The following is a 72,089-nucleotide window of genomic DNA, read 5'->3' as shown; positions in this document are numbered from 1 at the left end:
GAGAAACACAGGCATAAAATAAAAATGGCAACTAATAACTATCTATCAATAATAACCTTAAATGTAAATGGCTTAAATGCTCCAATCAAAAGACATAGGGTGGATGATTAGATAAGAAAGCCTGACCCATATATATGCTGTCCACAAAAAACTCACCTCGCAAGAAAAGACTCACACAGGATGAAAGTGAAGGGATGGGAAGAAATTTAGCAAGCAAATGGAAATGAAAAAAAAAAAAAAAAAAGCTGATGTAGCAATACTCATATCTGACGAGATTGACTTCAAAACGAGAGCCATAATAAGAGACAAAAAGGTCACTACATAATATTAAAAGGATCGACTTAACAAGAGGATATAACCATTGTAAACATATATGCACCAAATATAGAAGCTCAAAAATATATTTTAAAACTCTTTCCCTGGCCAGTTTGGCTCAGCGGTTAGAGCATCGGCTTGCGGTCCTAAGAGACCCGAGTTCGGTTCCCGCTAAAGGCATGTACCTCAGTTGCAGTTTGTTCCCGGCCCTGGTTGGGTTGTGCAGGTGGCAACTACTCGATGTGTCCCTTTCACATCTATGTTTCTCTCTCTCTCTCTCTCTCTCTCCCTCCCTCCCACCCTCTCTCCTCCCTCCTACTCTATCTGAACAAAATATCCAAAAGTGTCCTCGGATGAGGATAAAATAAATAAATAAAACTCTGGAGGACTTCAAGGGAGAGATCAATAGCAATATGAATGGGTGAGTTTGACACCCCACTTACACCACTGAATAGATCTTCCAAACAAAAACTTAACAAGGACATAGAGTCCTTAAATGACAACCTAGATTAGTTTAATTTAATTGATATTTACAGAACATTTCACTCCACAGCTGCAGAATATACATTCTTCTCAAGTGAACATGGGACATTCTCAAAGATAAACAACATGATAGGACACATAGTCAGTCTCTACAAATTCAAAAAGATTGAAATTATATCAGCCATCTTCTCAGACCACAATTGCATGAAACTAAATCTCAATTATAACAAAAACACACAAAAACTTTCAAACACTTGCAGGCTAAATAGCATGTCCTTAAACAACGAATGGGTTACCAACGAGATCAAGGAAGAAATGTTTGTAGCAGCACTATTTACAATAGCTAAAATCTGGAAAGAGCCCAAAAGTCCATCAGTAGATGAATGGATAAAAAAGCAGTGGTACATATACACAATGGAGTACTATGCAGCTGTAAGAAAGAAAGATCTCTTATCCTTTGACATGATATGGAGAGACCTGGAAAGTATTATTTTAAGTGAAACAAGCCAAACAGAGAAAGACAAGTATCATATGATCTCACTTATTTGTGGAATAAAATGTACAAAACAGTCTGAGGAATGGGGTAGTCTGAGAGACGTGGAAGTGGGATGCAAACTGACAATCCTCAGAAGAGGGGATGGTGGGGGAGAGATAAAAACAGAACCTATATATATGTATGCATGAACAATGAATATGGACAACAAAGCTTGGGACAGAGCAGGGAAGAATGGGGAGGGGGAATCAGTGGGGGGAAAACAAAAAACATCAAAAACAAAAATAAATAAATTGATTAATAAAAAAAATGCTAAGAAAAAAAACAAAAAACAAAATTGAAGGTCAAATAAGGAGCTTCCCAGACAAAGAAAGGCTAAGGGAATATATTAACACCACACCAGCACTGCAAGATATGATAAAGGACTGCTGTAATTAGTAGAAGAAATACAAAAAAATATAGAACTACACTAAACAAAAATGGCAATAAAGTACATATCAATTATCACCTTAAATGTGAATGATTTGAATGCTCTGATAAAAGACACAGAACAGCTAACTGGATAAGAAAGCATGACTCACATATATATTGTTTACAGGAGACCCACCTCATAACAAAAGACTCACATAGGTTAAATTTGAAGTGATGGGACAAAATCTTTTAATCAAATGGAAAGCAAAAAAAAAAAAAAAAAAGCTGGGTAGCAATACTCATATATAATAAAGTAAAATTTAAAATGAAGGTCATAACTAGAGAGAAAGAAGGCCACAAAATAATATTGAAAGGCTCTATCCACCAGGAAGATATAACCTTAAGAAACATATATGCACCAAATATGGGAACACCAACATATATTAAAACTTTTCTGGAGGGCTTCAAAGGAGAAATCAACAGCAATACAGTCATAGCAGGCGACTTCAAGACCCCGCTCACATCCCTGGATAGATCATATAAACAAAAAATCAACAAGGAAATACAGACTCTAAATGAAGCGCTAGATCAAATGGATTTAATAGATATCTACAGAGAATCACACCCTAAAACTGCACAATTCACATTTTTCTCAAGTGTACATGGGACATTCTCAAAGATAATCCATATGTTGGGGCACAAACTAAGTCTCTACTAGTTCAAGAAGACTGAAATCAAGCATCTTCTCAGATCTTGTACATTTTATTCCACAATGGCACAAAACTAGAAATCAATTGCAGCAATAACATGCAAAGATATTTGAAAACATAGAGTCTAAATAGCATGTTATTGAGTAATAAATGGGTAACCATGGAGATCAAGGAAGAAATTTAAAAATTCCTGAAAACCAATGAAAATGAACACACACCACCACCAATTCTATGGTATGCAATGAATGCAGTTCTGAGAGAGAAGTTCCTAGCACTACAGGCCTACCTCAAGAAACAAGAAAAATCTTTAATAGACTATCTAACCTCACAACTTAAAAAACTGGAAAGCAAACAAACAAACAAACAAACAAAAAAACCCAGAGCAAGTAGAAAGAAAGAAATAGTAAAGATCAGAGCAGAAATAAATGACATAAAAGGAAAAAAAAAAACAAAAAACAATTCAAAAGATCAATGAAACACAGAGCTTGTTCTTTAAAAAGATAAAAAAGATTGATGGACCCTTAGCTAGACTCACCAAGACACAAAGAGAGAGAACCCAAATACACAAAATTAGAAATGAAAGTGGAGAAATAATAACTGACACCACAGAAATACAAAGGATTGTTAACAAATATTATGAACAATTATACGGCAACAAATTCAACAATCTTAGAGAAATGGACAAATTTCTAGAAAGACAGAACCTGCCAAAACTGATCCAGGAAGAGATTGAAAAGTTAATAGACCAATAACAACAAAAAAAATTGAAGATGTAATCAAGACTCTACCACCAAACAAAAGCCCAGGCCCAGATGGCTTCACAGGAAAATTTTACCGAACATTCAAAGAAGAACTAATACCCATTCTCCTCAAACTATTTCAAGAAATTCAACAAGAAGGAAGACTACCAAACTCGTTTTATGAGGCCAGCATAATGCTAATACGAAAACCAGAAAAAGACACTACAAAGAAAGAAAACTACAGGCCAAGATCCCTGATGAATATAGATGCCAAAATCCTGAACAAAATACTAGCAAATCAAATCCAGCAATACATCAAAAAAATTATTCACCATGACCAAGTGGGATTCATCCCCGGGATGCAAGGCTGGTACAACATTCTCAAATCAATGAATGTGATACACACATAAATAAAATGAAAGATAAAAATCATATGATCATATCAATAGATGCTGAATAAGCATTTGATAAAATCCAGCACCCATTTCTGATAAAAAATGCTGAGAAATCTTGGAATAGAGGGATCATATCTTGACATAATAAAGGCCATATATGAAAGACCTATAGCCTACATCATACTCAATGGGCAAAAACTAAAAGCATTTTCTTTAAGAACAGAAATGCCCACTATTGCCCCTTTCATTTAACATAGTACTGGAAATCGTAGCCACAGCAATCAGACAAGAAGAAAAATAAAAGGGATCAAAATTGGAAAAGGGGAAGTGAAACTGTCATTATTCGCAGATGACATGATACTATACGTAGAAAGCCACAAACACTCCATCAAAAATTTACTAGACTTAATAAATGAATTTTCCCAAGTAGCAGGATACAAAATTAATGTCAAGAAATTGACTTCAGGAGAAGAAAAACTGGCGGCAGAGTGAATGGAGATACACAGACCATCTCCCAGGACCAAACTGGATTTACAACAAAAATAAAGACAAATCATCAGGAAGGGGCAACCGAAAGGCAATCTGGAAGACCACATAACCAGGGACACTGACTCAATCCTGGTAGGCTTGCGAGGACAAGAGAGGGGGCCGGGAGCTCATGGTCCTCAGCGGCCTGGGCTGGGACCAGCAAACTCGGCTAGGATCAGGGGACTTGACTGGAAGCTACTGCCACCTCGGCTGGGTGCTACACCCTCGGCTGGTGCCACAGATTCAGCCACCCTTAGCTGAGAGCAGCACCCTTGGGTTAAAAGTCTCAGGCGGCTCCATGATGCAGAGTCAGAACAGAGGCTAAATTGGCAGCAGCCACTCACCTCAGACTCCAGCAGAGAGAAGGCAGACTGGACAGCATCTGTGTGGGGACACTTGGGATTTGGAGGGTACTCAGAGCTTTTGCTGAGTGCAGCCACACAGGACTGTGGTCATTTACTCATTCCCAGGGCCCTGGGGGAGAGGCCATGGCCCCTACCTGGGAGATTCAACCTCACTTAGTGGCCATTGAAATGCTAATTGAGGCCCATTAAAACCAGAATCTGCCCCACCCTCGGGAAATCCTCTTACACTGAGCAACTGAGGGAGTTTTTGAGGCAACTCAGAAACCAAGGTTCTTCAGGTGACCTCCACAAATAGCCTCCAGGGAAAAAAAAAGTAGAGGAAAGTTAAGACTTGACAGTGGTGGTTAAAATGGGTCCTCCCTGCCTCATCCAAACCCAGGAGAGGGAGCCACAAACAGCAGAACACCAACACCCACAGGGAAAATTTGGCAAACTCCAAAGCCCACTGTGACAGCCAAAATGGTGAAAAACAGAAACAAAAGCCACATGAAAGAACGAGAGACCTCTACCAAAAATGAGATAAATGAGGTGCAGTTAAGCAAGTTAACAAAACTAGAATTCAGAGCCATGATCTTGAGGAAGCTCAACAGCATGTGTAAGGACATGAGCACCATGAGTAAAGACATAGAAATGTTGAAAATCAACCAGTTGGAAATTAAAAATGACATAGCAGAAATGAAAAACAAATTGGAAGGTCTAAAAAGTAGAGTAGAGGAAGCTGAGGACCGGATCAGTGAATTAGAAGACAGGGTAGAAAAAAATCAACCAAAAAGAAAAAACAATTAAAAAACAGGAAGAAAGCTTAAGAGAACTGTGGGACAACTGAAAATGTAATAGTATTCACATCATAGGAGTCCCTGAAAAAGAAGAAAATAAGCAAGGGCTAGAGAATATATTCAAAGAAATAGTGACAGAAAACGTTCCTAATTTGGTGAAGAAAAAAGGCATTCAAGTTCAAGAAGCACAGAGAGCCCCAGCTAAGAAGAACCCAAACAAATCCACACCACAACATATAGTAATCAAACTGCCAAAAATTAAAGACAAAGAGAGAATCCTAAGCAGCAAGAGATAAGCAACAGGTTACCTACAAAGGAAACCCCATAAGGCTCTCAGCTCACTTTTCACAAGAAACACTACAGGCCAGAAGGGAATGGCATGAGGTAATCAAGGTCATGAAAAGGAAGGATCTGAATCCAAGACTACTCAAGCCTTCAAGGCTATCATTCAAAATGGAAGGTCAAATAAAGAGCTTCCAAGACAAAAAAAGGCTAAGGGAATACATTAGCACCAAACTAGCACTGCAAAAAATGTTAAAAGGACTGCAGTAACTACCAGGAGAAATGGGAAGAAAAATAGAACCACACTAAACAAAAATGGCAATAAATAAGTACATATCAATAATCACCTTAAAAGTAAATTGATTGAATACTCCCATAAAAAGACACAGAGTAGCTGATTGGGTAAGAAACCATGACTCATCTATATGTTGTTTACAGAAGACCCACCTCACAACAAAAGACTCACATAGATTGAAAGTGAAGGGATGGAAAAAAATCTTCCAAGAAAATGGAAAGGAAAAAAAAGCTGGGATAGCAATACTCATATTTGATAAAATAGTCTTCAAAATGAAGGTCATAACTAGAGACAAAGAAGGCCACTACATACTATTGAAACGATCGATTCAACAGGAAGATGTAAACATATATGCACTCAATATAGGAGCACCAAAATTATTAAAAATCTTCTGGAAGACTTCAAAGGAGAAATCGATAGCAATACAATCATAGCAGGGGACTTCAACACCCCGCTGACATCACAGGATAGATCCTCTAGACAAAAAATTAGCAAGGAAAAGGAGTTTCTAAATGAAGCACTAGACCAAATGGATTTAATAGATATTTACAGAGAATTACACCCCAAAACTACAGAAGTCACATTCTTCTCAAGTGCACATGGGACATTCTCAAAGACAGACCACATGTTAGGGCACAAACCAAGTCTCTACAAGTCCAAGAAGACTGAAATCATATCAAGCATCTTCTCAGATCACAATGGCATGAACCTAGAAATCAATTGCAAGAACACACAAAGATATTTGAACACATGGAAGCTAAATAACATGTTATTAACCAATGAATGGGTCACCAAGGAGATCAAGGAAGAAATCAAAAACTTCATGGAACCAATGAAAATGAAGACACAACAAAAAAAAAACCATGGGATGCAGCAAAAGCAGTTCTGAGAGGGAAGTTCACAGCATTGCAAGCCTATCTCAAAAAACAATTTCAAATAGAATATCTAACCTCACAACTTAAAGAACTAGAGAGCAAACAAAAAGAAAACTACAGAGCAAGTAGAAGGAAGGAAATAGTAAAGATCAGAGCAGAAATAAACAACATAGAGACCAAAAAACAATTTGAAGGATTGATGAAACAAAGAGCTGGTTTTTCGAAAAGATTAGCAAGGTTGATGGACCCTTAGCTAGACTCACCAATAAACAAAGAGAGAGAACCCAAATACACAAAATCAGAAATGAAAGAGAAGTAACAGAAATATATAAGATTGTTAACAACTACTATGAACAATTATATGGCAATAAATTCGACAATCTAAGCAAAATGGACAAATTTCTAGAAACACATAGTCTCCCAAAACTGGACCAGGAAGAGATAGAAAACTTGAACAGACCAATATCAACAGAAGAAAATGAAGCTATAATCAAGACTCCCCCAGCAAACAAAAGCCCAGGCCCGGATGGCTTCGCGGGGGAGTTTTACAGAACATTCAAAGAACTATCACTCATTCTACTCAAACTTTTTCAAAAAATTGAAGAAGAAGGAAGACTTCCAAACTCGTTCTATGAAGCCAGCATAATTCTAATTCCCAAACCAGAAAAAGACACTACAAAGAAAGAAAAGTACAGGCCAATATTCCTGATGAACATAAACGGCAAAATCCTGAACAACATACTTGCAAATCAGCTCCAGCAATACATCAAAAAAATTATCCACCATGACCAAGTGGATTCATCCCAGGGATGCAAGGCTGGTACAATATTTGCATATCAATAAACGTGATACACCACATAAATAAAATGAATAATAAAAACAACATGATCATATCAATAGATGCCGAAAAAGCCATCAACAAAATCCAGCATCCATTTCTGATGAGAACGCTCAGCAATTGGGAATAGGGGGATCATATCTAGACATAATAAAGGCCATATATGAAAGACCTACAGCCAACATCATACTCAATGGGCAAAAACTAAAAGCATTTCCCTTAAAAACAGGAACAAGACAAGGATGCCCACTTTCACCTGTCTTATTTAACATACTACTGGAAGTCTTAACCACAGCAATCAGACAGGAAGAAAAAACAAAAGGGATCGAAATTGGAAAGGAGGAAGTGAAACTGTCATTATTTGCAGATTACTTGATACTATACATAGAAAACCCAAAGGACATCATCAAAAATTTACTAGACGTAATCAATGAATTTTGCAAAGTAGCAGGATACAAAATTAATGTCAAGAAATTGATGGCATTCTTATACACCAAAGATGAACTCACAGAAAGAGAAACTAAGAAAACAATCCCATTTACCATTGCGGCAAAAAAATTAAGATACCTAGGAATAAACTTATCCAAAGAAATAGGGGACCTATTCGCAGAAAACTACAGGTCATTGAAAAAAGAAATAGAGGAAGATATAAAAAAGTGGAAGCACATACCCTGTTGATGGATTGGGAGAATTAACATCATTAAAATGTCCATATTACCCCAAGCAATCTATAGATTCAACGCAATCCCCATCAAAACACCAACGGCATACTTCACAGAATTAGAACAATTACTTCAAAAGTTCATATGGGACCAAAAAAGACCTCGAATAGCCACAGCAATCTTGAAAAGGAAGAACAAAGTTGGAGGGATCACGTTACCAAATTTCAGGTTATACTACAAAGCCACTGTAATCAAAACAGCCTGGTACTGGCACAAGAACAGGCATATAGACCAGTGGAACAGAACAGAGAACCCAGAAATGGACCCAAGGTAATATGCTCAATTAATATTTGGAAAAGTTGGCAAGAGCATACAATGGAGAAAGGACAGCCTCTTTAATAAATGGTGCTGGGAACATTGGACAGCTACATGCAGAAAAATGAAACTAGACCATCAACTTACACCCTACACAAGAATAAACTCAAAATGGATAAAAGACTTAAATGTGGCTCATGAATCCATAAAAATCGTAGAAGAAACTGTAGGCAACAAAATTTCAGACATCATACACAGCATAATTTTTACTGACACATCACCTAAGGCAATAGAAACAAAGGAGAAAATGAACACATGGGACTACATCAAACTCAAAAGCTTCTGCACAGCGAAAGATACAATCATCAAAACAGTAAGGCTACCCACTGTATGGGAGAGCATAATTGCCAATGATATATCAGATAAAGGGTTAATTTCCTATACAGATAGAGTGCTCATACAACTCCACAAAAAGAAGACAAAGAATCCAATTAAAAAATGGGCAGAGGAACTAAATAGACACCTCTCCAAACTGGACATACAAATGGCTAAGCAACATATGAAGAAATGCTCATCATCACTAAACATCAGAGAGATGCAAATTAAAACAACAATGAGGTATCACCTCACACCTGTCAGAATGGCCGCCATCAACAAATCATCAAACAACAAGTGTTGTCGAGGGTGTGGAGAAAAGGGGACTCTAGTGCACTGCTGGTGGGAATTCAGATTGGTGCAGCCACTATGGAAAACAATATGGTGTTACCTCAAAAAATTAAAAATTGAACTTCCATTTGACCCAGTAATCCCACTTCTAGGAATATACCCTAAGAAGCCTAAAATACCAATCAGAAAGAATATATGTACCCCCATGTTTGTAGAAGCACTATTTACAATCGCTAAGATCTGGAAACAGCCCAAGTGTCCATCAGTAGATGAATGGCTACAAAAGCTGTGGTACACATATACAATGGAGGACTACACAGCTGTAAGAAAGAAAGATCTGTTATCCTTTGTGACTACATTGAGGAACCTTGAAAGTATCATCCGAAGTGAAACAAGCCAAGGAGAGAAAGACAAGTATCATATGATCTCACTTATTTGTGGAATATAATGAACATAACAGTCTGAGGAAAGGGGTAGTCCCAGAGACCCGGAAGTGGGTACAGACCGACAATCCCCTAAAGAGGGGTGTGGTGGGGGAGAGATAAACCACAGAACTTATATGCATGTATGCATGAACAGTGGACATGGACAACAAATTGGGGAAAGGGCAGGGAGAGAGAGGGAGGGGGGAATCAGTGGGGGAAAAAGGAGAAACATCTCTAACAAAAATTAATTAATAAAAAATGAATAATAAATAAATAAATGGGCAGAGGAACTAAATAGACACCTCTCCAAACAGGACCTACACATTGCTACATGTACAAATGGTACATATACACAATGAGTACCATGCAGTTGTAAGAAAGAAAGAACTCTTATCCTTTGAGATGACATGGAGGGACCTGAAAAGTATTATCCCAAGTGATACAAGCTACACAGAGTAAGACAAGTATCACATGATCTCACTTATTTGTTGAATATAATGAACATAACAATCTGAAGAACCGGGTAGTCCCAGAAACATGGAAGTAGGGTACAGGTTGACAATCCCTAGAAGTGTGGGTCGGGGGGAAGATAAGCCACAGAACTTATATGCATGTATGCATTTACAATGGACATGGGCAACAAAGCTTCGGACAGGGCAGGGAGGGAGGGGGCGGAGGTTGTCAATGGGGGAAAAAGGAGAAATATCTGTAACAATAATTAATTGTCATTCATTTATTAAAAAATAATAAATAAATAATTAATCAAAAATTTTTAAAAAGTGGAAAAAATATAAATTGTGATACATATTCACTGTGGATTACTGTGCATCTGTAGGAACGGAGGTGTCTTATTCTTTGAGATGACTTGTAGGGACCTGGAATTTATTACCGTAAGCAAAACAAGCCAATCAGAGAAAGACAAATATTGCATGATCTCACTTATTTTTGTAATATAATGAACTAAACAAACTGATGGACAAAATAGTCCCAGAGTCATAGAAGCAGAGTACAGACTGACAATTCTCGGAAGTGTGAGTTGGGGGGGGGGGGGAAGGATAGACCACAGAACTTATATGCATGTATGCATAACTGATTAACATATACTACAAAGCTTGAGATGGGTTGGGAGGGGATGGAGAGGAAGATGTAAATGGGAAGAAAAGAGAAACGTCTGTAACAAAAATAAATTAATAAAAAAAAGAAAACCATAAGACACTATAGGTGAATATGTTTATATTTTGGGATGGGAATTAAAACACCAGTAGCTATAAAAATATTGAGGAATTTGTCCATACTAAGCAAAAATAATATATAGAAAAACACTGTCACTGGTTAGATCTTCTCTGAAGCAGTCTTTGAGACCGAGATTAGCGTGCAGGGGATTGATTGAAGAGTTTTCCTTGGGTTCATGCCTCTGGGAGTAGAGATTGGCGTGCAATACATTCAAAATAAGGGCCTCATCTGAACACACAGGGAGTTCTGGAAGGGAGGGAGATTGGTGGGGAGAAAGAAAGGGAAATATTGATGTGAGAGAGACACATTGATTGATTGCCTCCCACATGTGCTTTGTCCTTGCCTGAGATGGAACCTGCAATTCAGGTATGTGTCTTTTATCAGGAATCAAACCTGAGACCCTTTGGTGTACAGGCCAACACTCTAACCACTGAGTAACACCAGCCATGGTGCAAGCCCCTATACTCTTGCACTGACCAGTCATTGGATGTGAATATGAACTTTGAGGGGACAAAAACTTGTGTACGTCTGGAGAAGGAATCAAAGGTCAGTCTCCACCAGTCTTAGCAGCTAAAGAAACAGGAGCTTCTGGGCCAATAACAACCTTCATTTCTTGGAGGAATTTCTGAGAAGATAAAATTTGCCTTATGTTCTCCAAATTTTCAGATGTGTGGCAGGTGATTTCAAACACAGGATCACATGTAATTTTCAAAGGATCCTATAAATATCAGCCAAGTGGGTTTGCCATCTTCACTCAGCAACACTTTTCTACACTTCCCTTTTACATAACCTGTATAATCTCAGTTGGCTGAGAATTTTCTCCTTCCTGCTGATGCTTGTACAAAATCTTGTGTTTCTCCTACCCTCTAAATGACAACACCCTTACAGGTATCATCAGACACACTGAAAATGACTCTTTTTTCCCATGGGACAGATACACAGACAAGGAACAGTGGACGAAAGGATTTTTTTTTTTCATTTTTACCAAGGATGAACATGTCTACAAAGGAACCAATTTTCACCTGCTAAGGGATTCCAAGTTTGGGGGAATTTAGCCTCTGTAAATGTTTACTCTACATTGGTTTCCATGGTGTTTCTTCGTCTAACACTTGTGAAGGAGGCTTTGGGTTTTGACCACCTAGGTAAACTGATTCAGCCATGTATGTGTTTAAAATAAGACACTCCATTAAACTCCCGCTGTAAATATCAGGTATTTTTTTTTAGAACCTTCTCTAACATCAGGGTTATATCCCCAAATTGGTATATTGTAGGCCAAATTAGACTCCACTAACTGGCTCATTTGGAATGCATTTTAAGAATGTGTTGAACACATCCAGCTCTAGTTCTTTACGTTTTGAGGTTACATAGTCTATTAGAGATTTTTCATGTTTCTTGAGGTAGGCCTGTAGTGCTATGAACTTCCCTCTCAGAACTGCTTTCACTGCATCTCATAGATTTTGTGGTGTTGTGTGTTTATTTTATTGTTTCCAGATAGTTTTTAATTTCTTCCTTGAGTTCTTCAGTAACCCTTTCATTGTTTAATAACATTCTATTTAGCCTCCATGTGTTCAAATGTCTTTTCATGTTCTTGTTGCAATTGATTTCTAGTGTCATGCCACTGTGGTCTGAGAAGATGCTTGATATGATTTCAAACTTCTTGAACTTGTAGAGACATAGTTTGTGCCCTAACATGTGGTCTATCTTTGATAATGTCCCATGTGCACTTGAGAAGAATGTGAATTCTGTAGTTTTGGGGTGTAATTTTTGTGGGTACCTATTAAATCCATTTGGTCTAGTGCTTCATTTTGTCTTTGTTTCCTTGCTGATTTTTAGTCTAGAGGATCTATCCAGTGATGTCAGCGAGGTTTTGAAGTCCTCTGCTATGATTGTATTGCTATTAATTTATCCTTTGAAGTCTTTCAGAATATTTTTAATATATTTTGGTGCTCCTATATTGGGTGCATATATGTTTATCCAGGTTATATCTTCCTGTTGGATAGATCCTTTCAATATTATGCAGTGGCCTTCTTTGTCTCTAGTTATGGCCTTCATTTTGAAATATACTTTATCTGATATGAGTATTGCTACCCCAGCGTTTTTTTCCTTTTTGTTTGTTTGTAAGATTTTTTTCCATCCTTTCACTTTCAACCTATGTGAGTCTTTTGTTGTGAGTTGGGTCTCTTGTAAACAACATATAGATGAGTCATGCTTTCTTATCCTATCAGCTACTCTTTGTCTTTTTATTGGAGCATTCAATCCATTTACATTTAAGGTGATTATTAATATGTATTTATTTATTGCCAGTTTTGTTTAGTGTGGTTCTATTTTTCTCCTTTTGTCTTGCTAATTACAGCAGTCCTTTTAACATTTCTTGAAGTGCTGATTTAGTGCTCATGTATTCCCTTCGCCTTTTTTTTTTTTTTTTGTCTGGGAAGCTCTTTATTTTACCTTCTATTTTGAATGATAGGCTTGCTGGGTAGAGTAGTGTGGGATTCAGTTCTTTGTTTTTCATGAACTTGATTACCTCATGCCATTTACTTCTGGCCTGAAATGTTTTTGTTGAGAAGTCAGCTAAGAGCCTATGGGGGTTCCTTTGTAGGTAACTTGTTGCTTCTCTCTTGCTTCTTTTTGGATTCTCTCTTTGTCTTGAATTTTTGGCATTTTGATTAGTATGTGTCTTGGTGTGGGCCTGTTTGGGTTCTTCTTACTTGGGGCTCTCTGTGCTTCTTAAACTTGATGCCTTCTTCCTTCACCAAATTAGGGAAGTTTTCTGTCACTATTTCTTCAAATATATTCTCCAACCCTTGCTCATTTTCTTATTCTTCAGGGACTCTTATTATGCGAATGTTATTATGTTTCCAGTTGTCCCACAGTTCTCTTAAGCTGTCTTCCTGTTTTTCCTTTTGGTTTTCTGATTGGTTGATTTTTTCTACCCTATACTTTAATGCACTGATCCAGTCCTCAGCTTCCTCTGCTCTGCTATTTAGAACTTCCAATGAGTTCTTTATTTCTGACATGTCATTATTCATTTCTTTTTGGTGGTTTTTAATTTCTAACTGGTTGATTTTCAACATTTGTTTGTCTTTACTCATGGAGATCATGTCCTTACACATGCTCTTGAGCTTCCTCAAGATCATGGCTCTGAATTCTAGTTCTGTTAACTTGCTTAACTGTACCTCATTTATCTCATCTTTGGTAGAGGTCTCTTGTTCTTTCATTTGGCTTTTGTTTCTGTGTTTCACCACATTGGCTATCACAGTGGGCTTTGGAGTCTGACAAATTTTCCCTGTGGTTGTTGGTGTTCTGCTGTTTGTGGCTCCCTCTCCTTGGTTTGGATGAGCCAGGGAGAACCCACATTAAACACCACTGTCAAGTCTTACTTTCCTGGTTAGAGTTTCTAGCCCAGGAATGGTACAGTTATCCTCTAGCTTTGCCCTTTGGATACCACTAGCTGTTATTTGAAGAGTATTGGCTACTTAGTTGAATGAAAAACTCCCTCAGGTGCTCAATGTAAGGGGATTTCCAGAGGGTGGGGCAGATGCTGGTTGTTAATGGGCCTCAATTTGCATTTCAATGGCCACTGGGTGGGGTTGAATCTTTGAGGGTGGGGCAGCTGCCTCTCCTCAGAGCCCTGGGAAGGAGTAAGATGACCACAGTTCTTTATGGCTGCAACTCAGCAAAAGCTCTGAATGCCCTCCAAATCCCAAGTGTCCCCACACAGTTCCACCCAGTCTGCCTTTCCTCTGCTGGGGCCCAAGGTAAGTGGTTTGGCTATTTTAGCCTCTTTCCTGGCTCTGCGCTGTGGAGCTGCTTGGGAGTTTAACCCATGGGAGCTACACACAGCTAATGCAGCTGCTGACTGTGGGCTCCCAGCCCCCTTCTGGTGTCTCCACAAGCCTACCAGGATTGAGTCATTGTCCCAGGTTATGTGGTCTTCCAAGCTGCTTTTCTGTTGCTTTTTCCTGACCATTTGTGTTTATTTTCATTGTAATTCCAGTTTGGTCCTGAGAGATCGTCTGCGTAGCTTCCATTCACTCTGCCAGCATTTTTGCAACCCTTTTATATTTTCTTAATGTCTGATCACTCTGGCTAAGACTTCAGGTACTATGTTGAATAAGAGCGGTGAAAGCAGACATCTTTGTCTTGTTCTTGTTCTTAATGGAAATATTTTTTTTTATTGTGTCCATTGACTATGATGTTGGCTATAGGTTTGTCATATATTGCCTTTATTATGTTGAGGTATAAACCCTCTAGTCTTACTTTTCTGAGAGTGTTTATCAGAAATGGGTGCTGGATGTTGTTGAGTGTTTTCACTGCATCTATTGACAATATGATTTTTATCTTTTTTTTTTTTTTATGTGACATATCTCATTTACTGATTTGCCAATATTGTACCACCCTTGCATCTTTGGAATAAATCCCACTTGGTTATGGTAATTTTCTTTTAAATATGTTGCTGAATGCAATTTACTGATATTTTGTTGAGGATTTTGCCATCCATGTTCATCAGGGATATTGGCCTGTAATTCTCTTTCTTTGTAGTGTCTTTATCTGGTTTCAGAATTAGGCTAATGCTGGCTCCATGAAAAGAGCTTAAAAGTTTTACTTCTTCTTGAATTATTTGGAATAGTTTGAAGAGGATAAGTGTTAGTTCTTCTTTGAATATTTGGTATAACTTTTTTGTGAAGCCATCTGGTCCTAGACTCTTTGCTTGGCGTTTTTTTTTTAATTTTTTTAATTTTTTTTTATTTTTTTATTACTGCTTCAATTTCTTTTGTTGTTTTTGTTCCACTCATGTTTTCTGATTTTTTCCTGATTCAGTTTGGAAGGTTGTTTGTTTCTAGAAATGTGTCCATTTCTTCCATGATGTCCAATGTATTGACACATAATTCTTCATAATATTTTCTTAAAATCATTTGTATTTCTGTGGTATCAGTTGTTAGTTCACCTCTTTAATTTCTGATTTTATTTATTTGGGTGCCCTCTCTCTCTTCTTTGATGAGTCTGGCTAGAGGTTCACCAATCTTGTTTGTTTGTTTGTTTATGTTTTTATTGATTTTTTAGAGAGAGAGGAAGGAAGAGGGAGATAGAAACATGGATGTGAGAGAGAACCATTAATTGGTTGCTTCCTGTGTGCCCCTCACCAGGTATCGAGCCTGTAACCCAGGCATGTGCCCTGACAGGGAATCAAACCAGGACCTCTCAGTCCATGGGACATCATTCAATCCACTGAGCCACACTGGCCGGGGTTGTTTATCTTTTTAAAGAACCAGATTTTGGTTTCATTGATCTTTTGTATTTTTTTTAAATACTGTATGTGATTTATTATTATTATCTTTATTATTGCTTTTCTTCTACTTACTGTGGGATTTTTCTTTGTTCTCTTTCTAATTCTTTTTTTTTTTCCCCCTAGGGTTAGATAGATTTTTAGAAAATTTTCTTATTTCTTGAAGTAGGCCTGTAGTGTTATGAACTTCCCTCTCAGGACTTCTTTTGGTGTTTCCCATAGATTTGGGGTTTTTGTGCATTGATTTTCATTTGTTACCAGGAATTTTGTGATTTCTTTCTTAATCTCCTTGGTAAGCTATTCACTGTTTAATAGCATGCTATTAGCCTCCATGTGTTTGAGTATTTTTATTGTAGTTGATTTCTACTTTCATGCCACTGTGATCCAAGAAGATGCTTGAAATGATTACAATTTTCTTAAACTTGTAGAGACTTAGTTTATGTCCTAACATGTGGTCTATCTTTGAGAATGCCCCATGTGCACTTGAGAAGAATGTATGTTATACAGCTATGGGGTGCAATGTTCTGTAAATGTCAATTAAATTAATCTGATCTAGTATATCATTTAGGGTCATGTTTTCCTGTTGATATTTTGTCTATAAGATCTATCTGGTGATATCAGTAGGGTGTTAAATTCCCCTACTATGATTGTATTTCTGTCAATCTCTCCCTTGAAGTCTTACAGAAGTTTTAAAATATATTTTGGTGCTCCTGTATTGGGTGTGTACATATTTACCAGGGTTATATCCTCTTGTTGGATTGATCTATTTCATATTATGTAGTGACCTTCTTTGTCTCTTGTTATAGCATTCGTTTTGAAGTCTGTTTTGTCAGATATGAATATTACTACCCCCACTATTTTTTATTGCCATTTGCATGAAAAAATTTTTTCCATCCCTTCAGTTTCATCCTTGCGGGTCTTTTGTTCTGAAGTGGGTCTCTTGTAGACAGCATATATATGGGTCATGTTGTCTTATTTGTTCAGCTACTCTATGTATTTTAATTGGATCACTTAATCCACTTATATTTAAGGTTATTAATGAAAGGTACTTATTATTGCCATTTTAATTCATTATGCCCATGTTTCTCTTTATATATTTCTTATTATTACATCAGCCCCTTTAACATTTCTTGCAATGCTGGTTTGATGGTAATGAACAACTTTAGCCTTTTTTTTTCCCCCTATGAAGCTCTTTATTATACTTTTTATTTTTAATGACAGCCTTGCTGGATAGAGTAGTCTTGGCTTCAGAGCCTTGCTTTTCATTATGTTTAATACTTCATGGCATTCCTTTCTGGTCTATAGTGTTTCTGTTGAGAAATAAGCCGTCAGACTTATGGAAACTTCTTTGTAGGTAACAAATTGATATTTTCTTGCTGCCTTTAAGATTATCTCTTTGTCTTTAGTTTTTGGCAATTTAATTATGGTGTGTCTTGGTGTGGGCTTCTTTTGGTTCTTCTTGCTTAGGACTCTTGGTGCTTCCTGAACTTCTGTGATATTCTGCACCAGGTCTGGGAAATTTTCTGCTATTATTTCTTCAACAAGTTTTTCTATCCCTTGCTCACTTTCTTCTTCTGGTACTCCTATGATGAAGATGTTACATTTCATGTTGTCCCACAAGTCCCGTAAGATGTCCTCCAGTTTTTAATTTTATTTTCATTTTGATTTTCTGATTGAGTAATGTTTTTCTTCCCTGTCTTCTAATTTGCTAATCCAATCTTCCATTTCCTCTAATCTGCTGTTTATTCCTTAGTGTATTATTTATTTCTACTATGTCATTCTTCATTTATAACTGTTTGTTTTTCATAGTTTTTTTTATTTTATTTTTTCATGATGTTGAACATCTTTAGAATCATTACTCTCAACTCTATATCTGGTAAATTTCTTATTTTCATTTTATTTAGTTCTTCTTCTGGAGAATTTGCTTGTTCTTTCATTTGTGGCTTGTTTTTTTGTTTCCCCATTTGGGCTGCCTGGTTTTTGTTGTTGTTGTTGTTGTTGTTGTTGTTGTTGTTTGGGCTGCCTGGTTTTTGTTGTTGTTGTTGTTGTTGTTGTTGTTGTTGTTTTATGTATTAGGTAGATCTCCTTCAACCCCCAGTCTTGGTAGGGTGAGCTTATATAGTAGGTGACCTGTGGGACACAGTGGTGCAGTCTCCCTGATCACCAGATCTAGGTGCTCTAATAATGTCCCTTGTTGCATTCTGTGGGCCTTCCTGTTATAATGGATTGTTGATTGCCATTTGCCCATTTGTATATGTGCTTGACACTCAGGCAGGCTGACAGTGAGGTTCAACTCCCAACACAGCATGCAGGCTGCTGTGCAGGTGATTATTACATAAAGAAGAATTCACCTCAGCAGGGTTTTGAGCCTGCCAATATCTCCCTGTGGATATACTGCTTGTGAAGGTTATTGTATCTGCTTTGTTGTTTTCTGAAGCTCTACACTGGGTTTATTGGTTTTGGGCCTGTTCAGAGGGTCTCTGGTGCAGGCCAATGTCAGACATTATTTGTGAGTGGCCCTGAGTACCCTGTTTGGAGTTATCAATAATCTGCTGCTTGTGGTTCCCTCTACTAGGACTAGGTGTGTGTGAAAAGGACCGAGCTGCACACCAAGGTCTCCCCTGGGCCCAGGAGGTTAGGCAAAGACCCAAAGCACTCAGAGATTCATCTCTGCCTGCAGGCTGACTGTTAGTTTCAGTCACTTAGTGAGCCTCAGGTTGTGGTCTTAGCAGGGTGTAGAGGTGGGGAGAGAGGGTTTCTAATGTGTGGGGCTATTTCCTGCTTCTCCAGACTAAAGCTACCTGGGTGGTAAAAGCCTGCCTCAGCTTCTCATCTTGTAGCTCTAGTCTACTCTACCCTCCTCTTGCTGGAGTCCAAGGTGACTGGCTGCAAATGAAATTTATTGTGTTGTCCCTTTTAGAGGGAACCCATGTTTCTAGCCATCTCTTCCTGCTGGACAGAACCTCCAGTCTTTACACCACCAGATGTTAAGTGGGCACCTTTCCTGGTTTTGTTACTTTGGGCTAGGGAGCCCAGCTTGGGGTTTAGACTCCAGACTTCTCAGGGAGAATCCCCCCTCAGATGAAATATCCCTCCAGAACTTCAGCTGCTGTCTGTGGGAGCCCACCTAGTGCTTTTGTACCTCTGCACTTCCTATCAGTCTTGATGTGGGCTTCTCTTTACATCCTTGGTTATAACAATTTTCTCCAGTTAGTCTTAAGTTGGTTATTCAGGATTATTTTCCTATATTTAAGTTGTAATTTCAGTTTCATGTAGCTTCCACTTGATCCCCTACCATCTTAGAATATCCCCCTCTTTGCTCTTTTTCTTTTAAATTTTTTTTCCTTTATTGATTTTAGAGAGAAAGGAAGGGAGAGGGAGAGAGAGAGACAGAAACATCAATGAGAGAGAACATCCACTGGCCACCTCCTGCATGACCCCCCCCCTCCACTGGGTATTTGGCTCACAACCTAGGCAAGTGCCCTGATCAGGAATCGAAACAATGACCTCTTGGTGGCATGAGTCACTCAACCACTGAGCCATACTGGCCAGGCTCTTTGCTCTTTTTCTATACAAATCAATTTACCTATTTTAATGCCTTTGTTCTTTCAATGTCTTCTTTTCTTATTCCTATATAAACAAATTCATGGCATTGACACTGAGTTGGCAGCAGAATCGGAAGCCCTCTTTCATCTCAGATTCTGAGCCGAGTTACTCCTTCATAGGATTTAGTGCTTCAACCATCACAAATTTATTTTGGGTTCTTGTTTTATTTCAGCACCCAAAAGAAATGCCTGGAAAAAAAAAAAAAACTATTTTATATAGGAGGGCACTGAAGCTCAGAGAGGTAGGGATTTCCAGAGATGTACAATGTTTGTCAGAGTGGTGGAATTTGAACTGATGCTTCCTGAGTGCCCATCTTTGTCTCTTGTCACCACACTAGGCTAACACATAGTGTTTAAAGCAAATAAAATATTCCTGCTTCCAAGCACAAACACTTGCCACTACTACTCTCTATCCAGATGAACAAGGTAAAGGGACAGCATGGCCAGAACTGCTTTGAAGAGGCAAAAGCCGAAGACCACTAGGCATTTCAAGGAAGGTCATCAAACATAGTTGGGATGGGATGGTCAAAGTAAAGAGGTGTTTGGGAGACAATGGAAGCAGTTCTGGAGCCAGATTGAGAGACATTACAGGGGCGGATATGGAAGCAGTTGAATGGGTCTTAACAGATTAAGTTCTCCTACACTCCAACAGGCAAGCAAGGAACATGGTTCAGGAAGAGAAGGAAAAGGATATGGTAGTGTTGGTAACTACAGTAGGGCCTGAAGGCAAGTATGATGCAAGCAGCAGGAGCTCCTGAGACCTCTCGAGGAAGGGTTGGGGAGTCTAGATAGGGACTCAACCTGAACAGTAGTTCAGCGTAAATTCTTGATCCAGGCATCCTGTGATCATAGACATTGTCCCAGAAGAGTCTCACAGGGGCACAGCTGCCAATCAACACTCCAACTCTATCTACATAAGCACTTTTCCAAGACCAGCCACTGCTTCAGAATGGGAGCCCTCCTTGATCCTGGAGGTGTACAAGGAGGGGTTGCATGGCCTCAGGAAGATGAAAGTTGTACCTGTGTTTGGGGTGTAGATTATTCATTCTATACCACTGGTCCACTGGTCCCAAAGCTGACATGGCAGTCATTTGGGAGTGGGTTAAAAACACAGATGCCAGTCCCTACCCTGCTGACTCACTCCCAGGCTGGAGAACCAGTAAGCTATAACAGTGCTTCTCATACTACATGGGATAGAGGCACTAGTTTTTTAATTTCCGTTTTGTAACAATCTATACTCTTGTATAATGCAAAATTACACTTTTCTGTGTGGCAACCATGTCAAATTGCTAAAACAGTACCTAAACACTTATTCTTATTGATCAACCAGCATTAGCCTGTGGACCATGATTTGTAGCATGAGTTCAGAGGACCATTCCTCTAGGTATCACTTCTCGTCTGAAGGTTCTAGGCTTCCTTGTCAACAATGGTTGCCCTGCCCCTATTCTAGCTTGCAAGGGTCTTATGAGGCCTAGACCATTTGGACTTCATTCAACAATTGAGAGCCCAGTTTGCCCTATGCTTGTCTTGGCTCCTCAATTTCCCACTCTCTGTGAAGGGCCAGAGCCCACAGACCAGTGGAACTAAGATGTTTGTTGAATCTTTTTGTTTAGGGGGTCTCAGTCCTTCCCATTCTCCACTGTACATGATAAACAAAGCATATACTGATTTAGCAAAGACTAGGCCTGAGCCAAAGAGGTCTCTTGTTGTGTCCAAAATGGAGTTCCAAGACCAGAGGCTCAACTCCAGGGGCTATTGTCCACAGGGTGGAAGAACTTTTGGGTGGGTCTTACTGGAGAGTAACAGATGCACAAAAGCTCACAGGGGAAGCCAAGAGAAGACTGTATGAAGAGAAAAAGGCCATTCAAAGTCAAAGAAATGGAATGTACCACAACAAATGTGAGGCTCTGTTACATTTGAATGACCCATGGTTCAGAAAGGGATGTTAGTTGAGATGACTGCTATGATTGATCTATGTCCACTTTCTCTCACTAACATAAAGACAAATTTATTGCATCAACATTTACTTAACATTTTATATTTGTAAGTTCCTCTGCTGAGCCCTCAGAGAGGGAGGTCAGTGAAAATTTACACATAAATCCAGCTCTGGAGATGTATGTAGCTCACAGTCCAGTAGGGAGATAAAAGATAAGCATTCTTTTTTTTTTTTTTTTTTTTTTTTTTTTACTTTTATTAATCTTTATTTTATGCTGAATTTACTCCCGGTCCATAGTTTTTGTTTCTTCAGTTTCTTCTGGGATATCTTTTTCTTCTGTGCAACCTCCTCTTATGGTTTAGGAACAATCTGCTCTTTCTCAGTGAGGATCATCTCAATGTGGCAGGGAGAGCTCATGTATGGGTTATTCTGCCCATGAGCTCTCTAAATTCTATAGTGCAAATCTTGGGAGCTTTGTTTACCTGGATGTGCTCAATAACCAGATAATCTACATCTAAACCCTTAAGTTCAGCATTGCTCTCTGCATTTTTAAGCATGTGCAACAAAAACTCAGCACTCTTTTTGGGCCACCAACCCTGTGTCCAGCCCCACTGTTACGCCTGGGCACACCTTCCAACTCCACCATTGTAACAACAGAAAGGTACGCATTGCTTCTGTAAAGTGACATCCTTCAGATACTTGGTGGCTTTTGGAATATGCATACCTTTGATGGCCTGGACAGTTTCCCAAGTGTTCTTAAAGTGAACACAAAGATTTGAATCTCTTGACTTGCATGATTTTGTGGGGTTTTCTGGGTCAAATGAATAACAAACTATTTTCAGAGGTCACCTCTGGCCACTTTCGGGAAAAGGAAGAGCAAGATAAGCATTCTTAACGGGACATAATCACCAAAGCTTTGACCAGGCTGGGTTGTTAGCTCCTTGAGACCAGGGATTATCATGTGGCTTGTTTACTACTGTAACTCAGTGTGTGGTACTCACTCAATATATGTTGAATAAAAGCTCTTTAAAGTTTCTGTCTTGGGTGCCTGTGGTTGATGGTCAGTTTTATGTTTCAACTTGGCCAGGTTATAGTCCCCAATTATTCAATCAAGCACTAATCTAAGTATAGCTGTTAAAATGTTTTGTAGATGTGATTAACAATTACAGTTAGTTGACTCTAAGTAAAGAAAGATTACCCTTGATAATGTAGGTGGGCCTCAGCCAATCAGTTGAAAGACCTTAAGAACAAAACTCAGGTTACCATAAGAAAGAAGTTCTACCAGTGGATAATATAATCAGCTCCTGCTTGAGAATTTTCAGCCTGCCCTTCCTGATGGTCTGTCCTATGGATTTTAGACTTACCTAGTCAGTTCCATAATTGATCAGTTGACTAAAATAAATTGAATAGGCCAATTCCTTGTAATCTATCTATCTATCTATCTATCTATCTATCTATCTATCTATCATCATCTATCTTTACCAAAAAAGATTCTACCAGAAAAACAGAATCAGTATATATAAAGTGTCTATCCTCTTGGACCACATCTCAACTCCATCCTAGCTCCCAGGGTTTTGACCATTTAGAACTTCTCAGGCCAGCTATAAGTTCTGCTTTCTTCCCCAGAAATCTATGAGCCCACCGAAGGCAAGAGCCCAGTTGCCTTTGTGTCCATAACCCCAGTGCCTTACCAGGAATTTTTCCTGAGAGCTTCTCATGAATTATTTTTTAATGCACTGGTGTGCAGATGCTGGAAGCTGAGGGCAAGATGTCATGGTGACCTCTCCTTAGGCCAGCTTGCCTATCTTCTATGACTTTATTGATGACCTCTGTGCCTGTGACTGCTGAACCTCAAGCTCCAGCCCAAATCTGTCCTGTAAGCATGAAACCCATAGCTTCAATCACCTGTTAGGTATTATAAGGCTGAAAACTCCATATGAGCAGCAGCTGAGCCTAGTAAGTAAGGGTTCATCTTCATGGGTCCAACAACCTGGCATAAATCTTTGCTCCTTCAATGACTAGTTGTGAGGTTATTTAATTTCTAGGACTCAGTTACCTCGTTTAAAAATGAAAATAGCCCTGGCTGGTTTGGTTCAGCTGTTAGACGGTTGGCCTGCGGTCCAGAGAGGCCCGGGTTCGGTTCCTGCTAAGGGCATGTACCTCGGTTGCAGTTTGTACCTGGCCCTGGTTGGGTCGTGCGGGTGGCAGCCACTCGATGTGTCCCTTTCACATCAATGTTTCTCTCTCTCCCTCCCATTCTATCTGAACAAAAAATGGAAAAAAAATGTTCTCAGGTGAGAATAAAAATGAAAATAATCTTCCTCTTCCTTCTCTCCCTCCTCCTCATCTACCTTATAGAGTTTGAGAAGGTGTGAGTAAAGGGGCCTGGAACACAGAATACCCCCTATTACACTGAAGAACTGTTAGTTAATATTATCATGTTCCATTCTAATTTGTCTAAAGCAAAACTCAGTATCTTTTACAAGTTATTTCTCCTTTCCTATATTCTCCACTCAGTAAATGTCTCTACCATCCACACCCCTTCCACTTCCCAATATACTTTACATTATGTCAACTCTAATCCTTAACTATCTCTTTTGCTCACCTTTATGCTATCATCTTGGTCCCAACCACCACCATTTATTGCCTGGATGACTGCAATAGCCTCCTAAATGGTCTCTCTGCCTCTGTTCTTGCCCACTTTAAAAAGTATACTCTTTACAGCAGCCTGGGGGATATTTACAAAACTAATAACTCCTGTTCATAACCTTCCAGTTCCGGTGGCTTTCCATATAGTAAAGAATATAATAAAGAATAAAGAATAAAACCCAGCCTGTTCTCCTCTCTGACCTCAACTCCTACCTCTTTCCCATCCTCCATTGTGTTCTGGCTATACTGACTCTCTGGCTCTTCATCAAACACAGATGAGCATTCTACTTTAAAGTATTTGCACATATTGATCTCGTTGGCTAAAGCCTAGTTAATTCCTCCTATTTATGCTTCAGTTCATACACTACCTCTGCAAGGAAGACTTCCTCAACCACTTATATTACATGGTTCTCATTGCATCCTGGGACCCTCTTTCACAGCTCCTAGCCAAGATGTCATTATATCTTTATTGGTGTGCTTATCTAATTAATATTTGTCTCTTTCACTGAAACTCAAAGCTTCATAAGGGCAGAGATTTTATGTGTATTGTTCAAAACTATGCTTCCAGTAGCTAGAAGAATATCTGGCACATAGTAGATGTTTAATGAATGGCTGTTAAAAGCTGAATGATTGAGGCAAATTTTGATTTGGCTTGAAGATGAGCAGACATTTTTTTAAAAAATTACAAGAGATTGTCAATTGAATGGTGTCAATGGAGGAAAGGGGATACTTCTAGGTGAGAAAACAACTAAAGCAAAGGCATAAGGCCATGAAAGTGGAGGGTGGGTTAAAAGAAAAGTGGAAATCTTGAACTGGCTGAAGAATAAGGCATATGTGGGAGAAGATGGTGGTGCGCAGGACCTGAGGGAGGGTGAGTGTGTGAGAGAGTGAGCTAGTGTGTGAGAGAGTGTGAGTGGACCTGAAGGTGGACAACCAAACTCATGCAGTGCAGAGACGTGGAGCATAAAGTTTCTGTGCTGTGGACGGGGAGCAGCTGGCCACTGCAATAAGCAGCTTTTCAGGGCCCTTCTCCCTGTCCCACCATTTTGAAAGATCCTGGATATTCCCTGGGAGAAGGCAATGGGAGCTGCTAGGGCCCAGCAACCTGAACCCGCAAGTGCACCTGGCACCTACAGACCAGTGGATACCCTGTGTCAACACAGATGAGTGCACAGTGCAGGTTGCAGAAGCTGCAGACAGCCAAGACCCAGCACCATCCCCCACAGTAGCAGCCTGATCAGAGTCCATATATATCCCCAGCAACAGAGGCTTGGGAGCAGACATCCATCCCCAGGAAACAGAAGCACAGACCAGCAGCAGAGACTCATCAGAAAAAAGTACAGCAAAGGCTAAGAAGAAGCTGAGCCCCATGGGGGAGCAGCAGTTCTCAGCAACCAGCAGCAGGACCTGGGGCTCCACAGAGGCCTGTGTGACCCAGCCGCCCACATGATCAGTGGGAAACCAGAGCTTGAGAGGGACTGGTGCAATCCAGCTGCACACTCATGGGACCAGCAGGGTGTGAGGGCACCAAAGAGGCCTGTGTAACCCAGCAGCCCACAAGATAGGCATGGAACCTGGTCTCCAAAGGACTGAGCAATCCAGCTGACTACAGGACCTGAGGGGTGCTGGGAAACCAGAGAGGCCTGTGTGACCCAGATACTCATAAGATAGGTGTAGAGTCAGGTCTCCAAAGACACTATGAGATCCAGTTGCCCACGGTAGGGGTAAGGAGTGTGGCTCCAACAGGGCCTAAGTATACAGCTACAGGTGGCACCAGCTACCACCTGGGAACACAGCACCAGAGGGGCCCACATGATCCAGCAGCAGCACCTACACCAATACTAGCCCCCAGTAGTCAATCTTCCAGGATCCACAGCAGGCAAGAGGCAACATGCAACAAAACAGTCTGGGAGGCACAGTAGCTTATTTAATATACAGTGAGCTGTGTACACATCCGGACATCCCTCAGCAGGCCTAGAGCTACCAAATGGCTAACATGGAAAGACAAAGAAACAACACCCAAAGGGAAGAAAAAGACGAATCACCAGAAAAGCAACTACAGGAAATGGAAGACAGCAACTTGTCAGATAAAGAATTCAAAGCAACGATTTTAGGGGTGCTCAAACAATTTGGTGAGAACTACAAGCAACTTAATAAGAATTACAAAGAGCTCACAGGGAACTACTTCAGCTTAAAAAAGAGATAGAAGCTATGCATAAAAATCAAGAGGAAATGAAGAATGACATAACAGTTATGAAAAATAACTTAGAAGGGTTCAATAGTAGATTAGAAGAAGCTGAAGACCAAATCAGTGACTTAAAAGACAAGGTAGAGAAAAACACTCCAACAGAGCAGCAAATGAAAAAAATATATTAAAAGCAGGAGGAAAGTTTAAAGGAGCTGTGGGACAATCCAAAATATAAAAACATTTGCATTATAGAAATACCGGAAGGAAAAGAATCAGAGAAAGGAATAGAGAAACTGTTTGAAGAAATAATGACAGAAAACTTCCCTAAACTGGTGAAAAAAAGTCACACAAGTCCAGGAAACACAGAGTCCCAAGCAAGATGAACCTCAGAAGACCCACAGCTAGACACATCATAATAAAAATGGCAAACATCAAAGAAAAAGAAAGAATCTTAAAGGAAACAAAAGAGAGACAAAGTTATCTACATGGGAGCTCCCATTAGACTGTCAGCTGATTTCTCAATAGAAACAATGCAGGCCAGAAGGGAGTGGCATGAAGTGTACAAATTAATGCAAGGCAAGTGTCTGAATCCAAGACTACTATATCCAGCAAGGCTATCATTCAAAATTGAAGGAGAAATAAAGAACTTCACAAATAAAAAAAAAAAAAGCTAAAGGAATTTACCACCACCAAACCTACACTGCAAGAAATGCTGAAAGAACTGCTGGAAGAAGAAGAAGAAACAGAGAGAGAGAGAGAGAGAGAGAGAGAGAGAGAGAGAGAGAGAGAGAGAGAGAAAGAGATAGAGAAACACAGGCATAAAATTAAAATGGAAACTAATAACTATCAATAATTACCTTAAATGTAAATGGCTTAAATGTTCCAATCAAAAGACATAGGGAAGCTGATTGGATAAGAAACCATGACCCATATATATGCTGTCTACAAGAGAACCACCACACTACAAAAGACTCACACAGGATGAAAGTGAGGGATGGAAAGTAATTTCCCAAGCAAATGAAAGTGAAAAAAAAGCTGGTGTAGCAATACTCATACCTGACAAGATAGACTTCAAAACAAAGGCCATAATAAGAGACAGAGAAGGTCACTACATAATATTAAAAGGAGCAATCCAAGAGAGGATATAACCTCAGTAAACATATACGCACCAAATATGGGAAAGCCAAAATATATTTAAAAACTTCTGGAGGACTTCAAGGGAGAGATCAATAACAACACGATCATGGTGGATGACTTTTACATGCCACTGACACCACTGGATAGATCTTGCAGACAAAAATTAACAAAGATCTAGTGTCCTTACAAGACAAACTAGATCAGTTGGACTTCATTGATATTTGCAGAACATTTCAATTCAAGGCTGCAGAATACACATTCTTCTCAGGTGCACATGGGTCATTCTCAAAGATAGACCAAATGTTAGGACAGAAAGCAAGTCTCTAGAAATTCAAGAAAGTTGAAATCATATCAAGCATCTTCTCAGATCACAGTGGCATGAAACTAAACCACAATTACAATGAAAAAAAAACAGAAAAACATTCAAACAGTTGGAGGCCAAATAGCATGTTATTAAACAATGAATGGGTTACTAACGAGATCAAGGAAGAAATTTAAAAATTCCTGCATATCAATGAAAAGGAACATACACCAACACAAAATCTATGGGACACAGCGAAAGCAGTCCTGAGAGGAAAGTTTATAGCACTACAGGCCTCCTTCAAGGAACAAGAAAAATTTCTAATTGACTTTATAACCTTACAACTAATAGAACTAGAAAGTAAACAAAAAGAAAAACCCAGAGCTAGTAGGAGGAATAAAATAGTAAAGGTCAGAGCAGAAATAAACAACAGAGAATGAAAAAAACAATTCAAGAGATCAAGAAACAATAAGCTGCTTCTTTGAAAAGATAAACAAGATCAATAGACCTTTAGCCAGACTCACCAAGAAACAAAAAGAGAGAAACCAAATAAACAAAATCAGAAATGAAAGAGAAGTAACAAGTGACACCACAGAAATACAAAAGATCATGGAAACATACTATGAACAATTATACGCCAATAAATTGGACAATGTAGGAGAAATGGACAAATTTCTAGAAACACACACCTCCCAAAACTGAACCAGGAAAAGAGAGAAAACTTGAACAGACCAATAACAACAAAGGCATTTGAAGATGTAATCAAGAAACTGCCAGCAAACAAAAGCCCAGGCCCAGATGGCTTCATGGGGGAGTTTTACTGAACATTCAAAGAAGTTCAAATACCCATTCTTTTCAAACTATTCTAAAAAATTCAAGAAGATGGAACACTTCCAAACTCATTTTATGAGGCCAACATAATCCTAAATCCAAAACCAGGTAAAGACACAACAAAGAAAAAAAAACTACAGGTCAATATCCCTGATGAACAAAGAATCCAAAATCCTTAACAAAATATTAGCAAATCAGATCCAGCAATACATCAAAAAAATTAATCACTATGACCAAGTGGGATTCATCCCAAGCATGCAAGGATGGTACAATATTCACAAATCAATAAATGTTACACACCACATAAACAAAGGAAAGATAAAAACCATATGATCATATGAATAGATGCTGAAAAAAGAATTTGACAAAATCCAGCACCCATTTTTGATAAAACCACTCAGCAATGTGGGAATAGAGGGATCATATCTCAATATAATAAAGACCATATATGAAAAAGCTATAGCCAACATAATACTCAATAGGCAAAAACTAAAAGCATTCCCCTTCATAACAGGAATAAGACAGGGATGCCAACTTTCGCTAGTCTTATTTAACATAGTCCTGAAAGTCTTAGCCACAGCAATTAGACATGAAGAAATAATAAAGCAGATTCAAATTGGAAAGGAGGAAGTGAAACTGTCATTATTTGCAGATGACATGATATTGTACATAGAAAACCCTAAAGACTCCATCAAAAACCTACTAGATTTAATAAATGAATTTGGCAAAGTAGCATTATACAAAATTAATGTCAAAGTTGGTGGCGGGCAGGACCAGAGGAAGGGTGCATGTGGGAGAGAGTGAGCTAGTGTGTGAGAGAGTGTGAGTGGACATGAAGGTAGACAACAAAACTTGTACAGTGCAGAGACATGGAGCAGAAAGTTTTTGTGCTGTGGACTAGAGCAGCTGGCTACTATGGTAAGCAGCCCTACAGTGTGCATCTCCCCGTGCCGCAATGAGGTCCCACCATTTTGGAAGATTCCCAGTCTTCCCTGGGAGGAGGCAGTGGGATCAGCTAGGACCCAGCAACCTGAGCCCACCAGCACAACTGGCATTATCTGACCAGTGGACACTCTGTGTCAACACAAACCAGTGCACAGTAGTGGAGCTCCCAAGGTGCCAGTCACAGAAGCCGCAGACAGCTGGGAGACCAGCACCATCCCCCATAGTAGCAGCCCAATCAGAGTCGAGATATAACACCAGCAACAGAAGCTGGAGAGCAGACATCCATCCCCAGGCAACAGAAGCAAGGACCAGCAGCTGAAACCCATCCCCAAAAACTAGAGCAACAGCTGAGCAGGAATTGAGCCCCATGGGGCAGCTGCACTCCCCAGCTGCCTGTGAGATCCAGCAGTTCACAGGAAGAGTGGAAAGCTAGGGCCCTAAAGAGACTGGTTAGATCCAGCTGCCGGCCCTAGGGACCTGCAGGGTGCAGGGGAACAAGAGAGGCCTGTGCAATCCAGCATGAACTGTGCAATCCAGTTACCCGCAAGACCTGCAGGGTGCTGAAACACAGAAAAGCCTGTGCAACCCAGCAGGGACTGTGCCACCCAATTACCCATGGGACCTGAGGAGCGCTGAAGCACCAGAGAGGTATGTGCAACCCAGCAGGACTGCTCGATCTAGTTACATGCTGAACTTGCAGGAAGCTGAAGCACCAGCAAGGCCTGTGTGACCCAGCAGGGACTGTTCCATCCAGTTACCCTTGGGACAAGCAGGTTGTGGGGGCACCAGAGAGGCCTGTGTGACCCAGCCATGCACAAGATAGGCCTAGAGAATGTGAAAATAGAGGCGGAGTGAATAGAAGCTACACAGACTATCTCCCAGGACCAAACGAGAATTACAACTAAAAGTCTAATGCTTAAAAAAAAGGAACAGAAAAGCAGCAGGACAGGACCATATAACCAGGGACACTGGTAGGATCTGCGGAGACGCAAGAGGGTGGTGGGCTGGGACCTGAGGGACATCAGCAATTTTAGCTGTGTCAGTGCCCTTGCGGATAAAGACCAAGCCCACTCCACAATGCAGAGAGCCAGGGAAGAGCTCTAAAGTAACCACAGCCACTCACCTGGAAACTACGGCAGAGGGAGGGCAGACAGGGCTGAAATTCTGTGGGGACACTGGGGATTTGGAGGGCACTCAGAGTTTTTTCTGAGTTGCAGCCACAAAGGATGGTGGCCATTGTACTCCTTCCCAGAGCTGTGCGGAAAAGCAGCAGACCCCAGACCCCCATGGGAGATTCAGTCTTTTGCAGGGGAGGTTCATTAACAACCAGCATAAATCCCACACTCTGGAAATTCTCTTATGCAGATCACCAGGGATACATTCCAAGGCACTGAGTAACTGGTACTACTAGTCTCCAGGAAAAAGCTAGAGGGTAACTGAACCTTTCCTGGGCTTGCAAATCTCCCCAGGAAAGTAATACTTGAAAGTGGTGTTTAACGTGGGCTCACACAGGCTCATCCAAAACCAGCAGAGAAAGCCACAAACAGCAGAACACCAACAACCACAGGGAAAATTAGGCAGGCTCCAAAACCCACTGAGATAGCCAAAATGGTGAAACAAAGAAACAAATCCCAAATGAATGAACAAGAGAACTCTATCAAAGATGAGATCAATGAAATCCAGCTAAGCAAATTATCAAAGGTAGAGTTAAGAGCCATTAACTTGAGGCACCTCAACAGCATGAGTAAGGACATCAGCACCATGAATAAACATATAGAAACTTTGAAAACCAACCAAGTGGAAATAAAGAATTACATAGCAGAAATTAAGAACACATTGGAAGGACTAACCAGCAGAGTAGAGGAAGCTGAGGACCAGATCAGTGAATTAGAAGACGGTAGAAAAAAATCAACCAATCAGAAAACCAAAAGGAAGAAACAATTAAAAAACAGGAAGATAGCTTAAGAGAACTGTGGGACAACTGGAAACAAAGTACATTTGCATCATAGGAGTCCATGAAGAAAAAAAAATAGGCAAGGGTTAGAGAATATATTTGAAGAAATAGTGACAGAAAACTTTCCTAACTTGGTGAAGGAAGAAGTCATTCAAGTTCAAGAAGCACAGAGAGCCCCAAGTAAGAAGAACCCAAACAGGCCCACACCAAGACACATAGTAATCAAAGTGCCAAAAATTAATGACAAAGAGAAAATCCTAAAAGCAGCAAGAGAGAAGCAACAGGTTACCTACGAAGGAAACCTCATACGGTTATCATCTGACTTCTCAACAAAAACAATACAGACCAGAAGGGAGTGGCATGAAGTAATCAATGTCATAAAAAAATAAGGATCTGAATCCAAGACTACTCTACCCAGCAAGACTATCATTTAAGAAAAAGGTCAAATAAACAACTTTCCAGTCAAAGAAAGGCTAAGGGAATATATTACCACAAAACCAGCACTGCAGTATATGTTTAAAGGACTGCTGTAATTAGTAGAAATGGGAAGAAAAATGTAACCACAGTAAACAAAAATAGCAATAAATAAATACTTATCAATAATCATCTTAAATGTAAATAGTTTGAATGCTTTGATTAGAAGACACACAGTATCTGACTGGATAAGAAAGCATGACTCACATATATGTTGTTTACAAGAGACCCACCTTGTTATAGCTCACTATCCTTAGAATTCAATAAAAGAAAAACAACTTGTCTTTGAGCTGCTCTAATTAACAGCCTCAGGGACAACAAGAGAAACAATGGGGATGTTATAGACGGCTTTCACTGGAAATTTGAAAAGTAACATCCTTCAGAAAAAGGGAGGACAGAAACAGCCCCAAGGCCAGAGTGTCCTGCATGCTCTGTAAATAAACTGATGGGGAAAAACTGAAGCTCCCTTTACCCCATAAACTGTAACTGTTAAAAATAAATGTATTGGACCTGGCTAACCCCTGATATCCATCTCAAATTTATTAGTTTTTAAAACTTAAATAATAGAATGAATAGCAGGATAGATGTGTGCTGACCCAGTTCACCCAGTTCCCTTTCGCTTTAGCTCCCTCCCACCTCCATTCCCTCCTGCTTATCACTAACTACCTCAGCTTCTGTACACGTAGCTTGCTTGCCTTGCTAAACACTTGAATGACCCCTGTCCTATATAAGCAAATCTCCCCCTGAGCTCGGGGCTGCAGTTCTCCTCTGTGTAGGCTGGCTGCAGTCCCTGTGCAGGTAATAAAGCTCACCTTAATTCACCCAATTTTGTATCCGAGTGAGGTTGACTCTGGAAAAAAATCTTTCAAGCAAACAAACAAACAAACAAACAAAGCTGAGGTAGCAATACTCATATCTGATAAAATAGATTTTATAATGAAAGTCATAACAAGAGACAAAAAAGCCACTATATAATATAGAAAGGATCTATCCAACAGGAACATATAACCTCGGTAAACATATATGCACCCAACATAGGAGCACCAAAATATATTACAAACCTTCTGGAGGACTTCAAAGGAGGAATCAACAGCAGTACAATCACAGCAGGATATTTCAACACCCTGATGACATCACTGTATAGGTCATCTAGACAAACAATTAAAAGAAAACAAAGACTCTAAATGAAGCACTAGATCAAATGGATTTCATAAATGTCTAAAGAGAATTACACCCCAGAACTGCAGAATTCACATTCTTCTCAAGTGCACATGGGACATTCTCAAAGATAGACCACATGTTAGGGCACAAGCTAAGTCTCTACAAGTTCAAGAAGATTGAAATCATATCAAGCATCTTCTCAGATCACAATGGCATGAAACAAGAAATCAATTGCAACAAGAACATGCAAAGATATTTGAACACATGGAGGTTAAGTAGCGTGTTATTGAACAATTGGTAAGTTACCATGGAGACAAAAAAAGAAATTAAAAACTTTTGGAAACCAATCAGAATTAACACACAACAACACAAAATCTATGGGATGCAGCGAACGCAGTTCTCAGAGGGAAGTTCATAGCACTACAAGCCCACCTCAAGAATCAAGAATAATTTCTCATGGACTATCTAACATCACAACTTAAACAACCAGAAAGCAAACACAGAGAAAACCGCAGAGCAAATAGAAAAAAGCAAATAGTAAAGATCAGAGAGAGATAAATGTCATGAGGAACAACAACAACAACAAAAAACAATTCAAAGGATTGATGAAACAAAGAGCTGGTTCTTTGAAAAGATAAACACGATTGATGGACCCTTAGCTAGACTCACCAAGAAACAGAAAGAACCCATATACCAAAATCAGAATTGAAAGAGGAAAAATAATAACTGACACAACAGGAATAAAAAGGATTGTTAACAAATATTATGAACAATTATACGGCAACTAATTAGACCATCTAAGCAAAATGGACACATTTCTATAAACACATAGTATACCAAAAGTGAACCGGGAAGAGATAGAAATCTTGAAAAAACCAATAACAACAAAAAATGTTGAAGGTGTAATTAAGACTGTCCCAGCAAACAAAAGCCCAATCCCAGACAGCTTCACATGGGAGTTTTACCAAACATTCAAAGAAGAAATAATACCCATTCTCAAACTATTCCAAAAGATTCAAGAAGAAGGAAAACTTCTAAACTCGTTTTATGAGGTCAGCATAATTCTAATTCCAAAACCATAAAAAGACACTGAAAAGAAAGAAAACTACCGACCAATATCTCTGATGAACATAGACGCCAAAATCCTCAACAAAATACTAGCAAATCAAATCCAGCAATGCATCAAAAAATTATTCACCGTGACCAAGTGAGATTCATCCCAGAGATGCAAGGCTGGTACAATATTTGCAAATCAATAAATGTGATAGCTCTTTTTTGTTTTTTGCAACATGAGGAATCATGAGCAGCAAAGTCTCCTGTGACACCCTGTACGAGGCAGTGCAGGAAGTCTTGCACAGGAACCAATGCAAGCGCTTAAAGTTTTTGGAGACCGTAGAGCTGTGGATCAGCTTGAAGAACTATGACCCTCACAAGGACAAACCTTCTGGGGCACCATCAGGACTAAGTCCACTCCCCACCCCAAGTTCTCTGTGTATGTTCTGGGGGACCAGCAGCACTGTGATGAGGCCAAGGTGGGGATATCCCCCACAAGGATATCAAGGTGCTGAAGAAACTCAACAAGAATAAAAAACTGGTCAAGAAGCTGGCCAAGAAATATGATGCCTTTTTGGCTTCAGAGTCTCTGATCAAGCAGATCCCACGAATCCTGGACCCAGGCCTGAATAAGGCTGGCAAGTTCCCTTCCTTGCTGACCCACAATGAGAACATGGTGGCCAAAGTCGATGAAGTGAAAACCACAATCAAGTTCCAGATGAAGAAGATTCTTTGTCTGGCAGTGGCTGTTGGCCAAGTGAAGATGACAGATGATGAACTGGTGTACAACATCCACTTAGCTGTCAATTTCCTGATGTCATTGCTCAAAAAAAACTGGCAGAATGTCTGGGCTTTGTACATCAAGAGCACCATGGGCAATCCCCAGCGTCTGTACTAAGACACAACTTAATAAAACACACTGCTACCATTAAAAAAATTAAAAAAATAACTGTGATATACCACATAAACAATGTGAAAATCATATGATCATATAAATAGATGCTAAAAAAGCATTTGACAAAATCCAGCACCCATTTCTGATAAAAATGATCAACAATGTTGGAATAGAGGGATCATATCTTGACATTATAAAGGCCATACATGAATGACCTAGAGCCAACATTACATTCAATGGGCAAAAATTAAAAGCATTTCCCTCAAGAACAGAAACAAGACTAGGATGCCCACATTTGCCACTCTTATTTAACATAATACTGGAAATCTTAGCCACAGCAATCAGACAGGAAGAAACAATAAAAGGGATCCAATTGGAAAAGAGGAAATAAAACTCATTATTCGCAGATGACATGATACCATACATAAAAAACGCCAAAGACTCCATCAAAAATTTACTATACATCGAATAAATAAATGAATTTTGCAAAGTTGCAGGATACAAAATTAAAGTGAAGAAATCGATGAGAATCTTATACACTAAGGATGAACTCACAGAAAGAGAAACTAAAAAAACAATCCTATTTCCCATTGTGGCAAAAAAATTAAGATACCTAGGAATAAACTTAACCAAAGAAATAAACGACTTATTTGCAGAAAACTACAGGTCATTGAAGAAAGAAATAAAGGAAGATATAAAAAAGTGAAGCACATACCTTGTTCATAAATTGAAAGAACATCATTAAAATGTCCATACTACCCAAAGCAATCTATAGATTCAATACGATCCCCATAAAAATATCAACGACATACTTCACAGAACTAGAAGAAATGCTTCTAAAGTTCTAATAGAACTAAAAAATACCTCAAATTGCAACAGCAATCCTGAAAAAGAAGAACAAAGTAGGAGGGATCACATTACCAGATTTCAGGTTATACGACAAAGCCACTGTAATCAAAACTGCCTAGTACTGGCACAAAAACAGGCATATAGACCAGTGGAACAGAACAGAGAACCCAGAAATGGACCCAAGGCAATATACTCAATTAATATTCAACAAAGGTGGCAAGAGCATACAGTGGAGTCAAGACAGCCTCTTTAATAAATGATTTTGGTAAAATTAGACAGCTACATGCAAAAAAATGAAACTAGACCATCAACTTCCAGCATACACAAGAAAAAACTCAAAATGATAAAACACTTAAATGTGAGTCATAAATCCATAAAAGTCATAGAAGAAAAGGTGGGCAACAAAATTTCAGTCATCACACACAGCAGAATTTTCACTGATACATCCCCTAAGGCAAAGAAACAAAGGAGAAAATGAACACATGGCACTACATAAAACTCAAAAGCTTCTGCACAGCAAAAGATACAATGATCATAATGGAAAGGCAATTCACTGTATGGGAGAGCATAATTGCCAATGATATATCAGATAAGGGGTTAATTTTCAATATATATAGAGTGCTCATACAACTCAACAAAAGGAAGGCAAAGAACCCACTTAAAAAATGGGCAGAGGAACTAAATAGACACCTCTCCAAACAGGACATACAAATGGCCAAGAGACATAGGAAGAAATGCTCAACATCACTAATCATCAGAGAGATGCAAATTAAAACAACAATGAGGTATCACCTCACACCTGTCAGAATGGCCGCCATCCACAAATCATCAAACAACAAGTGTTGGCGAGGGTGTGGAGAAAAAGGGACTCTGGTACACTGCTGGTGGGAATGCAGACTGGTGCAGCCACTATGGAAAACGATATGGTGTTATCTCAAAAAATTAAAAAATTGAACTTCCATTTGACCCAGTGATCCCACTTCTAGGAATATACCCTAAGAAGCCTGAAACACCAGTCAAAAAGAATATATGTGCCCCTATGTTTGTGGCAGCACTATTTACAATAGCTAAGATCTGGAAACAGCCCAAATGTCCATCAGTAGACGAATGCATAAAAAAGCTGTGGTACATATAAAAAATGGAGTACTATGCAGCTGTAAGGAGAAAAGATCTCTTATCCTTTGAGACAACATGGAGGGACCTGGAAAGTATTATCCTGAGGGAAACAAGCCAAACAGAGAAAGACAAGTATCATATGATCTCACTTATTTGTAGAATATAATGAACATAACAGTCTGAGGAATGGGGTAGTCCCAGAGACATGGAAGTGGGGTACAGACTCCCAATTCCCAGAAGAGGGGATGGTGGGGCGAGATAAGCCACAGAACTCATATGCATGTATGCATGAACAATAGACATGGACAACAAAGCTGGGGACAGGGTGGGGGGTTAAGGGAGAATCAGTGGGGGAAAAAGGAGAAATATCTGTAACAAAAATAAATTAATTTTTAAAAAAAGAATACACAATTGGAAGTGAAGTCTCTTCAATAAATGCTATTGGGGAAAATGGATATCTACATGCAAAAGAATGAAATTGGACCCTTATGTTATACATTGCACAAAAATCAACTCACAATGAATTAAAGACCTTATAATGTAAGACTCCTTGAAGAAAACATAGGGAGAAAGGTTCTTGATCTTGCCCTTGTCAATGATTTCTTGGATATGACGGCAAAAGCACAAGCAACAAGAGCAAAAATAATGAAGTAGAGCTATGTCAAACTAAAAGTTTCTGTACCACAAAGCAAACAATCAACAAAATGAAAAGGCTATGTATAAAATGGGAGAAAATATCTGCAAACCAGATATAATATAGAGTAATTTTAAAATGCAAATCACTTCACTACCCTTCTCAAAACCTCCTATGGCTGCCTATTGCAGAGAGAGTGAAAATCACCCCTCTTATCCTGACTTCCAAGTCTCCAGCTTTCCAGGCTCCATTTACCACTCCACCTTCAACTGGTGTCACTCTCCCTTCAATCTCCATATGCTAACCCATGAGCTTTTTTCTCTCCTTTTTCTTAAATAGATCAAACTTGGTCCTTCTTTAGGGCCTTAGTGCTTCCTTTTCCAATTGCTTGAAAAGCTCTACCTCTCAGATCATTATGTGATGAGCTCCTTTTTATTAATTACTCTCAATTCAAATGTCATTTTCACAGAGGCCTTCTCTAAACTAAAGTAGCTACAAAGCTATGAGCACACTACCCTGATCAGTCTTCCTTATGGCACTTACCACTTATGAATTATCTCTATATATTTATTTGCTTACTACTTGCTTTTTGTGCATCTCTTCCACTTGAATGTAAGCTCCACAGGGCCAGAATGTTGTCTCTCTTGACCTTCATTGCATTTGCAGTGCCCAACTTTTAGTAGGCACTCAGGGAATGTTTGAAGCGTGAATAAATAAATGAATGACATGTAGAAGTTATACAGGGAAAGGTAATGGTGAGGGAAAAAAAATATAATCCTTCAGGGAGAATTAGACACCCTGGTTTCTTAGTCGTGATCATCATGTGTGATAATGTACTTGTTATGTGGCCACTTCTTCCAATGGCTGCTAAATCCCATGAAGGCCAGAATCATTTCTGTCTTATTCACCAGTGTATGCTTTGTATCTCAGTATGCCTAGAACATAGGAGGTCTTCAATAATCTTTTGTTGGTCGACTGAATGACAATATATCCTCCTGGATTGGTGGAACATAGAAGAAAGGAAATGCAACAAATCTATATTTACAAATGAGAAAACTGAGGCCCAGGGATACTTGTTCACTGTCACACCCAAGTCAGGCCAAAATGCAGGTCATAGCAACAGGACTATTTTCCCAAAAATAGTTCAAAAGTAGCCTCAAATAAGATGGATTTTTAGATTAGCAACTAAGCAAACTGAAGGCTAATCCATCATTTATACTGGGGGATAAAGGGAATTTCATTACAGAGGCAAAGGGCATACTCAATGAAATGCCATGTCATTCACACAGGATTAGCCTAGACAAGATACAGGGAGTAATGGAGCATCTATCTTGAACCCTGGCATATATTTGCCCACACTAATAGAATACAGGCTACCTTTCAGCTCCGCCAGTGTCTCACCAACCTAGAAACCCCAGCCAGATACCCTCATCCTATAGAAGATGTTGCCACCAGTTTCTGATGGTAGAAATCACTGACAAGGTTGATGTTATCTAAGGCAGCCTTGCAGTTTCTTTTTTTTTAATTTTTTTTATTAATTAATTTTTGTTACAGATGTTTCTTCTTTTTCCCCCATTAATTCCCCCCTTCGCCTCCCTCCCAGCCCTATCCCCAGCTTGGTTGTCCATGTCCCATGTTCATGCATACATGCATATAAGTTCTGTGGTTTATCTCTCCTGCACCAACCCCTCTTCTGGGGATTGTCACTCTGTACCCCACTTCCACGTCTCTGGGACTACCCCATTCATCAGACTGTTATGTTCATTATATTCTACAAATAAGTGAGATCATATGAAACTTGTCTTTCTCAGTTTGGCTTGTTTCACTTAGGATGATACTTTCCAGGTCCCTCCACGTACTCTCAAAGGATAATAGTATTTTCTTCTTACAGCTGCGTAGTACTCCATTGTGTATATGTACCACAGCTTTTTGATGCATTCGTCTACTGATGGACACTTGGGCTGTTTCCAGACCTTAGCGATTGTAACTAGTGCTGCTACAAACATGGGGGTACATATATTCTTTCTGATTGGTGTTTCAGGCTTCTTAGGGTATATTCCTAGAAGCGGGATCACTGGGTCAAATGGAAGTTCAATTTTTAATTTTTTGAGATAACACCATATTGTTTTTCATAGTGGCTGCACCAGTCTGCATTCCCACCAGCAGTGTACTAGAGTCCCCTTTTCTCCACACCCTCGCCAACACTTGTTGTTTGATGATTTGTGGATGGCGGCCATTCTGACAGGTGTGAGGTGATACCTCATTGTTGTTTTAATTTGCATCTCTCTGATGATTAGTGATGTTGAGCATTTCTTCCTATGTCTCTTGGCCATTTGTATGTCCTGTTTGGAGAGGTGTCTATTTAGTTCCTCTGCTCATTTTTTAATTGGATTCTTTGTCTTGCTTTTGTGGAGTTGTATGAGAATTCTATATATATTGGAAATTAATCCTTTATGTGATATATCATTAGCAATTATGCTCTGCCATACAGTGGGTAGCCTTTCCATTTTGATGATTGTATCTTTCGCTGTGCAGAAGCTTTTGAGTTTGATGTAGTCCCATGTGTTCATTTTCTTCTTTGTTTCTATTGCCATAGGTGAGGTATCAGAGAAAATTCAACTGCGTATGATGTCTGAAATTTTCTTGCCTACAGTTTTTTCTAGGATTTTTAAGGATTCATGAGTCACATTTAAGTCTTTTATCCATTTTGAGTTTATTTTTGTGTAGGGTGTAAGTGGATGGTCTAGTTTAATTTTTCTGCAGGTAGCTGTCCAATTTTCCCAACACCATTTATTAAAGAGGCTGTCCTTACTCCACTGTATGCTCTTGCCACCTTTGTCAAATAGTAATTGAGCATATTGCCTTGGGTCCATTGCTGGGTTCTCTGTTCTGTTCCACTGGTCTATATGCCTGTTTTTGTGCCAGTATCAGGCTGTTTTGATTACAGTGGCTTTGTAGTATAACCTGAAATCTGGTAATGTGATCCCTCCTACTTTGTTCTTCTTTTTCATGATTGCTGTAGCTATGCAAGGTCTTCTTTGGTTCCATATGAACTTTTGAAGTACTTGTTCTAATTCTGTGAAGTATGCCATTGATATTTTGATGGGGATTGCTTTGAATCTATAGATTTCTTTCGGTAATATGGACATTTTAATGATGTTAATTCTACCAATCCATCAACAGGGTATGTGCTTCCACTTTTTTATATCATCCCCTATTTCTTTTTTCAATGACCTGTAGTTTTCTGCGAATAGGTCCCCTATTTCTTTGGTTAAGATTATTCCTAGGTATCTTTAATTTTTTTTTGCCGCAATGGTAAATGGGATTGGTTTCTTAGTTGCTCTTTCTGTGAGTTCATCATTGGTGTTTAAGGATGCCATCGATTTCTTGACATTAATTTTGTATCCTGCTACTTTGCCAAATTCATTTCTTAAGTCTAGTAGATTTTTGATGGAGTCTTTGGTGTTTTATATGTATAGTATCATGTGCCCTGGCCAGTTTGGCTCAGCGGTTAGAGAGTCGGCCTGCGGTCCGGAGAGACCCGGGTTCGGTTCCCGCTAAGGACACGTACTTCAGTTGCAGTTTGTCCCCGGCCCTGGTTGGTCGTGCAGGTGGCAGCCACTCGATGTGTCCCTTCACATCGATGTTTCTCTCTCTCTCTCCCTTCCTCTCTCTCCCTCCCACTCTATCTGTACAAAAAATGGAAAAATATCCTCGGGTGAGGATAAAAAATAAAAAAAAAGAATATATGTATAGTATCATGTCATCTGCAAATAATGACAGTTTCACGTCCTCCTTTCCAATTTGGATCCCTTTTAGTTTTTTTCTTCCTGTCTGATTGTTGTGGCTAAGACTTCCAGTACTATGTTAAGTAAGAGTGGTGAAAGTGGACATCCTTGCCTTGTTCCTGTTCTTAAGGGAAATGCTTTTAGTTTTTGCCCATTGAGTATGATGTTGGCTGTAGGTCTTTCATATATGGCCTTTATTATGTCTAGATATGATCCTTCTATTCTCACATTGCTGATTGTTTTTATTAGAAATGGATGCTGGATTTTGTCGAAGGCTTTTTCAGCATCTATTGATATGATCATGTGGTTTTTATTCTTCATTTAATTTATGTGGTGTATCACGTTTATTGATTTGGGAATATTGTACCAGCCTTGCATCCCTGGGATGAATCCCACTTGGTCATGATGGCTAAATTTTTTTTGTATTATTGGATCCGATTTGCTAGTATTTTATTCAGGATTTTGGCGTCTATGTTTATCGGGGATATTGGCCTATAGTTTTCTTTCTTTGTAGTGTCTTTTTCTGGTTTTGGAATTAGAATTATGCTGGCTTCATAAAACGAGTTTGGAAGTCCTCCTTCTTCTTGAATTTTTTGAAATAGTTTGAGCAGAATGGGTATTAGTTCTTCTTTGAATGTTCGGTAAAAATCCCATGTGAAGCCATATGGGCCTGGGCTTTTGTTTGCTGGGAGAGTCTTGATTACATCTTCAATTTCCTTAGTTTTCATTGGTCTGTTCAAGTTTTCTTTCTCTTCCTGCTCCAGTTTTGGGATACTATATGTTTCAAAAAATTTGTCCATTTCACTTAGATTGTTGAATTTGTTGCCATATAATTATTCATAGTAGTTGTTAATGATCTTTTGTATTTCTGTAGTGTCAGTTGTTACTTCTCCTCTTTCATTTCTGGTTTTGTGTATTTGGGTTCTCTTTGTTTCTTGTTGAGTCTAGCTGAAGATCCATCAATCTTGTTAACCTTTTCGAAAAACCAGTTCTTTGTTTCATTGATCCTTTGAATTGTTTTATTGGACTTTATGTTGTTTATTTCAGCTCTTATCTTTACTAGTTTCTTCCTTCTACTTGCTCTGGGGTTTTCTTTTTGTTTGCTTTCTAGTTCTTTAAGGTGTGAGGTTAGATAGTCTATTAGAGATTTTTCTTGTTTTTAGAGGTAGGGCTATAGTGCTGTGAACTTCACTCTCAGAACTGCTTTCACTGCATCCCATAGATTTTGTGTTGTTGTGTCTTCATATTCATTGGTTTCCAGAAAGTTTTTTATTTCTTCCTTGATCTCCTCGGTAACCCTTTCGTTGTTTAATAAGGTGGTATTTAGCTTCCATGTGTTCAAATGTCTTTGTATGTTCTTCTTGCAATTGATTTCTAGTTTCATGGCATTGTGATCTGAGAAGATGCTTGATATGATTTCAGTCTTCTTCAACTTGTAGAGACTTAGTTCATGCCCTAACATGTGGTCTATCTTTGAGAATGTCCCATGTGCACTTGAGAAGAATGCGAATTCTGAAACTTTGGCATGTAATTCTGTGTAGATATGTATTAAATCCATGTGATCTAGTGCTTCATTTAGAGTCTCTGTTTCCTTGGCAATTTTTTTGTCTAGAGGATCTATCCAGTGATGTCAGCGGGGTATTGAAGTCCCTTGCTATGATTGTATTTCTATCGATTTCTCCTTTGAAGTCCTTCAAAAGATTTTTAATATATGTTGGTGCTTCTATATCTGGTGCATATATATTTACCAAGGTGATATTTTTTTGTTGGATAGATCCTTTCAATATCATGTAGTGGCCTTCTTTGTCTCTAGTTATCGCCTTCATTTTGAAATCTATTTTATCAGATATGAGTATTACTACCCCAGCTTTTTTCCCTTTCCATTTGCTTGAAAGATTTTTTTTTCCATCCTTTCACTTTCAACCTATGTGCGTCTTTTGTTGTGAGGTAGGTCTCTTGTAAACAACATATATGTGAGTGATGCTTTCTAATCCAGTCAGCTACTCTGTGTCTTTTTATTTGAGCATTCAATCCATTCACATTGAAGGTGATAATTGATATGTACTTATTTATTGCCATTTTTGTTTAGTGTGGTTCTATTATTCTTCCTATTTCTTCTACTAATTACAGCAGTCCTTTTAGCATACATTGCAGTGCTGGGTTTGTGTTAATATGTTCCCTTCGCCTTTTTTTTTTTTTGTCTGGGAAGCTCTTTATTTGACCTATTTTGAATTATAGCCTTGCTGGATAGAGTAGTCTTGGATTGAGATCCTTGTTTTTCATGACCTTGATTACTTCACACCACTCCCTTCTGGCCTTTAGTGTCTCTGTTGAGAAGTCAGCTGAGAGCTTTATGGGGTTTCCTTTGTAGATAATCTGTTGCTTATCTCGTGCTGCATTTAGTATTCTCTCTTTGTCTTTAATTTTTGGCATTTTAATTACTGTGTGTCTTGGTGTAGTCCTGTTTGGGTTCTTTTTACTTGGGGCTCTGTGTGCTTTTTGAACTTGAATGTCTACTTCCTTCACCAAGTTAGAAAATTTTTCTGTCACTATTTCTTTAAATATATTCTCTAACCCTTGCCCATTTTCTTCCTTAATGGGGACTTCTAGGATGCAAATGTTATTATGTTTCCAGTTGTCCCACAGTTCTCTTAAACTGTCTTCCTGTTTTTTCCTTTTGGTTTTCTGATTGGTTGATTTTTTTCTACCCTGTCTTTTAATTCACTGATCTGGTCCTCAGCTTCTTCTACTCTGCTGGTTAGTCCTTCCAATATGTTCTTAATTTCTGCTATGCCATTCTTCATTTCCACTTGGTTGGTTTTCAGTGTTTCTATATGTTTACTCATGGTGCTGATGTCCTTACTCATGCTGTTGAGCTTCTTAAAGATCATGGCTCTGAACTCTACCTCTGATAATTCGCTTAGCTGCATTTTATTGATCTCATCTTCAATAGAGTTCTCTTGTTCTTTTATTTGGGATTTGTTTCTTTGTTTCACCATTTTGGCTATCTCAGTGGGTTTTGGAGCCTAGCAAATTTTCCCTGTGAGTGTTGGTGTTCTGCTTTTTGTGGCTCCTTCTACTTGGTTTGTATGAGCCTGGGTAGGCCCACGTTAAACACCAATGTCAAATCTTACTTTCCTAGATAGATTTGCAAGCCTAGGATAGGTTCAGTTATCCTCTAGCTTTTTCCTTGTGGCTAGTAGTCTCAGTTGCTCAGTGTCTTGGGTTGTAGCCTTGGTGTTCTGCATAAGAAGATTTTCAGAGGGTGGGATAGATGCTGGTTGTTATTGATCCTTAATTTACATTTCTTTGCCACAAGTAGGAAAGGTTAAATCTCTAAGGAGCTATGGGGTTTGGGGGGCTGCTGCTTTTTCCCACAGGTAGGGAAAGGACCACACTGGCCACAGTCCTTTGTGGTGGCAACTCAGTAAAACTTCTGAGTGCCCTCCAAATCCTAATTGTCCCTACAGAGTTCCAGCTCAGTCAGCCCTCCCTCTGCCATAGCCCCCAGGTGAGTATTTGTGGCTATTTTAGTGTTCCGTCCTGGCTGTCTGCGCTGTGGACCGGATTTGGTCTTTATTCCCCAAGGGCGCTGCTCACAGCTTATACTGCTGCTATCCATGGGCTCCCAGCTAGCCACCCTCTTGCGCCTACGCATATCCTATCAGTGTCCCTGGTTATATGGTCCTGTCCTGCTGCTTTTCTGTTGCTTTTTTTTTCTGAGGATTTGTTTTTATTTCAGTTGTAATTCTTGTTTGGTCTTGGGAGATCGTCTGCTTAGCTTCTATTCATTCTGCCTCCTTTTTCACATTCTCTAGGCCTATCTTGTGTGCTGCTGGGTCACACATTCCTTTCTGGTGTCCCTGCACCCTGCAGGTCCCACGGATAACTGGATGAGAGTCCCTTTGGGGACCCGGCTCTATGCCTATGTTATGGGCTTCTGGGTGGCCCAGGCCTCTCTGGTGCTTCAGCATCCAGTATGTCCCACGAGTAACTGGATGGCACAGAACCTTCTGGGTCACACAGGCCTCTCTGGTGCTTCCGCACCCCACAGGCCCAGTGGGTACCTAGATCGTACAGTCCTTGCTGGGTCTCACAGTCCTCTCTGGTGCTTCAGCACCCCAGAGGTTCTGTGGGTAACTGGATGGCACAGTCCCTGCTGGATCACACAGGCCTCTCTGGTGCTTCAGCAACCTTCAGGTCCTGTGGGTAACTGGATGGCACAGTCCCTGCTGGGTCACAGAGGCCTCTCTGGTACTTCAGCATCCCACAGGCCCAGTGGGTATCTAGATTCTGCAGTCCCTGCTGGGTTGCACATTCCTCTCTGGTGCTTCAGCACCCCACAGGTTTTGTGGGTAATTGGATGGCACAGTCCCTGCTGGGGCTCACAGGCCCCTCTGGTGCTTCAGCACCCCGTAGGTCCTGTGAGTAACTAGATGCACAGTCCCTGCTGGGATGCACAGGACTCTCTGTTACCCTCGCACACTGCAGTTCCAGTGGGTGAGCAGCTGGATTGCACCAGTCTCTCTTGGGCTCTGGCTTCCCACTGCTCTTGTGGGCTACTGGACATACAGGCCTCTGTGGAGCTCCAGGTCCCGCCACTGTTGACTGGGGAATGGTGCTTCCCCAAGAGGCTCAACTCCTGCTCCGCTTTTGCTGTAGTTTTTGGGGGTGGTTCTCAGCTGCTGGTCTGTGCTTCTGTTGCCTGGGGATGGATGTATTCTCCCCAGCCTCTGTTGCTGGGGGTATATCTAGACTCTGATCAGGCTGCTACCATGGGGGATGGTACTGGGCACCGGGCTGTCTGCAGCTTCCGTGACCAGCACCTTGGGAGCTCCACTACTGTGCACTTGTCTGTGTTTACAGAGTGTTTACTGGTCTGATGGTGCCAGGTGTGCTGGTGGGCTCAGGTAGCTGCGCCCTAGCTGCTCCCACTGCCTCCTCCCAGGGAAGACCTGGGATCTTCCAAAATGAGAGGACCTACCTGTGACGCAGGGAGGTGGTGCTAGAAGGGCCACTCACCATGGTAACAGGCTGGTTTGTCCACAGCACAGGAACCTCCTGCTCTGTGTCTCTGCACTGCTTGGGTTTGGTCATTCACCTTCATGTCCACTCACATTCTCTCACACACTTGCTCACTCACTCACACACTCACCCACCCTCCGGTCCTGCCCCAGCCATCTTCCCAATATCCCAGAGCATAGGTTTCTATAGGCCTATTTACTGTCACTGACACATAGACTTACTAGAAAATAAGAAGAACCTTAACATTGAAGCAGAGGTCTGTGCAACAACATCTGGGTTGAGGTTTGGATTGAAGAAAGTAACTGGGAACTTGAGGCCCAGTCCAACTGCTACAAATAATCATTGAAGGGGTCCAACTAGCAGTCAGTGCTATGAGTCACAGAGAAAACAGAGTCAAGCCAAGCAACAGGTTAAGAATGAGACACTAAGGTTCTGGTATCAGTCAGTCCCTGCATAGAATTGGTTAGGAGGAGTAGCAGGGAAGGGTAGAAACACATAACAGTAAGAAAGAAAAAAAAAAGATGTTGGCAGATTCTAATTTTATGGGCATCCAGAGTCACTCCAAAGAAGGTGGGTTATTTTTTCTATAGAAAGGCTCACTTACAAGGCTACTGAGAGCCAGTCAGCTGAAAGCAGAGGCATGAAAGGAGCTATAAACATCAAAGTTAGGAGGATAAAGACCACTGATGTGGAAGAGGGGCTTCTCTGTTTCTGGACAGGGGATTTAAGTTTCTTGGTAAGAACCTCTGACCAAACAGAGGTTGATTAGGGGAAAGAGTGGTGGAAAGATAGGCCTAGTTAAAGAATCCATGCCATTACCGGCCAGTGTTGCTCAGTGGTTGAGCATTGGCCCATGCACCAAGAGGTCGCTGGTTCAATTCCCAGTCAGGGCACATGCCCAGGTTGTGGACCAAATCCCCAGGGAGGGGGGGCATGCTGAAGGCGGCTAATCAATGTTCTCTCTCATCAATGTCTCTCTCTGTGTCTCCTTCTCCCTTCTTCTCTCTCTAAAAATCAATAAAGGAAAAAAAATTAAAGCAAAAAGAAAAGAATCCATGCCAATCCAAAGTGGGCAGAGGGCCTGGTTGAAGCCAAGAGTCTCATACTGGTCACAGTAAAAATGCACGGTGAAATTGCAAGGATTTATGGGGTCTCAGATAAGTCTGCTGACAGTTGAGGAGTAACAAAGAGCTAATAGGTATCTCTGGGTTCTGTGAAACCCTCAATATGTGTGCTAGATCATTCCTAGCTCTCCCCTCACTTTCTTCCTGCTGCTCTAAGGCCCCTGACTGCTTCTACTTTCCTCCTCTCCTTCATTTGGGAAATCACCTGAAAAAATCCTCCTGGGTTAAATTTTCATTTATCTTGCTCTAATAAAAAGGCACAAGCCTTTTGTACTAGAGAGTTCTGAGAAATGTTCTGGAATCTTCCACAGGTAACCTATACTACCCTTTGTCTAGTCTTCATCTCCTCCCCCTTCCACAATGTCTCTGTGATAGTGCCCAGAATGTCATGCCTCAGGATTCCTCTGTTGTCCTGAGGGGAAAAGCTCATCACACGCTCCCCATTTCTCAGCATTTCTGCATTCTCTGAATCTGCAGGTTCATGCTTCCAGGACTTTCTAGCTCTTTATCTAAACAAAAAACTGGATGCTCATCTTCCAATCATACTCAACTAAGTCTTTTCCATCTCAGGAGCTGCAGACCAAGCAACTCTCAAGTCCCTGGGTTCCTATTTTCACCCCACAGAAAAAAAATGTCTCAATTGGGAATTTCCTATGAGGATCCCTAGACCAGAACTACAGTGGAGAAACTCTGATATTGGGTCTAATTTCACAGCACATATGGAAAAGGCATTTACATATGCTTGTTTAGAAATCTGTTTATGCTCTTGGAATAGTCTCTTAATCATTCCATTATGGCATAATTAAGTTTCCCAAGTCCAAATCCTAACAGAAAACAGTTTGAGGAGTGGAGATTGCTAAGGGACCATACAATATATATTATGACCACCACATGCTTTAGAGGGCAAGGAACTTATGCTTGGAGAAGGAATATTTAATCCCTCCTGACTAGGAAAAAGACAATTACAGAGTTTCATGCTGGGAAGCATTTCATACATGGCAATTATTCTCCCCTTTTGGATTTTATCAGATTTCTTGGAAATAAAGGCAGAAGAACTATGATGAGCAGAAAATGGTATGTCTTATTCATGACTTCAGTAGAGGGCTGTTGAGAACAGTAAAAAAAATGAGCCCGTCAACATCACAGCTCATAACAGGGGAGTGTGGTATCAAAAAAGAAGTGGACAAAATCTTCTTCCTTTTCTCTTTTTATTTATTTGTTTGTTTGTTTGTTTGTTTGTTTTGTTATTTATTGATTGATTCATTATTTTTGTTACAGATGTTTCTCCTTTTCCCCCCATAGACACCCTCCTCTCCTCCCTCCCCGCCCTCTCCCCAGCTTTGTTGTCCATGTCCATTGTTCATGCATACATGCCTATAAGTTCTGTGGTTTATCTCTCCCCCCAGCCCCATCTTTAGGAGATTGTAAGTCTGTACCCCACTTCCAGGACTCTGGGACTACCCCATTCCTCAGACAGTTATGTTCATTATATTCTACAAATAAGTGAGATCATATGATACTTGTCATTCTTTGTATGTCATGTTTTGTTTAGAATAATACTTTCCAGATCCCTCCATGTTGTCTCAAAGGATAAGAGATCTTTCTTTCTCACAGCTGCATAGTACTCCATTGTGTATATGTACTACAGCTTCTTTATCCATTCATCTTCTGATGGACTTTTGGACTGTTTCCTGATTTTAAATATTGTATATAGTGCTGCTACTAACGAGGGAGTACATATATTCTTTCTCATTGGTATTTCAGATTTATTGGAATATATTCCTAGAAGGGGGATCACTGGGTCAAATGGAAGTTTAAATGTTAATTTTTGAGGTAACACCATATTGTTTTCCATAGTGGCTGCACCAGTCTGCAGTCCCACCAGCACTGTACTAGAGTCCCCTTTTCTCCATACTCTTGCAACAACTTGTCGTTTGATGAATTTTGATGGCAGGCATTCTGACAGGTGTGAGGTCATACCTCATTTTTGTTTTAATTTTAATCTCTCTGATGATTAGTGATATTGAGAATTTCTTCATATATCTCTTAGCCATTTGTATGTCCTGTTTGGAGAGGTGTCTATTTAGTTCCTCTGCTCAATTTTTCAATTGGGTTCTTTGTCTTCCTTTTGTGGAGTTGTATGAGCACTCTCTATATATTGAAAATTAACCCCTTATCTGATATATCATTGCCAATTAGGCTCTCCCATACAGTGGGTGGTCTTTCCATTATGATGATTGTATCTTATGCTGTGCAGAAGCTTTTGAGTTTGTTTTAGTCCCATGTGTTCATTTTCTCCTTTGTTTCTGTTGCACTAGGTGATGTATCTCTGAAAATTCTACTACGTGTGATGTCTGAAATTTTGATGCCTACATTTTCTTCTAGGATTTTTATGGACTCATGAGTCATATTGAAGTCTTTAATCCATTTTGAGTTTATTCTTGTGTATGGTGTAAGTTGATGGTCTAGTTTCATTTTTCTACATGTAGCTGTCCAAATTTTCCAACACCATTTATTAAAGAGGCTGTCTTAACTTTACTGTATGCTTTTGACACCTTTGTCAAATATTAATTGAGCATATTGCCTTGGGTCCATTTCTGGGTTTTCTGTTCTGTTCTACTGGTCTATATGCCTGTTCTTGTGCCAGTACCAAGCTGTTTTGATTACAGTGGCTTTGTAGTATAACCTGAAATCTGGTATTGTGATCCCTCCAACTTTGTTCTTCTTTTTTAAGATTAGTGTGGCTATTCAAGGTCTTTTTTAGTTCCATATAAATTTTTGAAGCATTTTTTCTAGTTCTGTGAAGTATGTCATTGGTATTTTGATGGAGATTGCATTGAATGTATAGATTTTTTTGGGTAGTGTGGACATTTTAGTGATGTTAATTCTTCCAATCCATGAACAAGGTATGTGCTTCCACTTTTCTATATCTTCCTCTATTTCTTTTTTCAATGACTTGTAGTTTTCTGTGAATAAGTCCTGTATTTCTTTGGTTAAGTTTATTCCTAGGTATCATAATTTTTTTTGCCACAATGGTAAATGGGGTTGTTTTTTTAGTTTCTCTTTCTGTGTGCTCATTATTTGTGTATAAGAATGCCATTGATTTCTTGATGATAATTTTGTATCCTGCTACTTTGTCAAATTCATTTATTAAGTCTAGTAAATTTTTGATGGAGTCTTTGGGGTTTTCTACGTATAATATCATGTAATCTGCGAATAAGGACAGTTTCACTTCCTCTTTTCCAATTTGGATCCCTTTTATTTTTTCTTCCTGTCTCACTGCTGTGTTTAAGACTTCCAGGACAGTGTTGAATAAGAGTGGTGAAAGTGGACAAGCTTGTCTTGTTTCTTCTGTTAAGGGAAATGCTTTAATTTTTACCCATTGAGTATGATGTTGGCTATAGGCCTTTCATATATGGCCTTTATTATGTCAAGATATGAACCCTCTAGTTCCACAATGCTAAGCATTTTTATGAGAAATGGATGCTGGGTTTTATCAAAGGCTTTTTCGGCATCTATTGATATGATCATGTGGTTTTATACTTCATCTTATTTATGTGGTGTATCACATTTATTGATTTGCGAATATTGTACCAGCCTTGCATCCCTGGGATGAATCCCACTTGGTCATCATGAATAATTTTTTTGATTTGCTGCTGGTTCCGATTTGCAAGTATTTTATTCAGGGTTTTGGCATCTATGTTCATCAGGAATATTGGCCTGTAGTTTTTCTTTGTAATGTCTTTTTCTGGTTTTGGAAGTAGAATTATCCTGGCCTGATAACAAGTTTGGAAGTCTTCCTTTTTCTTGAATTTTTAAAAATAATTTGAGGAGAATGAGTATTCTTTTTTGAATGTTTGGTAAAACTTCCCTGTGAAGTCATCCGGACCTGTGCTTTTGTTTGCTGGGAGAGTCTTGATTACATCTTCAATTTCTTCTGTTGTTGTTGGTCTGTTCAAGTTTTCTATTTCTTCTAAGTCCAGTTTTGGGAGACTATGTGTTTCTAGAAATTAGTCCATTTCTATTACATTGTCGAATTTGTTGCCATATAATTGTTCATCATAGTTGTTAACCATCTTTTGTATTTGTGTGGTGTCAGTTGTTACTTCTCCTCTTTCAATTCTGATTTTGTGTATTTTGGTTTGCTCTCTTTGTTTCTTGGTGAGTATAGTGAAGGGTCCATCAATCTTGTCTATCTTTTCAAAGAACCAGCGCTTTGTTTCATTGGTCTTTTGAATTGTTTTTTAGTCTCTATGTCATTTATTTCTTCTGTGATTTTTGCTATTTTCTTCTTTATACTTGCTCTGGGGTTTTCTTTTTGTTTGCTTTCTAGTTCTTTAAGTTGTGAGGTTAGATATTTGTGAGGTTAAACAGTCTATTAGAGAATTTTCTTGTTTCTTGAGGTAGGCCTGTAGTGCTATGAACTTCCCTCTCAGAACTGCTTTTGCTGTATCCCATAGGTTTTGTGTTGATTTTCATTCATTTCCAGGAAGTTTGTAATTTCTTCCTTGATCTCAGTAACCCATTCATTGTTTAATAACATGCTATTTAGACTTCATGTGTTCAAATGTCTTTGCATGTTTTTGTTGCAATTGATTTCTAGTTGCATGCCATTGTGTTCTGAGAAGATGCTTGATATGATTTCAATCTTCCTGAACTTGTAGAGACTTAGTTTGTGTCCTAAAATGTGGTCCATCTTTCAGAATGTTCCATGTGCACTTGAGAAGAATGTGAATTGTGTAGTTTTGAGGTGTAATTTTCTGTAGATATTTATTAAATATATTTGGTCTAGTGCTTCATTTAGAGTCCCTGTTTCCCTGTTAATTTTTTGTCTAGAGGATGTGTCCAGTCCCCTGCTATGATTGTATTGCTATTGATTTCTTCTTTGAAGTATTCCAGAAGATTTTAATATATGTTGATGCTCCTATATTGGGTGCATATATGCTTATCAAGGTTATATCTTCCTGTTGGATAGATCATTTCAATATTGTGTAGTAGCCTTTTTTTGTCTCTAGTCATAGCCTTCATTTTGAAATCTATTTTATCTGATATGAGTATTGCTGCCACAGCTCTTTTTTCTTTCCATTTGCTTGGAAGATTTTTTTCCATCCCTTCACTTTCAATCTATGTGAGTCTTTTGTTGTGAGCAACATATATATGGGTCATGCTTTCTTATCCAATCAGCTTCTCTGTGTTTTTATGAGAGCATTCCATTCATTTACATTTAAAGTGATTATTGATATGTAATTATTTATTGCCATTTTTGTTTAGTGTGGTTCTATTTTTCTTCCTTTTTCTCTTGCTAATTACCACAGTCCTTTTAACATTTCTTGCAGTGCTGGTTTGGTGCTAATATATTTCCTTAGCCTTTTTTTTTTTTTTTTTTGTCTGGGAAGCTCTTTATTTGACCTATTTTGAATGATTGCCTTGCTTCATAGAGTAGTCTTGGATTCAGATCCTTCTTTTTCATGACCTTGATTACCTCATGCCATTCCCTTCTGGCCTGTAGTGTTTCCGTTGAGAAGTCAGCTGAAATCTTATGGGAGTTTCTTTGTAGGTAACTTGTTGCTTATTTCTTGCTGCTTTTGGGATTCTCTCTTTGTCTTGAATTTTGGCATTCTGATTACTATGTGTCTTGGTGTGGGCTTGTTTGGTGTCTTCTTACTTGGGGCTCTCTGTGCTTCTTGAACTTGAATGCCTTCTTCCTTCACCAAATTAGAGAAGTTTTCTGTCACTATTTCTTCAAATATATTCTCTAACCTTGGCCCATTTTATTCCTTATTGGTGACTCCTATGGTGCGAATATTATTACGTTTCCAGTTGTCCCACAGTTTTCTTAAGCTGTCTTCCTGTTTTTTATTATTTTTTTCCTTTTTGTTTTCTGATTGGTTGAGTTTTTCTACCTTGTCTTCTAATATACTGATCCGGTTCTCTGCTTCCTGTACTCTGCTGTTTAGACTGTCCGATGCGTTCTTTATTTCTGATATGTCTTTCTTCATTTCTTCTTTGTGGTTTTTAATTTCCAACTGGTTGATTTTCTACATTTGTATGTCATTACTCATGGTGCTCATGTCCTTACACATGCTATTGAGCTTCCTCAAGATCATGGCTCTGAATCTAGTTCTGTTAACTTGCTTAACTGCTCTTCATTTATCTCATCTTCGGTAGAGGTCTCTTGTTTTTTCTTTTGGCATTCGTTTCTTTGTTTCACCATTTTGGCTATCTCAGTGTGCTTTGGATCGTGCCAAATTATTCCTGTGGGTGTTGGTGTTCTGCTGTTTGTGGTACCCTCTACTGGGTTTGGATGAGCATGGGACGACCCATGTTAAACACCACTGTCAAGTCTTATCTTCCTGGGCAGAGTTGCAAGCCCAGGAATGGTTTTGTTATTCTCTAGCTTTTATCTTGGAGGATATTATTCTCAGTTACTTGAAGAGCCTTGGCTAGTCAGTTGAATGAAAAACTCCCTCAGGTGTTCAGAATAAGGGGATTTGCAGAGGGTGGGGCATATGCTGGTTGTTAATGAGCCTCAATTTGCATTTAAATGGCCTCTGTGTGGGGTTGAATCTCCAAGGGAGGGGCCACCACCTCTCCCCTGAGCCCTGGGAAGGAGTAAATTGACCCCTGTCCTGTGTGGCAGCAACTCAGGAAAAGCTCTGAGCACCCTCCAAATCCCGAGTGTCCCCACACAGTTCCAGTCCAGTGTGCCCTCCCTCTGCCGGAGGCCAAGGTGAGTGGCTGTGGCTATTTTAGTGTTTGTCCCGGCTCTGCACTGTGGAGTTGCTTGGGAGTGTAATCCGAGGGTGCTGCTTACAGCTAAGACAGTTGCTTTTCGTGGGCTCCCAGCCCCCCTCTCGTGCCTCTGCATTTCTACCGGGATTCTGGCAGTGTCCCTGGTTATATGGTACTCCAAGCTTCTTTTCTGTTGCTTTTTCCTCACGATTTGTCTTATTTTTGTTTTAATTCCAGTTTGGTCCTGGGAGATGGTCTGTGTAGCTTCCATTCACTCCGCTGCCATTTTGGAATTCCTCCTTGCCTGTTTTTTACACTAGACCTGGAGCTATGTGAATGCCAGCACTGTGTATATACATTTGAAGCTCAGTAAAAGCTAGTTAAAATATTTTATGGATTCATAAATCCTAATGTCATTTTGATTCATGAATTGTCAACTTTTTCTGGCTTTTATATACCAAATTTAGTCAATCATTATGCCTGTTCCTTTATCTTCCTAATGATCTCTGAATCAAGATTACTTCTCTCCAACTCTAGGACCTTTAGGCCATCATAGTCTTGGTGACCAACCACTCCAGCCTCCTGAGTGGTTTTTCAAATATCAAACAGTAGCCATATGAAGCCTTTTAAGGCTTGAATTTTTTGTGTCACCCTTCTTCTCAAAACATTCCAGGGGCTTGGCACCACCCTCAGCACAAAGTCCAAGCACTTGACAACAACTTATGTTAGAGGCCTTGGGGAATTCTGTTCCTCCAGCCCTCCTCAGCCTTAATTCCCACATTCATTTTCCAGAGTCTTAGAATTCAAGAAAAAAAAATAACTTGCTCCTATGTTCAATCACTGAGTTTTCTACCTCTATTCCTTTGCTCATACTCTCAGCTTAACCTGTAATTACCTCATCAATGTGGAATCCTCTCCCTTGTTTGCCTTTTGTCCAAATTGGCTCTCTATTTTTTTTAAAAAAATGTTTCTTTATTATTTTAGAGAGAAAGAAAGGGAAAGGAAGAGAGAGATAGAAAGATCAATGAGAGAGAACATGGATTGGCCACATTCTGCATGCCCCAACAGGGGATCAGGCCCACAAGCTGGGCATGTGCCCTGACCAGAAATTGAACCAGCAACTTCTTGTGCATGAGTCGACGCTCAACCACTGAGCCACACCAACCTGGCTTGGCTCTCTATTTTAAGACTCCACTTCAGTGTTCTCTTTCAGGAGACACTGGGATTCCTGGCCACCACTAGGTCAGTGGCTCATGCCAAGGATGTAAATCCCTTAGGCCATCTGAGAAAGGAAAGGCATCCTTCAGGTGAGGCCTTGGCTGGGACGTAAGACTGCTGAACCTCCTTGTCTCAGCAGAGGTGTCTTTGACCCAGAGAAACTACTGCTCAGTTTGGGGGTTAGAAGGAGACCATTGACCCCCTCCAGATTCCTCAAGGCTACCACTCTGTCCTTCAGCTGCTGGCAAGGTTGTGGGTTGCTGTCTCCACATGTAGAAAGCCTTGGGGCCACTTTTGTGGGTGAATAATGCTGAGTGCTGATATTCTTTCCTAAAACACAGCCTTCCCATTAGCCAAGTCAATCTCAGTACCTGACTTAGGAGATGAGGCTGAGGAAGCCAAATGCAAATGAGCTTAATCTTGTGATGTGTTTGTGTGGGAGCTATGGTTTTTCTTGAGATTGGGAGAAATTTGGACCCAGAGCTTTCATTGCAGGCAGTTGGATGACTTAGATGAAGTAGCCAGGAGACTTATAATACAGTAACTCTGCTTGGTCCAAAAGAATGACAAGGTGATAACTGAACAACATGGGAGTAAAAGGAGCTCCTTTGCCCAGAGCTTTATCAAGAAAGGTAGAATGTAGCCCAGGGTATATCTGGGCAGAATTCATGGACTTCTAAATCAGGGCTGTAGTATTCTTAGGAAAGCTTTCAGCTTTAGCTATAGCTTTCATTCTGAATTCAGAGATGGATTCCATGAAAGCAATATTAATAGAGTGCTTAGTCAGTGCCAGGCACTGGGGACCCAAAAATGACACAGAGGTGACTCTAACCTATCTTTTCTTTCAAAGAACTTCAAGTATAGACTGGAAGGGCATTACATCCTTAGTGGACCCATGTGCCTGGAGGTGGGAGCAAGGGAGAAGTGAAAATTAGGAAGAGTTAGTGAGGTTCCCAAGCCTGCCCCATGGAGCTATGGAAACCCCACTCCTCTCTTCCTCCCAAAATGTAGTGGTTTTAAAAATCTTTTCAGCTTGGGTTGAGTTAGTGCCAATAATGCTTTGCAACGTGGCAGGAAGATGCAGTGCAGTGGCTCTCTGTTGTATTGCTTACAATACTTCTGAGATGTAGAAGTTTTAAAAAATAGTTCATGTGGAATTTTTTGACCTATGTCTTTTCCTCATCTCTCCTGTAATGACTTAAACATCAACCCTGCCTTCTTGCATTGATAAATGTAGCTGAAGGGCCATTCTGGCTAGAAGGTGAAAAATGAAACACAGCTGGTTCTAATTGCTTGCTTTCTCAGGACCAAAAGTACTTTATTGACCCGTATAACTATGGCCTTACTCCTCAGCTTGTCTCTGAATCACTGTGGATGTGTCAATAACAATACCACCAACATGTTGTTTTAATGGCTGAGATTGACTATTTGCTGACCTGATTGATTTTTTTATTTCCAATTTCAATCTGCCTCAAATAGCACCTTCAGTGGAACACATGGGCTCATTCTATGTGGTTTTTATACAATCACTTTAATCTTCCGTGCTATGGCTTCCCTGTCAAGTCAATAGGTTTGTTGTGAGTCGGTGTGCTGATTTGCTGAGAATATCCAAATTATTTAGTGGAGGCTGAGGATAAATGTTCCAGAGTGAGTAAGCCTTACTGGCCCCAGTATGTTCCTGGAGGCCTGCTTTCTGTCTTAGACATGTCCCTTAGGACGTGCAAAGATAGAAGAATGGATGAAAACCATGTGCACGTACACATACCAGTATGTGAACATGAGGTTCTTTCTCCTTTGAATGTCTCTGCATGGCCTCACTACTAAACCACCATAAGTACCTACTTAACTCAGATCTCAGTTTCTTCATCAGTTCCTTGAGGAGGTCCCCCCAAAGCCTCTTGGGCTTACTCAGGCCATCTTGGTCTTCACTCTCAGAGCAGCATAAGATTTTCTTTTTTAGCACTTACCTCTGTTGGCAGTGATAATTCATTTCTGTGACTGTTTAATGTCTGTCTCTCCAACTATGAAGTCCACAAAGAGGAGACCACTACTCTTTCACCTTTTGAACCCAGAAGAGTCCAGTATGTAATACAATCCCCTTTCTTTCTATCTCTGTAGGTACCACTGTAGTCCATACACCCTTTCCTCTCCTACCTACATTGGCCAATAGTTTAAGTTTAGCCACTAGTCACTAGACTTCTTTCTTCCTTGCCTATCCTGCTCTCTTTCCACTCCCTGCAGCCCATTCAGATGCATAGAGGCCAGATTAACCTTCCAAAAATTCTGTCTGTAATCATCCTAGGGGGCTTCTGGATCACCTAGACAAGTATGCCCCATCTGCTGTTGCTTTCATCTTCACCTCTCTAGCCTCATTTTCCCTATCCTCCACTTCAATTTTTCTGTTTTAGTCAACCCAGTTTTCTTATATCTTGTACTCCATGCACTAATTCTACCTTTTTATGGCAATCTAGGTTCAATACCCCTTCCTTATCTGGTATAAAATATAATATACTTCCTGAATTGTTCCTTGATTAAATCTACTCACCTCATACATCTCCTGGCTCAGTCCATCAAACACAGTGCTCCCTAACAGATTCAATGCAGTTACGATGAGGTGTATATCATCACTTAGATTTTATTTAACATTATTATTGACCACTTACTGAGTTTCAGACACTATGCTGGGCCCTGGGGATATGGCTATGATAATGAATGGCATAGTTCTTTCTCCATGAACTGGGCAGTCCAGTAGGAAATCCAGATATAGAACAAGTGTGGTTAATATTTCTTTTTTTTTTTTTTAGTCCTCACCCGAGGATATGTTTTCCATTGCTTTTTAGAGAGAGTGGGAGGGAGGGGGCAGAGAGAGAGAGAGATAGAAAGAGAGAGAGAGAGACAGGGAGAGAGAGAAAGATGTGAGAGAGACACATTGATTGGTTGCCTCCTGCATGCACACCAACCAGGGCTAGGAATTGAACCTGCAACCCAGGTAAGTGCCCTTAACTGGGAATTGAACCTGTAACCCGTTGGTGCATGGGCCAATGCTCTAACCACTGAGTAACACTGGCCGGGGCTTAATATTTCATTTATTTATTTATTTATTTATTTATTTATTTATTTATTGAGACATGAAAGGGTAGGGGGAGAGATATCGATTTTTTGTTCCATTTATTTATGTATTCACTGGCTGTTTCTTGTGTGTGCCCTAGCTGGGAATTGAACCTGCAACCTTAGCTTACCTAGATGATGTGCTAACCAACTGAGCTACCCAGCCAGGGCTGTGATGAATATTTCAAGAGGGCAAGTGCAGTGTACTTAGGGAGCTGATTCAGCCTGGGGGCAGGTAAGGTCTCCCCAAGGAAGAGCCATCTCAGCTGGAATGTAACAATAAGTAAAAGTTAAACCAACCAAGAGGCAGAAAGGAACAGTGTAGGGAAGAAGTTCTAGGCCTAGGAATGCACTGTGAAAAAACCCTGCATGAAACAAAAGCAAAGGAAAGGAGTGGTAAAGATAGGTAAGGGCTGGAGCATACAGGATCCTTATGCCATGGAAAGGAGTTTGAATTTTTTTTTTTTACATTTGGAAAATCATTTACTTTTTTTTTTTTTTTTAAGTTTTTATTGTTGACACTATTACAGATGTCCCCCATTTTCCCCTTCCCCTTTGCCCACCTCCACTCAGTCCCTACCCTCCTCTCCTGGCCTATACCATAGTGTTGTCTGTGTCCATGTGCTATGCATATATGTTCTTTGGCTAATATCTTCATGGAAATATAAGGAGGGATACATTGTAAATTATATGACTGTCACCTTTTTTTACCCAGCCCCCCCGATTCCCTTCCCCTCTGACATTTGTCAGGCTATTTCATGTATCCATGTCTCTAGTTCTATTTTGTTCATCAGTTTATTTTGTTCATTAGGTTCCACATATTAGTGAGATCATATGGTATTTGTTTTCCCTGACTGGCTTATTTTGCTTAGCATAATACTCTCCAGGTCCCTCCATGCTGTCATAAAGGGTAAGAAGTCCTTCTTTCTGCCCTAGCCAGTTTTTCTCAGTGGTTAGAGCATCGGACTGTGGACCAGAGAGTCCCGGGTTTGGTTCCCACTAGGGGCATGTACCAATAATAATAATAATAATAATAATAATAATAATAATAATAAACTGATTACTGAAGCATTTGAGATCTTGCTCTCCAGCAATTGTCTTATGTGTGCTTACAATTAATTTTAAAAAAAAGAATTCCTTCTTTTTTTACAGCTGTGTGGTATTCTATTGTGTTAATGTACCACAGCTTTTTAATCCACTCATCTGCTGATGGGCACTTAGGCTGTTTCCAGATCTTGGCTATTGTAAATAATGCTGCTATGAACATAGGGGTGCATATATATTCTTCTTGATTGGTGTTTCAGGCTTCTTAGGGTATATTCCCAGAAGTGGAATCACTGGATCAAAAGACAGTTCCATTTTTAATATTTTGAGGAAATTCCATACTATTTTCTATAGTGGCTGCATCAGTCTATATTCCCACCAGCAGTGTACTAGGGTACCCTTTTCTCCACACCCTTGCCAGAATTTGATTGTTGATTTATTGATGGTACTCATTCTGTTGGGTGTGAGGTGATACCTCATTGTAGTTTTAATTTGCATCTCTCTGATGATTAGTGACCTTGAACATTTTTCTGTATGCCCTCTTTAGAAAAGTGTCTGTTCAAGTCTTCTGCCCATTTTTAAATTGGATTGCTTGTTTTCCTTTTGTTAAGTTGTATAAATTCTTTATGTATTTTGGAAATTAACCTCTTATCAGATATTTCATTGATGAATATGTTCTCCCATACAGTGGGTTTGTTTTTCATTTTGTTGGTGGTTTCCTTTGCAGTGAAGAACCTTTTTTAGTTTGATGTAGTCCCATTTATTAATTGTTGCTTTGTTTCCCTTGCACTAGGAGAGATATTGGCAAAAATATTGCTGCAAGAGATGTCTGAGATTTTATTGCCTATAGTTTCTTCTAGGATTTTTATGGTTTTACAACTTAGATTGAAGTATTTAATCCATTTTCAGTTTATTTTTGTGTATAGTGTCATTTGGAGGTCTAGTTTCTTTCTTTCTTTTTTTATTTATGCACCTGTCCAATTTTCCCAAGGTTATTTATCAAACAATGGAGTTTTTACTCCATTGTATGTTCTTGCCTCCTTTGTCAAATATATATATATATAGTTTTTATCCTCACCCGAGGACATTTTTGCATTTATGTTCAGATAGAGCAGGAGGAAAAGAGGAAGGAAGAGAGAGAGAGAAACATCAATGTGAGAGACACATCGACTGGTTCCCACCCGCACGACCCCAACTGGGGCCACAGATGAACTGCAACCGAGGTACATGCCCTTAGTGGGAACTGAAACCAGGACTCTGATCGGCAGGCCGACGCTCTAACCACTGAGCAAAGCTAGCCAGAGCTACTTTGTCAAATGTTAATTGACCATAAAAGCATGGTTTGATTCCTGAGTTCTCTGTTCTGTTCCATTGATCTATATGCCTGTTCTTGTGGAAAAGTGAAGTGATGGGATATGTTTTTCATTTTGAAAAGATTAGTCTGATTGCCACAAGTAAAATAGATTGCAGGTTGGTAATAATAGAAGCAGAGAGATTAGTAAGGAGGTGATGCTGGTTACTAATTTATAGCCCCTCCACTCCAGATTTACCCTTTTTGTCTGCTTTATGAAATCAGATATGGTTTCTCCAAATATTTTTTCCTTGTCAGTTGTCACTAAAACTTTGTCAGTAGAGGACACTGAAGAGACAATTACAGGAGGGAAAGGTTTTTTTCTCTCTATTTTTCCTCTTCTGGTTCTTGTATGTTGCATCAGCAGTCTCTAGCACCTGCATGGATGACTTCAAGTGTTCCCTCTATAGCACATGTGTCTTCCCCAATGTCTGGCTCCTATAGTACTTGTAGATTTTCCAGAATTCAGATACTACAGTGCACAGCAGTTAGCAGCACCCAGTGACTTGCAGCTTCCTCTGGCACCTCCCTTGGGTAGTTCTGGTGAGACACCTCCCAGTTAACATCTTTCCTCAGCACCCTAGAGGGCGGATTTCTGACAATTTCCAGAGGGTGGATTTCCAGCAAGTCTACCAGCATAGCATCACAATCATTTTTCTGCCATTTAGTGAGTTGTGGTTATGCCTTCTTGAACATCCACAAGATTAACAAAGCTTAAAGGATATGAGGGGACTTTCCATTGGATGCTGCATTATGAGTCCTAGGGGTAGTACCTGCTACTTACATCTGTTATTCCTATGATCTTTAGAGTTCTCTTTACTTGTTCCTAGCAAATCCCTTATTAATCCACCCTCTGTCATAGTTAATAATTCCTTTAAAATTGTTTTATTCAAATATAATTTAAAACCATAAAATATATTAGTTTTAAGTGCACAATTCAAATATTTTAAATACATTTACAAAGTTGTGAAACCACAATTTAAGAAATATTGTGCCCATTAGCACTCAATCTCTGTCCCATCCTCAGCCCTGGACAACCACTAATCTACATTCTGTCTCTATAAATAAACCTCTGAACATTTCCAGAAAATGTGTTCTTCAGTGTTTGGCTTCTTTCACTGAGCATTATATTTCTTTTTTAAACATTTTTTATTTATTAATTTGTTTTTGTTACAGATGTTTCTCATTTTCCCCCCATTGACATCCTCCTCCCCTCCCCCTCACCCCATCTCCAGCTAGCTTGGTTGGCGATGTTCACTGGTCATGCACACATGCATGTAAGTTCGGTGGTTTATCTTTTCCCCCACAAACCTCCTCCTCTGAGGCTTGTCAGTCTGTACCCCACCTTTATGACTCTGGGTTAATTTTGTTCAGCAGTTTGTTTAGTTCATAATATTCCACAAATAAGTGAGATCATGTGATATCTCTCTTTCTCTGCTTAGCTTGTTTCACTTAGCATAATACTCTCCAGGTCCCTCCATGCCATCCCAAAAAATAAGAAATCTTTCTTTCTTACAGCTGCACAGTATTTCATTGTGTACATGTACCACAGCTTTTTTTTTTTTTTTTTTTATCCTCACCCAAGGACATTTTTCCATTTTTTGTTCAGATAGAGTGGGAGGGAGAGAGAGGAAGAGAGAGAGAGAGAAACATCGACGTGAAGGGACACATCGAGTGGCTGCCAACCGCACGACCAACCAGGGCCGGGGACAAACTGCAACCGAGGTACGTGCCCTTAGCGGGAACCGAACCCGGGTCTCTCTGTACCGCAGGCCGACGCTCTAACCACTGAGCCAAACCGGCCAGGGCTATACCACAGCTTTTTAATCCACACATCTACTGATGGACACTTGGGTTGTTTCCAGATCTTAGCTATTGTAAATAGTGCTGCTATGAACAAAAGGGTACATATATTCCTTCTGATTGGTGTTTCAGATTTCTTAGGGTATATTCCTAGAAGTGGGATTACTGGGTCAAATGGAAGTTCAATTTTTAACTTTTTGAGGTAACACCATAACATTTTCCACAGTGGCTTCACGAGTCTGCATTCCCACCAGCAGTGTACTAGGGTCCCTTTGTCTCCACACCCTCGACAACACTTGTTGTTTGATGATTTGTTGATGGTGGCCATTCTGACAGGTGTGAGATGATACCTCATAGTTGTTTTAATTTGCATCTCTCTGATGATTAATGATGTTGAGCATTTCTTCCTATGTCTCCTGACCATTTGTATGTCCTTTTTGGAGAGGTGTCTACTTAGGTCCTCTGCCCATTTTTTAAGTGGGTTCTTTCTCTTCCTCTTGTTGGGTTGTATGAGCACTCTATGTATTTTGGAAATTAACCCCTTATCTGATGCATCATTGGCGATTATGGTCTCTCATATAGTGGGATCCCTTTCCATTTTGATGGTTGTTTCTTTTACTGTGCAGAAGCCTTTTAGTTTGATGTAGTCCCATGTGTTCATTTTTTCCTTTGTTTCTCTTGCCTTAGGTGTTGCATTGGTGAAAATTTTGCTGCGTATGATGTCTGAGATTTTGTTGCCTACATTTTCTTCTAGGATTTTTTTTTTATCCTCACCCAAGGACATTTTTCCATTTTTTGTTCAGATAGAGTGGGAGAGAGTGAGAGAGGGAGGGAAGGAGGGAGGGGGAGAGAGAGAGAGAGAAAGAGAGAGAGAGAGAGAGAGAGAGAGAGAGAGAGAGAGAAACATTGACGTGAAAGGGACACATCGAGTGGTTGCCACCCGCACGATCCATCCAGGGCCGGGGACAAACTGCAACCGAGGTACATGCCCTTAGCAGCAACCAAACCCGGGTCCCTCTGGACAGAAGGTTAATGCTCTAGCCCCTGAGCCAAACCAGCCAGGGCTCTTCTAGAATTTTTGATTGAAAGCATATATCATGCTTATGTATAAAAAAATTAACATTGTTAAAATAAAACTACCCAAAGCAATCTATAGACTCAACACAATTCCTATCAAAATGCTAATGACATTTTTCACAGAACTAGAATAAACCATCCAAAAATTTACATAGAATATAGAAGACTCTGAATAGCCACTGCAATTTTGAGAAAGATGAACAAAGTTAAAAGAATCATGCTTCCTGATATCAAACTATACTACAGAGCCATAGTAATCAAAACAGCATGGTACTGACATAAAAACAGACATATAGATTAACAGGACAGAATAGAGAGCCCTGAGATAAACCCGCACCTTTATCATCAATTAATATTTTGCAATGGGAATAAGAACATACAATGGGGTAAAGATAGTCTATTTAATAAATGGTGTTGGGAAAATTGGACAGATATGTTTGAAAAATAAAACTGGACGAACTTCTTAAACCATATCCAATAATAAACTCAAAATAGATTAAATATTTAAATAGAGTACTCAATACCATAAAACTCCTAGAAGGAAACTTAGGCAGTAAAATCTTGGACATTTATTTTAGTAATATTTTTTTCATATATATCTCCTCAGGTAAGGGAAACACAAGAAAAAAATAAACAAATCAAGCTATAACAAACTAAGATGTTTTTGCATAGCAAAGGAAACTATAAACAAAATGAAAGGACAACCACTAAATGGTAGAACATATTTGTCAATGATACATCTGATAAGGAGTTAATATCCAAAATTTATAAAGAACTCATACAACTCAACATCAAAAAACCAAACAATCCAATTTAAAAAAGAGCAATGGACCTAATTAGACAATTCTTCAGAGGGGACATAGAAATGACCAATAGACATGAAAAGATGTTCAACATCATGAATCATTAGAGAAATACATATTAAAATCACAATGAGATATCAACTCACACCTGTCAGAATGGATATCATAAATAAATCCACAAACAACAAATGTTGATGAGGATGTGGAGAAAAGGGAACCCTAGTGCACTGTTGGTGGGAATGCAGATTAGGTCAGCGACTGGGGAAAACCATTTATTTATTTTTGTTTCTCCTTTTTAACCCTTAGACCCCCTCCTCCCCATCGTACCACCCCACCCCCTAGCATTGTTGTCTATGTTCATTGGTTATGCATACATGCATACAAGTTCTTTGGTTCATCTCATCCATACCCCTGCCTCCCTACTATGAGGTTTGTCAGTCTGAACCATACTCCTTTCTATGTCTCTGGATGCACTTCGTTCACCAGCCCTCCCTGTTCATTACATTGAACAAATAAGTGAGATCATGTGGTATTTGTCCTTCTCTGATTGGCTTATTTCGCTTAGCATAATACTCTTGAGGCCCCTCTACATTGTCTCAAAGAATTAGAGATTTTTCTTTCTTACAGCTGCATAGTATTTCATTGTATATATGTACCACAGCTTTTTTATCCATTTAATCTATTGATGGACATTTGAGCTGTTTCCAGATCTTAGCAATGGTAAATAGTGCTGCTATGAACATGAGGGTACATATATTAGTTCTGTTTGGTGCTTCAGGCTTCTTAGGATATATTCCTAGAAGTGGGATCACTGGGTCAAATGGAAGTTCATTTTTTAATTTTTTGAGAAAACACCATATTGTTTTCCATAGCGGCTGCACCCATCTGCATTCCCACCAGCAGTGTACTGGAGTCCCCTTTTCTCCACACCCTTGCCAGCACTTGTTTGATGATTTGTTGATGGCAGCCTTTTTGGCACATGTGAGGAGATATCTCATCATTATTTTAATTTGCATCTCTCTGATGATTAGTGACATTGAACATTTCTTCATATGTCTCTTGGCCATTTGTATGTCCTGTTTAAAGAGGTGTCTATTTAGTTCCTCTGCCCATTTTTTAATTGGCTTGTCTTCCTTCTGTTGACTTGTATGAGCACTCTAAATAGTTTGGAAATTAACCCCTTATCTGATGTATCATTGGCAATTATTCTCTCCCATACAGTGGGTTCCCTTTCCATTTTGATGGTTATTTCTTTTGCTGTGCAGAAGCTTTTCAGTTTGATGTAGTCCCATATGTTTATTTTTGTATTTCTTTCTGTTCTGTGTGAAGTCTGAAATTTTGTTGCTTGCATTTTCTTCTAGGATTTTTATGGATTTATGAGTCACATTTAAGTCTTTAATCCATTTTGAGTTTATTCTTGTGTATGGTGTAATTTGATGGTCCAGTTTCATTATTTTTGCATGTGGCTGTCCAATTTTCCCAACACCATTTATTAAAGAGGCTGTCTTTACACTATTGTATGTTCTCGCCACTTTTGTCAAATATTAATTGGGCATAATGTTTTGGGTCAATTTCTGGGTTCTCTGTTCTATTCCATTGATCTACATGCCTGTTCTTGTGCCAGTACCCAGCTGTTCTGATTACAGTAGCTTTGTAGAATAATCTCACATCCGGTATTGTGATCCCAACTACTTTATCCTTTTTTTTCCAGATTGTTATGGCTATTGTTATGTTGCAATATGATCCCTCTAATCCCACACTGCTAAGCATTTTTATCAGAAATGGGTGCTGGATTTTGTCGATTGCTATTTGGGGTCTTTTTTGGTTCCATATAAACTTTTGAAGTATTTATTCTAGTTCTGTGAAATATATCATTGGTGTTTTGATGGGGATTGAATTAAATCTATAGATTGACTTGGGTAGTGTGGACATTTTAATGATGTTAATTCTTCTAATGCAAGAACAAGGTGTGTGCTTCCACATTTCTGTATTTTCCTCTATTTCTTTTTTCAGTGTCCTGTGGTTTTCTGCAAATAGGTCCTTTAGTTCTTTAAGTTTATTCCTAGGTATTTTAATTTTTTTTGCTGTAATGATAAATAAAATTATTTTTTTAGTTTCTCTTTCCCTGAGTTCATCATTGGTATATAAGAATTTCATTGATTTTTTTTTTATCCTCACCCAAGGAAATTTTCCCATTTATATGCAGATAAAGCAGAAGGGGGGAGGAAGAGAGAGAGAGAATCATCTACGTGAGAGAGACACATTGAGTGGTTGCCACCCTTAGGACCCAAAAAGGGGCCGAGTACACTGCAACTGAAGTACATGCCCTTAGGAGAAACCAATCCTGGGAATGGTATGCTAACCAACATTCTTACTGTTAAGCCAAACTCATCAGGGTGCCATAGATTACTTGATGTTAATTTTGTGTCCTGCTACCTTGCCGAATCTGAGTATTAAATCTAGCAGATTTGTGATGGACTCTTTAGGGTTTTCTATGTATAATATCATGTCATGTGAGAATAATGACATTTTCACTTCCTCCTTTCCAACTTGGATCCCTTTTATTTTTTCTTCACGTCTAATTGGTGTGGCTAAGACTTCCAGTATTATGTTAAATAAGAGTGTCAAAAGTGGACATCCCTGTCTTGTTCCTGTTCTTAAGGGAAATGCTTTTAATTTTTGCCCATTGAATATGATATTGGCTGTAGGTGTTTCATCTATAGCCTTTATTATGTTGCAATATGATCCCTCTAATCCCACACTGCTAAGTGTTTTTATCAGAAATGGGTGCTGGATTTTGTCGATTGCTTATTCAGCAACTATTGATAACATCATGTAGTTTTTATTCTTCATTTTGATTATGTGGTGTATCACATTTATTGATTTGCGAATATTGTACCAACCTTGCATCTCTGGGATTAATCCCACTTGGTCATGGCGAATAATTTTTTTGATTTGTTGCTGGATCCGATTTGCTAGTATTTTGTTCAGGGTTTTGGCATCTATGCTCATCAGGGATATTGGCCTGTAGTTTTCTTTCGTTGTAATGTCTTTTTCTGGTTTTGGAATTAGAATTATGCTGGCCTCAAAAAAACGAGTTTGAAAGTCTTCCTTTTTCTTGAATTTTTTGAAGTTGTTTGAGGAAAATGGGTATTAGTACTTTTTTGAATGTTCGGTAAAACTCCCCGGTGAAGCCATCTGGTCATGGGCTTTTGTTTGCTGAGAGTCTTGATTACATCTTCAATTTCTTCTGTTGTTATTGGTCTGTTCAAGTTTTCTATTTCTTCTAGGTCCAGTTTTGGGAGACTATGTGTTTCTAGAAATTTGTTCATTTCGATTACATTGTCGAATTTGTTGCCATATAATTGTTCATAGTAGTTGTTAACTATCTTCTGTATGTCTATGGTATCAGTTGTTACTTCTCCTCTTTCATTCTGATTTTGTGTATTTAGGTTCTCTCTCTTTGTTTCTTGGTGCGTCTAGCTAAGGGTCCATCAATCTTGTATATCTTTTTGAAAAACCAGCTCTTTGTTTCATTGATCCTTTGAATTGTTTTTTTGGTCTCCATGTCATTTATTTCTGCTCTGGTCTTTACTATTTCCTTCCTTCTACTTACTCTGGGGTTTTCTTTTTTTTGATTTCTACTTCTTTAAGTTGTGAACTTTAGAGTTTTTTCTTTTTTCTTCAGGTAGACCTGTAGTGCTGTGAAGTTCCCTCTCAGAACTACTTTTGTTGTGTCCCATAGGTTTTGTGTTGTTGTGTGTTCATTTTCTTTGGATTTCAAGAAGTTTTTAATTTCTTCCTTGATCTCCTCGATGACCCATTCGTTGTTTAATAACATGCTATTTAGCCTCCATGTGTTCAAATGTCTTTGTATGTTCTTGTTGCAGTTGAGTTCTATTTTTATGCCACTGTGATCTGAGAAGATGCTTGATATGATTTCAATCTTCAACTTGTAGAGACTTAGTTTGTGTCCTAACATGTGGTCTATCTTTGAGAATGTCCCATGTGCACTAGAGAAGAATGTGAATTCTGTAGCTTAGGCATGTAATTCTGTGTAGATATCTAGTAAATCCATTTGGTCTAGTGCTTCATTTAGAGTCTCTTTTTCCTTGCTAATTTTATGTGTAGAGGATCTATCCTGTGATGTCAGTGGGGTGTTGAAGTCGCTTGCTATGATTGTTTTCCTGTCGACTTCTCCTTTGAAGTCTTCCAGAAGATTTTTAATATATTTTGGTGCTCCCATATTGGGTGCATATATGTTTATCAAGGTTATAGCATCCTGTTGGATAGATGCTTTCAATATTATGTAGTGGCCTTCTTTGTCTCTAGTTATGGACTCCATGTTGAAATGTAGTTAATCAGATATGACTATTGCCACCCCAGCTTTTTTTTTCCCTTCCGTTTGCTTGGAAGATTTTTTTCCATCCCTTCACTTTCAACCTATGTGACTCTTTTGTTGTGAAGTGGGTCTCTTGTAAATAACATGTAGATGAGTCATGCTTTCTTATCCAATCAGCTACTCTGTGTCTTTTTATGGGAGCATTCAATCCATTTACATTTAAGGTGATTATTGATATGTACTTATTTATTGCCATTTTTGTTTAGTGTGGTTCTATTTTTCTTCCTATTTCTCCTGCTAATTACAGCAGTACTTTTAACATTCCTTGCAGTGCTGGTTTGGTGCTAATGTATTGCCTTAGTCTTTTTTTTGTCTGGGAAGATCTTTATTTGACCTTCTATTTTGAATGACAGCCTTGCTGGGTAGAGTAGTCTTGGATTCAGATCCTTGTTTTTCATGACCTTGATTACCTCATGCCATTTCCTTCTGGCCTGTAGTGTTTCTGTTGAGAAGTCAGCTGAGAGCTGGGATTTCCTTCGTAGGTAACCTGTTGCTTCTCTCTTGCTGCTTTTAGGATTTTCTCTTTGTCATTAATTTTTGGCACTTTGATTACTATGTGTCTTGGTGTGGGCCTGTTTGGGTTCTTCTTCCTGGGGGCTCTCTGTGCCTCTTGAACTTGAATGCCTTCTTCCTTCACCAAATTAGGGAAGTTTTCTGTCACTATATCTTCAAATATATTCTCTAACCCTTGCTTCTTTTTTCATCTTCGGAGACTCCTATTACCCAAATGTTATTACGTTTCCAGTTGTCCCACAGTTCTCTTAAGCTGTCTTCCTGCTTTTTAATTGTTTTTTCCTTTTGGTTTTCTGATTGGTTGATTTTTTTCTACCCTGTCTTCTAATTCACTGATCCGGTCTCAGCTTCCTCTACTTTGCTCTTTAGACTTTCCATTGTGTTTTTTTATTTCTGATATGTCATTATTCATTTCTTTTTGGTGGTTTTTAATTTCTAACTGGTTGATTTTCAACATTTCTATGTCTTTACTCATGGTGCTCATGTCCTTACACATGCTGTTGAGCTTCCTCATGATCATGGCTCTGAATTCTAGTTCTGTTAAGTTGCTTAACAGCACCTCATTTATCTCATTTTCTGTAGAGGTCTCTTGTTCTTTCATTTGGCTTTTGTTTCTGTGTTTCACTATTTTGGCTATCACAGTGGGCTTTGGAGTCTGCCAAATTTTCCCTGTGGTTGTTGGTGTTCTGCTGTTTGTGGCTCCCTCTCCTGGGTTTGAATGAGGCAGGGAGGACCCACTTTAAGCACCACTGTCAAGCCTTACTTTCCTGGTTAGAGTTGCTAGCCCAGGGGATGGTAGTTATCCTCTAGCTTTTTTGCCTTGAGGCTATAAGTAGAGGAGACCTGAAGAACCTTGGTTTATGAGTTGAATGAAAAACTCTCTCAGGTGCTTGGTGTAAGAGGATTTCCAGAGGGTGGGGCAGATGCTGGTTGGTAATGGGCCTCAATTAGCATTTCAATGGCCACCGGGTGTCAGCAAAAGCTCTGAGCGCCCTCTACATCCCAAGTGTCCCCCACAGTTCCAGTCCAGTCTGCCCTCCCTCTGCCAGAGCGCAAGGTCAGTGGCTGCTGCTAATTTTGCCTCTGTCTTGGCTCTGTGCTGTGGAGCTGTTTGGGACTTCAACCCGAGGGTGCCGCTCCCAGCTAAGCGTGAAGCTCCCCACTCTGGCTGTTGCTCCTGACCGAGGCTGTGGCAGTTCCCAGCTAGGGCGTAGCACCTAGCCAAGGGTGCAGCTCTCAGCTGTGGTTGCAGGTCCCAGCGGAGCCTGCAGGTCCCAGCCGAGGGTGCAGCTCCCAGCCAGGGCCGTAGGTCCCAGTCAAGGGCGCAGCTCCCGGCCGAGGCCACAGTTCGCAGCCCAGGCTGCTGTGGACAGTGGGCTCCCGGCCCCCTCCCGCGTCTTTGCAAGCCTACCAGGAGTGAGTCAGTGTCCCTGGTTATGTGCTCCTCCAAGCTGCTTTTCGATTGCCTTTTCCTGATGATTTGTCTTTATTTTCATTGTAATTCCAGTTTGGTCCTGGGAGATGGTCTGTGTAGCTTCCATTCACTCCACTGCCATTTTTGTAGTCCTATAATGATCATTTTTAATGACTGCATAATATTCCTTGGAGATGATGTACAACAATTTTCTTAACCATGTCCATATTGTCTAATATCTAAATTGTGTCTAATTCTTTGTTATTATAGATAATGAAGCATGCATTACTCGTGTCTGTGTTCTATTTTTGTTTAACCCTGACTTTTTTGAAGTAAAGGGCTGCCCTAGTTTTCTCCTCTTAAAAGGGAAATATTATACAAGCATAGCTTCTAGGAGAGATCCAAATGCAGCTTGGGATTCCATTTTCTGATGGTGGATAATAATGTATCTCCTTATATTCAGTGGTGAGTGGAAAGTTATCTAAGGCAGGTGTTGAAATCATATGAGGTAAGATAAGGACTGAGATCAAGGACAGAATGTGTGTGTGTGTGTGTGTGTGTGTTTATTTGTATGTGTCTTTGTGTGCATTCACTTGCATGTATGCTATGAGATTGGAGACCAGGAAGCAGGCCCAAATAAGGTTGTATCCAAGCAGAACACATGACATTGGGCAAGGCAGTGGGTGGGGGATGGGTATTTGATGTTTGAGTATTATGACGTTCTCTAACCCCCCCCCCAAAAAAAAAACAACCTCTGAAATACTTAAAATAAAGAAATAACAAGCAAAGAACCCTTAATGTGTCAGGTCTTTTAATAAATACTATGTAAGTATATATAACCAACCCACACCTTTCCAGAAACACT

The 72,089-nt window shown here is 39.6% G+C and overlaps 1 pseudogene; it reads left to right on the top strand.

Moving 5' to 3' along the window:
- The first annotated feature begins 34,574 nt into the window (after nt 1-34,574).
- On the top strand, nt 34,575-35,226 carry LOC118636367 (annotated as a pseudogene).
- The last annotated feature ends 36,863 nt before the right edge of the window (nt 35,227-72,089 follow it).

The sequence above is a fragment of the Molossus molossus genome, unplaced genomic scaffold (genome assembly GCF_014108415.1).
Source record: "Molossus molossus isolate mMolMol1 unplaced genomic scaffold, mMolMol1.p scaffold_m16_p_2, whole genome shotgun sequence".
NCBI classification, from domain to species: domain Eukaryota; kingdom Metazoa; phylum Chordata; class Mammalia; order Chiroptera; family Molossidae; genus Molossus; species Molossus molossus.
The sequence above is the reverse complement of the archived record's forward strand: the minus strand, read 5'-3'. Positions and strand labels throughout refer to the sequence as shown.